Consider the following 72,089-nt stretch of genomic DNA (forward strand, 5'->3'; position numbering starts at 1 on the left):
CAGAGAGGACATGGGAAGGGATGATTTTTTTTTTCTATTCCCTTTTCTCTTCATCATGAGAACATTTTCTACTAGCATGGCTTTAGGAATGACAATTAATGTCTGTCAATTAGTCCGTTCAACACTTCGGTCCGAACTGGAGTACAACTACTTTTTAACAGATGTTCATGGTCCCACGAGAATGAATCCTACCGACCTTGTTGATGACTCATCCTCTTGAGCCACCATGAGTTTGGTCCATGGCCAACAGTTAACCGAATTTCAATGAAATCTGTTAACAAATGTTTTTCTTAAACACACGAACAGGACTGTTTTCACTGAAAACGTTCTCCAACTATAAGTCTGTACAGGAAAAGCTGTGGTCAGAGAAGATTAATGTTTCTCTTCCCAGTATTTCCTAGTAATATCTTACAAAATAGACTGCTGAGACTTCCTTAGAAATCAACCTCTCTACGTGTACACTACACCGTAAGAGAACATATGTTTCATTTCTGGATTTGTTAGAAACTTGATCAAAAGTAAGATCAAAAGCTACAGAGCAAAACTCCTTTGAAATGAATTAAACACCCAGACCCACACACAAGTGATGTCACTGATGTTACTGCAGCTGTGTTTTTTAATTAAAATGTCCCCAACCAGGAAAAACACAGATGTTTTCTCCAGCTACAGTATGTGTGATTCTGTTTTGTGCCACACCCCATTTCATAGACTTCTAATTTTACTAATATCAAATATTTGCAGCCCATTAACTGTGTGATAATTTTAGTTTACATGTCTAGAAAAACGAACAATTTGTCAAACAAGTGAATTTGAAGTCAAGAGATGCAAACAGACAAACAACTTTAACATGCTTCACTTTTGTGATTGAACTAGGAATATCATTTGGGGCAACTAGATGGCCATGTGTTGCACTCTCTGTTTACACTCTGATACATTCAGAGTGTTTGTTTCATTAAACTGCTGGGTTGAAGTACTGCACATATTTTGGATATTGCTGAAAGAGCTTAAAATGAATTTTGGAAGGCATTGTGAAGAGTGATTGAGACTATTTAGTGTAAATATGTCCTGTTAGGATTGCGAGAACAAATCAATGAAACTATGGTCTCAGTGGAAACTATGTTTTAGTTTGGTTTCTGACCAACATGGAATCAAAAATATATTGTTCCGATTAGTTCCAGAACTCAACACACACTGAAAACTAAATCGAGTGCAGTTTGATCAGTGTTATGGTGACTACAGTAGGCTCCCAACAGCATACAATAACTGGAATTCTGGTATCTGTGCTTTATACCCACTGGGATAAACAAATGGCTGACCAACATCTATGCAAACGCAGCGTAGGAAAACACCACACACACACAATTGGGGGAAAGACAGAAGATGTAATATAAAATGGGGGTTGGGTATTTGCTTTCCTAAGAAAACATCCTAAGAACATTCCTAAGAACAAATAAAAGACTGGGGACAATTTTACACCTCGCCAACACTTTCCCCTGAAAGTGTTGCTCATACACAGTTTATTTGAATTAACAAATATGTTTTGTAGGAAACATACTGCCACATAGACTGCAGTCTTATGTAATGAGAAACAATTATACTGATTATCAAATGCAAACTGACAAAGTATTTAATTTGTTTTTCGTATAATATGTGATCCTGTTTAGAAACTCAGATAACTTGGTTATGGTTAGGACATGATCAGATTAGTTTTTGTTAAGTATTGAATAAGCCAACACAGAGTTGATGCATGAGACATTGACTTTTTACAATATTTAACCAAACCTGGCCCAAAACCTATTCTTTACTAAGCGTTTAAGTAGCTAGCATTAACAATAGGTGGGACACATGACCCAAATCCCAGTCTATTGAGTCAAAGGCTTGTGCTTTGTACATCTAACTACCCACCCTATCCTCCTCCCTGTCACTTCTGGGCATTATAAAGATTTCACACTTTCTGTACTGTAAAAATCATTGTCAGTGATTGGAGTCCCGGCAATAATTATGTTTCCTCCAAACTGTATCTGGCAAAACAAATTAGTAGTTTATAAACATGTTTTTAAGGCAATAAGGTTGCATTCGCAGGACAGGTTTAATGCAAGATTGAAATCTCTTCTCCTCATCCTACTTCTGGTATGTTTTTGGAGAGTTGTGGTTTTAACATGGCCGCCTAATGATGACATTCAAATGAAAGGCCGGGAAAAGAACTCATTATGTGTAATTCCAAGGAACAGTGCCCTCAAACCGCAGCCTATTCAGTAGAAATGCAAATTTATAGGAGTGAAATTCGCCAAGGGTTTAAAAATTGCATATATCTTCAACTATGCATTTATCTAGCATTCAATGTAGAGTAATTCACTGCTCAAGTCTTCACAGTAAGTTCAGGATAATACAACAGATAAAAAACCGCCCATGATCAAAGTGAATTAATCCATGACTAACCCCTTTTGTGGCCAGACACTGGGGTGACATTAACAATTTACCTGCTGTGCTTGTTAAAGTTCTTTGGTCTTAGATTAAATGCAGTCTTGATGAAAACCCTTCATATGCAGCTTCTCAGCAATCCCCTAGACCACACCATGAGCCAATGAATGCCCTGTTGCCTCATAAGTGAAACCAACGTGGACAGAAATGAGCCAGGGATGACGTAGTGATGAGTTCTCAAAAAGATGACCTGGGTAAAGGAGAGGAGTGCTGCTCTTTCCATTGATCTGTACTAGTAATTAAACTTTCTGTGGAGTGATCAAAGCATTTGGGATAAAAATAAGACCCATTCTTTTACAATAATGGTGCAATTGTGGGTTCTCAAGTAAGGTTTAGGGGACCATGTGTCCAGGGTATGTGACTCACCAGTGCAAATGCAAAACCATCCAGCTGTACCACCAAAAGAGGGTTATGTCAAAAATAGGGTATAAAGAAATCCAAGGTGTGGCCGAACCACTGACAGTTCTGTGATTTTGATTTAGATATTGCCTAAAGCAGTGCAATGACATAAATGAAGGGGAAAACACATTGTTTTTTAGATGATATAGCCAAAAATAATGATGTCAGTCAAAAAAATAAAAATAAAATAAAAAATTTTTTTAAAAATCTGTGGATGAATGGAGGAACAATTTCAGCTTTGTCCCTTTTCCATCTAGTCATTTTTCCTCAGAGGAATTATTATTGTTATGTTTAATATTGGGCATCACCTTTGGAGTCTCCCTAATGAATCCTATGTTTCTTCTTTCAGTTTAATTAAATTTAAAAAGCGCCTGTAAACCAACTGTCTCCACAACAGTGCTGAAAATAGATGAGCTCCTCAGGAAGCTGCAACACAGTTTAGTCTTTTACTAATGCTAAGGACAGTGGAGTCTGGTGGCTTGTGTGTTTTATTTGGCACTGAAATGAGCCAAAATTTAAAAGTAGGCTTAAAAACACACCACCTGCACTGTAGGAAGGTTCCCGATAGTCAGTTCCCTCTTTTTAGGTTGATAAACAGCCGTATTTAGCTGTATGCTTCAGTCCAAAGTCTGCTAGCATCCACTGATACCAAGCAGATATAGAATGGGGATAATTATGTAGAGGTGTGCCTGGTTGTCCTGATGAGCTCCTGGCTTTCTACTCTGTCCTCACCACACTTACTGCAGCAGTCTCCAAGCTTCTGTACGCTGTACCTGACAATTTTTGTGTAATTAAATGTAATTTTCACCCACACCACGTTTCCTTAGTTTAAACTTGCCTTCAGTGCCACTGCCAACACTGCATGCACTTAAAACGTGTCAGATTTCTGCAAATCTGGACATAGAAAGATGTAAGACTAAACTGGATGGCCTCATGATTCTTATAGACGTTACTCTACGTTATATCACATCTCCCAGAATAGGAATCTGACGGGATAGTAAACCACTCATATAACTTCTGGACATTTTGTCAGGATGTAATCAAATCCATAGGACATTTCAGTAGCGTTTCAAAACGTCTGGTGGGTGTTAAGACTTGAGCCAGTGAATGAAGCAAGACATAGCAAATCCCCTATCACATGCTGCCAAAATGCAGCATGAGGTTCTGTACCACAAACACTCTTATTTTCCAGCTGTAGAGAGTTCTGTAACCAGCCCACAGGGCACACATCTCTGTTAGACATTCGTCACTTAGCCGTTAAATAACACAGTCTGTACAGCTCATTTTAATAGCAAATAATAGGACTGACACCTTTGTAAATCTGCTAAGCCAAATTTGTTTTAACTTTATTTGTGTTTGTCCGAGTTTCACAGTAGGGAGGATTTAATTTTTTGGTTGAATATGTTTACATTTGAGAGACAGTTAGACAGATAGATTGAAAGTGGTAATTTTCTCATGACACACTCATTTTCATAAACGTGTCTGGCCAGGGCTCATTTAGTGTCAGTTGCATGCTGAATTACTGTAAAAAGAATGGCTGAAGTACAAGTCAAATACTCCATGTTGAGTTTTTTGGCATGGCTCTACATTTTCGAGGTTTATCAGGGCCCCACTGGAGAGAAGCAATTTATCGCATAAAAAAGTTGTGCTTCCACTCCCTCTGCATTCAAAACCATGAATGTAGTGATGTCATTGAGTACAACGAGCTGGGCACTGGCAGTCATCACTAACGCCATGCAATGTATTTGCCAGTAGGAATGGTTTGAGCCAAGAAGCATGCCTCTTACTCCTAATAAGGAATAAGAGACACAAATGAGACAAAGCATTAGTTTCCAGGTCAGCTGAGACATTGGGAAATACAGATACAATTTTTACGGTAAATGGCAGCTGGATTTAATGTCTGGTTTCTGCTTTCCTCATCATTTCTCCCTTGTATATGTGAACACTGCTGTAGGGGAGCAGGAGTAGCTCTAACATCTGCAACTTGACTGTTTCATAGACTGTCATTGGCTAGAGGAGGTCATCTACTCTACTGTGGTTGAAAGTAGAGCTGAATCTATTAGTTGGTTAATCAATCGACAGAAAATTTGATACTTAATTTATCATTTAAGTTATTCTTCAAGCAAAAATGCACCAAATTTTTTTTTCTACATTTTCATACTGCATATGTTTTTTTTAATTATTATTTCTCCAGTCATTTCTAACAGTGAACTAAATACTTGTGGGCTTTGGTCAGACAAAAAAAGCAATGTGACGACCTTGGGTTCTGGGAAATTGCGAAATTAACGCTTTTTGCACTATCTTCTGACATTTTAGAAGACCAAACAATTAACAGAGAAAATAACTGGCGTATAAAAGTAATCGTCTGTTGAGGTTTTCTCAAGTTTTTCCCTCATTAGTTCTTACTCATTTGGATTACTGCCTGGTAGTGTAGTCTTTCGTGTGGAATGAAGACCCTGAACTGTAACAGAAGAGTTATCATCATCATAATAAATAAAACCTTAGGTTGGCCAGTGGTTAGGGACAAGATGGTTATTTCCCTGTCTTATAAGAAATATATCATTTGGCTGAAATTCCAAATGTTCTGTATCATACATTTTCATACAGTAGTAATAAAGTAAGTAGTAAGTTAAGGAAGGGTTCTGAATACTTTTTCACTGCTGATATGGAGGCATAGTCATGCTGGATTGCCCCACATAAAGTGTTAAAAAAGTGACACGTGGACTACTGTAAGTGATCTGAACAAAGGGGAAAATAATGAATAAAACAGAGTAAACGCTGAATAGAGCCTTATGAGTTGAACATTACAGTTTTAAGGTGTGATTTTGTAGTTTTATTCCACGGATTACATGAAGGAGCCCGAAAACGTCTCTTCTGAGCAGGGTGTACTGTAGCGTTGGTCCGACAGGCGCTGGGTGCTCGGGGGGAGTGGACCAGGGGAGGGATATTTAACAGCCAGGAGGTGCGGGGGTTCAAATACAGCTGCGCTTAGTCACACTTTGGCGCAGGACGTCCCTATGTCAGGGTGAATACCGTTATCTCTCCTGCTGAACCGTCTCTTTCTGCATGGGCCGTGGATTCACCGGGAGCGCAAGTGGCTGCAGTAGCAGTTAAGGAAACGCGCCTGTTGCTCTCTAATTTCCCAGAATTGCAGTACTTATACTACCCTTCCCTGGAACAGAAAGAGCCGTCTCAACAACTGCTTGTCCAGAAAACGTAATCTTCATCAGAGGATTTTTTTTTTTCCCCCTTTATTATTTCATTATCGCGAGAGCGTACATCAGGGTTGTTCCTGACCGCTGCTGTGGGTCAGTTGGTCGCCCAGCGCTCTGTCCGGGAACACGCGCCATAACAGCAATGGAGTACCTCATCTTTTGTTTCGTGTTTTCATGCTGGGTGAAGTTTGCAAATTCTGTCTACTCTACTGATACACCTCAGGCTCCTGCGCCTATTCCTAAAGGTAAGCAAAGACCGAACTTTTTCTCCCTCCTGTCGGTGGGTCGCACCGAACTCTAATCCACGAGGCTGCATCGCACTTCAGTGCTTTCCCATGTTTGATCGAAACTGTTAAGCCTGGCGTTGTTCCGGCTGCATTTGCGAGCTGCCGCGCCAACTGTGCAAAACTGGGGATGAAGTTTTCGAAGATGTCATTCCCCGGCTACATGATGTTACTGTACAGGAGGTGGTGCAAGTGGTGCGACATACGTCGGACCGTAAAATTGCACGATAGTTCTTAACACAAAAGAACCGTTTGCGGTTTCTCACGATCCTGTTTTTATTTCAGGCTGTTTGGCTGCGCGCAGCCCCCGGATTTTTATTTACAGATGTCAGCACTTTAGAAATAACTAGCCAATTGCAGGCGAGTCATTGATGGTTTCACTTGTTTCCCCTTGTTTGGTATTTATACATAAAAGTAAACCAGAACAATCATAAAGTTATTAGCCATGATTTACTAACATCAGAAAACAAGCAATTATGTGTGAAACAGGGAGGCAGTTGTAAACCTGTTATAATTGAAGGTTCATGGAGCAGAGCCAAGCTTAACATGCTCTTAGGATTGAATGCTCAGCTGTTGAGACAGCCAAGGCCATATACTCTACATGTATAGGTTTATGCTCCCCAAACTGGGCCTGCCCCCCCGACGTGTGGCAATTTTATTGACTTGTTTAAAAATCCCTCCCCTGTTAACGTGTTGCAGTGGCTGAATTGCTCTAAATTACCTGAAAAATCATTTTAGTTAAGCACAGCCTTTGTCACAGTCACAGGGCATCTTGTAAAACCTACAGACAACAACATAAGTAGATGCATATGGTTTTTATGGCAGTGCTGGTGTCACAACTACTGTGGGCCTTATGTTCCAGTTAAGTATGGAAATCTGGTTCTTTTCTACCAATGCATTTTGCTCAAGGAGGTGGTACACTATCAGGGCATAACAGCGGCCTTCACTCTCCACAGGCTATTGTCCTCTAGTCTGGACTAACTGGGTGTCTTCCACACGCACCGCAGCTACTTTAACTTTTACAAGGGTTCAAATGTTTTCTTGTGAAATCCCTCCAACAACTCGGAAGGATCATATCATCAGGGAACAGTGATACGGCATGTTATGATGCAAAACTATGGTCTAAACACATGACAGACAGCAAATACAAAACCTTATTTTTACATTGTACCTTCGTGCCACAATAGCTGAATGAAAATCACAAGAGGAAACACCTTTTTTGAAACACTAGCCAAATAGACAAGACTGAGGCCCAAAACACATTGCACGAGGCATTACACATTATATGCCAAAGGTTGATATCCAGTGCAGAAGTTCTTTTTTTTCTCTCATTGTTCTAATCTAAGTAGAAGCCATATGTTTTTGACTGGGATATAATGATAAAACATTTTAGTCCATTAGATATCAGCCATTTGGAGGCCTAGCTAAGTCATAACATCAGAAACACTCATGCACAAAACTTATTATATGATGTGTTAACGTTGTGGAATATTAACTCAATGAGTCATTTCCCCGCTTTTTTCATTTCTTTTCCAGAGAAAGTAAGATAAATGCAGAGCATTGTTGTGAAAAGAGAAGCAAATAACTTTCTGGATCACATTGAGTCTTGGGCTAGCTGGGCTAAGGCTTCTAAGGTTTCTTAAGAACAATGGCAGATGACATGTCATCCACCATGTCAAAAAAGTTGTTGTTCCCAGTGTTTTAGACTGACTGTCCTTTTAGGCGCGGTAAGATCCTGGTCGTTATAGTGGTGGGGTATTACAAAGCAGAAACGGTGGTTAGTAAGGCACCAATAAAAAGGCTACAGAGAAATTTTACATGACATGTAATACAGGTATTCATATTCCCTTATTTGTGTTTATTGCCAGCTTTGTAAATAGAGATGTAGGGGCGTGAAAGGTGTGACTCAGCAGTGAGAAGGGACAGTACGAATGCACAGCTCTGCCCATTTCTCACCTATGCACACCTGCCCAGTCACTGTGAACAGCGGACGTGGCTGTTGGTCTGTCGGTTTTGGATAGTTACAAAAATTGGGTGGCATAGGCCCCCACTGTCCAGCCATCTGAAAGGAGCCTTTCACTGATTTCTGACGGACTGTGTGAACAACACTTCTGACAGAGTATATATTGGATTTAACAGGTAGTTCTTGGGGATTGAGTCTAACGACTGCATATCTCTGGTCATGACTCATGAATTTGATTCTATCATTTGAGTTACTTTCAGAGTCATTTTACGATATTGCTGTCCCATTAAGTAAAATGGACAAGGGTAAAAAAATTTTAAAAAACCCACTCCCGCTATTAACCTCTGTCAGGCATACTAAAACAAGGTTTCTCCAGCGTTTAAAATGTCCTTAGCCCAACTGCTAGGTAAGCTTTGAAGTTTGAACATGAAGATGCCACTATATGAAAATTGTAAAAGCTTAGGTGATCTAAAGAGGATCTCAAAGGGGTCCACTGCTGTTTTACATCAGCAACATTTAGATTTTAGTTATAATTTGTTAACGTTATTTACGTAACAACTTTTGTATTCCTGACAGTTAGTAAGACATATTTCTTAGTGAATGTTTATGGGAGGCTGGGACAAACACCATTACTCAGTATGATCTGGTCTGCTCCACTGATCCGTGGATATGGCGTCTTTAGATTAGACCTTTACCAGACATCACTGACGTGTCAACAGGCAGCATTTCATAGAGAAGGAAAGGAAACTCCACCTAAGGTTGTCCATGCCTTATATACTGTATAATAGCACTCTCTATTGCCTGTAATTCCAGTCCAACAAACTAACAAACCCTGTTGGCAGACTAAGCCTGTAATCACGTCTTAGAACATTGTCACTGTATCACCACAAGGTTGGTTCCGTGCCTTCATTTCAGACAGACCAAGTTGTGTTGTCTGCTTTCTTACTCTCTTTTTTCATAGCTGAGTTTGAGGTATTTTCTGCCAACTATCAAACAAAATAGAACAGTAGGATATCCAACAGAGAGTTCCCACGATGCAAAGTCTTTGTCTTAGGCAGCACTGAAAACAGCAGTGTTGCCAGGATTATCCTAATAGTACAAATAGTCCATAATTCTGCCTACCATGTCGTTTAAATAATGACTGTCTGAAGGTGGGAATTGAGCAGCTGTTGATCTTTAGCAAAGCTATTTTGGCTGATTCTTGTATTCATGCAGCTGTCAGGGTGGACTATTCCAAATTCCTTGTATTCTTCAAACTCGTACAACTTTATAACTGCTATTGATTTAAAGCAAATGTGTTAAACATATTAAGGCTGAAACATTTACTGTAACATACCAATGTGGTTATCGTTTTTGAAAGGAGAGGAATGGCTTCAGAAAAAGGAGACCATCATAGTAAAAATAAATAAATAAATATATATATTTATAAATTCTGCGTACAACTGTTAGAAGTGGGCAAGACTAAACTTGTAACTTTTTCCCGTGAAATTCGCTCTTGTCAAGTCACAACGATATTACACTCAAACTGGAGAGAAAAATTTACTTATGAAAAAAAATTTTGGTTATTTTTTTTTTATTGATTGTAATGAAATTGAAAAAAATAAAAAAAAGTAGAAAAAAGAAAAAAAAAAATTTTTTTTTTTGTTTTTTTTTTTTTAATGATTTCAGTTTTTTTTTTGTAATCAATGAAGCCGGCTGAAACTATTGAGCTAGTTGAGAAGAACAAGCAGATGCCAACAATGCACTTAGGGAGGTCTCTGCTTATCTTTAAAAAGCAGTTTCAATTCACTTTCCAGGTAGAGAAATAGGTGCTGTTTGAAGGTAGCAGCATGTGGTTGTACATAAAAATGCTTGGCTCATATCACCTTTGCAGCAAATATCAAAATATAACAGCTTATATCATATAATTGTGTCTTCCTTCCCCTCAGGACAAAAATAAATTAAAAAACACTGTTGAAAATTAAACTGTTAACCTCTAGATACATTATGTTGAATTAAACTAGATGTGTCCTCCGGTCAACAATGAATGATTTGAAGCTCTACAGTAACATTGGACCGCGACCACCAGACGAAATTTTTTCTATTATTATAGTTGTTTTTTAAGGGTAAAGTAAATAAGCTATTCTTGATTCACAATGGCATGTGACTAGACTACAATTTTTTTTCCTGACCCGATGCCAGTGACATCATGCCACATCCTAAGGCTGAAGTGCCTGTGGTTCGACATAAGTAATTGAAAACCGCCTTTTTTTGCGGATGCACTACACGGCTCTTGTACTATGGAAATGGTACGTTTTATCAATTATGGTGACTTTGAAACATCACTAGAAAATAAACTGTATTTTAGATGCGGGCAGCTAAAATAATGTCCAACTAACCACTCTGTGAGCAACTGGGTTTTCTAGTCCTTTGTGTATCCATCTCTCAAATCTGGATATTTAGGCTAATTACAAGCACATGGGGTACTGACCTAGCTAGTGTCAGTGGTATTTGTTATTGTAGGTGAAAAGGAATGCCTGAATGTCTGGGGGCTTCTGGCTTTTAGATATCAAACGTGTTACTTCTATACTGAAGTTGCTTGTGGTTACATTAAAATTCTAATCCATTCTAAAGCTGGAAAACCTTTAAAAGTTACTGTAGGTTGGGTAGCATGCATTTATGTTTAGCTGAGGGCTGAGAAAATGAAGGAATGGCGGTTACATATGTGAGGACTGAACAGTTAAAGAAATGTATTGGTGTAATAAGAGATTGTGCATGGGACTGAATGTATATAAGAAGGTTAAATACACACACACACACACACACACACACACACACACACACACACACACACACACACACACACACACAGTATACAGATGCGTTCAAGCACACACAGTATACAGTTGTTTTGCTTTCGAATCCAACAATGTTAACCCACTTCATGCAGTGATTAGCTAGCTGTGCAGAAGTGACAATGAAGCCAGGGTTTGGACTTCTCTCTCCGTGTCTCTTTTTTCCTGTCACTTTTCATGTATACAGCCGAGTGCAGCACTATGAATGTTTTCCAGGAGAGAAAGCCTGAACGCGTGCGCTGTTATCCCCATATTTAAACAATATCAACCTCCTGTATGGCAGCCAGCTTTTCACCCTGCTTCGCCTGTGGGCATTCGGAACAGGTATAAACACATTTATAAACACACTGTACTAGTTCTTCTCTATCATAACCTGATCTTTAGACCGCAAAGCAACTATAAGCAATATTTTTATAATGACAGTATATCAAATGACCATGTGAAAACAATGTGAAAGGGGTCTCTCGTAGGGATGAATCCACAGAAAATTATCACCTGAATCTGCAGCTCCCCACGGCTTTACAAAGCTTTACAATGGGTTTCAGCTCATTGTTGGGCCCACAACCACACTGTTTGGCTCACCCTTACTCTTCTCATCATGATATTTTTAGCTGCAGAAAATCCACTGTACAATACTTGCTCAGCACCAAACAGCAGACAAATTGAGATGAGAGTATGTCAGTGTCGTGTTCACAGCCTGTTTCTGCTGCCACTGACTCACCAAAAATAAATAAATAAATAGATTAGGTTACTGCTTAGGTATTGCCCATCATTTATTTGGGACCTGGGTGACAAGGCTGCTTCCATTCCTATTGGTAACTTAGGTGGCCAAGCTAAGACAACTTGTTTGGACCCTGGTAACTTAGCAAAAAACATGCTTTAGCCTGCCCTGCATTACATACCAACACAATACTCTTCCAATGCAATAAATTTCTTCTTAAGCAACCTGGCTCAAAATCTTTCCACAACATTTTAGAGAAAGTTGTTTTATGTTTCCTTGAGCAATACAAGGAGAGTTTTCAGCTGTGTAACCTGGCAGTGTGAATCACTGTCGAAATTTTGGTACAGCTCAAAGCCAGGGCCCATCCATGAAAAATAGATGCCCTAGAGTCTGTTAAACTCAGCACATTTTTAAAAGTTCTTAACTCTCACTATGTACTCTAATATTGATGTCTCCCATAATTACTTTAAATACAGGAAAGTAACACACAGAAAGACTTATGAGTTAAAGTAAAATTTACATTTCATACATTGAGTGCTGGCTTTTCAGGAGCTAATCCTCAAGCGAATCTCCAGGTTCAGGAATGGCACATCAGGTTGCACTAAAAAAAAAAAAAAAAAAAAAAAAGCAAAATTAAATATCACAATGTGCAGTCTTTGCATGAAAGTCTGAATGAGGTTAAATGTGATTGTAAGCATGTCTTTTTCCATCTCCCAACTCATTGTTTCTTGATTTACTTTAAGATTAAAGGCAGGCTCAGTCAAATAAATATAGGGCAAAGATACTGTATTTCGGCCAATAATTTAATCTTTGGCCTGACAGTTTCTAGAGAATTTTTGGGAAGTTTCACGTAAATACTGTTTATTAACTTGGATGACCAAAATAGAACAGGGGGTTGTGTTCATGGACCAGGACTGTCTCGTCAGAAAGGAAAGATCCTGTTATCCTTATGTTCAAGGCCAGGCACTTTCCCATGATACGTCTTTTCCATTCTGCAAGAAATGCGTACTTAAGTTTAGCCCCAGCCAGTGAGTCAGAACTTTTGCTCATCAAAGTGTGAAAGTTTACCTAGACGGCTGAGCCCCATGTGGTACAGAGAAAGAGTGAGAGGGAAAAAACACTTGGTGTCCTTGCCCATTCTTGGAGGAGAGTAATGGCAGCACTGTATGAGCTACATTCCTCTCTTCCTGTGGGCTGTTCATACAGTAATGATAAGAGAACATGCTGTATTTAGTCTGACTACACTGACACTCATCCTCCAAAATCGCAGCTGTCTGAAAACTTCTCCTTTTAAGTATTGCCACCTGTCTCTCAGCTATGCTTAAATATTGGTTCAATTAGAGTGTTTACATAAATTAACACATCAAAGTACTGGACAGTTGACCCAGGATTCATTTTGTGGTTATACAGAAAGGTAGATTTTTAGTTCTGTTGTCCTCCAACAGTTATTGTTTTCTCCGCCCAAGGGCTACTTTGAATGATGAAGCAGTATGTATCTTCCATTAACACCCTGGCTCAGTCCAATGGGTGTGTTGTTGGACGGAAACTGTTGAACCAAGTAGGAAATACCAAGAATAGTGCTGCACTCAGTCTGGGTCCAGATAGGCAACATTCTGTAAATTATATGAGCCTGTTCTGGTATTATTTTGAATATGCATCTCAAAAATCAGTGACAGTAGTAACCCCCATATTGTTCAATTGAGACTTTATTTAGTAATTTAGTATTTTAAGTACTTATTTATTTATTAAAAGTGCATTGAAATAATAAGGGGTGCACATAGTCCATTGTAACATAGAATAGCTCATAGTATATGCTTCATACTACTACTATGCTTGTGAATAATGGACCACAGTGGAAGCAAACATATACACATAGTTTGGGATCAATGCCTGACCTCAAAGACGCACATTATGAAATGTTTTCTATATATGGGGAAATATTAACTTACGTGATCAGGAGACCAATCCGCCCAAGACGCCAAAAATGCCCAAAATTTTGGACCCTTCATCCCCTTCTGTTATATTACATTTTATGATCAATCTTCTAATCAAGTTTCATGCAGAATCTGAAAGAGTGATCTCTTTACATATTTTTTTGAGTTGTACAAAAGGATGGTCAAAAATACTTGGGTTACTTTTAGCTATGGTGAGTTGGTTGTTTGTTTGTTTTGGAAAAGTAAACAACAAATTTTAAATTTAAAGAGAGATAAAGAGAGAGGTAAAATTGCCTTGGCTTGGCATTGAATTGGAAGATCATAATTCTTCCTCAGGCACTGTATTTATTTGGTGACAATGTCATGGTATCCAGGCAAGGTTTCCAGCCATAGTTCACATGAGGCTACTGTGAATTCTAAGGGATATTTTTTCCACCAGGCATTGTGTATGGAACAACCATAAAAGAGATTTACTGAAGTGTTCAAATAACACTTGTAATGCAAGAAATAAAAGTACCCGTCTCCTCTCTTTTAAATCTAAGGTTTGTATCCCCAGGCTGTACTTAACTGGGAGTTGCTTGTTAGGATGCACTCATGTGGCCTGCATGTTTACAACAGGAGGAAATTGTGTGGTTCTATAAGGTCATGGCAAGGTCAAGAGGGGTAATAGATGTTAGCTGTCAGTCTCTTTCTCCCGGACAGGAAACAGCTCTCTGTCATCACAGGCAAGTCAGTGTTTTTATTTCAATATGTGGACTAAAGCAAAGGCAAAAGCATAGCTCTTAATAGTTTATTGTTCATAAAAATGAAATAGGTAAGTCATACTAATTGAAAAGAGCTTGGATACCAACATGCAGCTCACCATTTGCAATGCTGTTGGTCATGAAATCATCATTTTATGGGAACAGAAAAATGAATTGAGTTCACTGCAGAGAAATACAAAACATATGTCCTGGCTGTGATCACAGCATTATGTAATGCAGAATTTTCGAGGAGGTTTAAAAATAATGCCAAGAAATCCCAACAGTGTATACTGAAGACACTAGTATACTTTCCATGAGAGACTGTCGAAAATTGTGGACTGTTTATCCTATATTTATTCCCACATTCACACAGCAGGGAAAAAAAGTCACTAGTCTAATTAAAAGTACATCTTTTTGCAAGAAGAACTGGTCTTCAAGCATGCATGTGTTGCATTCTGCATACCTAATTGCATGACATGGGGTTCATCTTTGTCACTGTCTGTTGTAGTGAAACAGGAATCATGTGAAGCTGTCCTATAACCATTAAAATCACCTGTTTTACAGAGCTGACTTGAAAATGTGTCTCCCATATGTAGGAGACACCATCTCCTCCCTGCTTTATGTGCCATCATCTATTACCTTGAAGCAAAGAACAAGAACAGGGACACACCTTTGGTTCAGAATAGGCGTCCCTTCCCTTGAAACTCAGTGTTTTCAATTTTCCCAGTTCTTTGCTATGTACCATCTGATGCTGTTAGGTTAGAGGCAGACAGGGATCTATTTGAAACCTTTAACAGAACTTCTGTGTCATAGGAATACTGGAATGACAGAGCCACAGGCTAGACTCCGATGAGAGAATGGTTAAGTCACAATGACGGGAAAAGATGGAAAAGAGCTGTAAGGAGGCTGCTTGTACTTTTGTAATGTACTTTAGTGTGGATGAGTGGGTGGGAAGTGGGTAATTTGATTTTGGTTTAACTAAAAAAAAAAATGCTTTAGAATAGGACCTAGGCTCTTGTGTAGCCTCAGGCTTTTTTTTAGTTTACTTCTTTGTGAAAATAAGGTACAAATATAGCCCAAATCAGGAAACTCAATTTATTTACATCCAACGTTTTTACATCCACAGACAGTCTATATCATACAAATCATTTTTTATTAAAATGGTCTTTATTCAAATACTATTTCAACATATTTATTCTCCTCCCAGCATCATAACTCTCCCTTCCACGGCAGCCATAGAGGCTTTATTTGTCCTGTGGGAGTGAGGTGGGTTATACCACTTGAAAATGTAACATCAACACATCTACTAAATTTTAAATGTAATTCATTATAGCTTGACTCTTTATGTGGATGGTGAGATTTGCTGTGCAGTCAACAAGACAAATAATCAATACACTCCAGGCTAATTACGAACACCATAAAATTAAATAGTGAAGACCTGTTCATCTTTTTATTCCAAAGGTGTAATGTTAGCTCTTTAGCCGTCTTCTGGGGGCAGAGTGCATTTTGAAGGTCTTCTCAAGGCCTTTTTTACAGCCCTGATATGTACTCTTTCATACTTCCATCCCACTTGCTGATGTAGGATTGTAAATAATTGACAAGGCTTTAGTGGAACATACTGCTGTATATTAAATATAAGGCAGATTGGTTCTCTAAACATGAAAAGCAGGAGTAGTTGTCAAGTATTCATATAAAACCATATTAAAGTGTCATTTGCTTTATTCTTGGGGTGTCTGAACACTAGTTGAGAACATTTTGCACACTTTGAAATGATCATTTGGGATGAATTAGAACTCCACCTTCATTGAAATTATAGAGTTTGATGAACCAGATCCAGAGGCTGACTCGGCTCACAATAACAGATTGCAGCCTTTCTGCTCAAAGGTATCTCCACTGGGTTTTACCAAACACAATAGAATAACTAAAAACTAGCTCAGTGGGTTTAGTCTGCCTGTCTAGCTTCACATGAGGCTACAGTGCTAATTTGTATTTGGTCTAACTTGTCCTCAAACCTCAGACTTCAGCACTCATGATCGCTGGAAATGTCTGGGAGGTTTGTCGGAGTTCCTTTAACCCAAGAAGAAAGAAATTATTCAGTCCATGTTCAAAAATATACTTCTGTTTATGAGTCAAATTTAAGCTACAGTATATGTTCCCAATTTGAAAAGTGGGTTTAGACTGCTTAACAAAATTTGTACCCGTTTGTTGAAATAGGTCTGAGGTTGACAAGGAACGTATGAAGTGGGAATCTAAATAACGTAAAACAATTATAAACATATATGTATATAGCTCTAAATTCACAACTAAAAAGGTCACATTTTTTGCTGCAGCTGTGGAAAATTGCTCTTCTTTCTTTTTCAGAAAAATTGCTGGTCGTAACTGTTGCAACGGAGGAAACAGATGGCTTCCTCCGCTTTATGCAGTCAGCAAACTATTTCAACTACACTGTGAAGGTAAGGTTGTCTTCTCATATTCTAAAATGAATTCCACAAATGGAAAGTTTGTCCCGGCAAACAGTGCTACACTCACACACACACGGCAGCCAAATGTTTTCTGTAACAGTTCCCGAGATTGATTAGGCCTGTTAAAGGAAATAATAAAGCGCAGCAAGCTGAAAAAAAGGAACCTTAAATGGACACTCCTCAATGTGAGACCAGAATTCCCCTCTGTGGTTGAAACCAGCAGTAAAAAAATAAAACCAAAAATAAAAACATTGTTTTTTTTGACTGGGAGCCCTGAGTTCGTGCCCTGCTTGCTCTTCCATACTTTTCCATGTGGATTATCAGAACGAGGCTACCTTGAACTCCAAGCTTCCAATTTTTATCAACATCTTCCCCACCAGCTGTGCGTCCTTTTATTCACAGTCGTGTTACAAACCAATGAGAATGCGTGGATGTTAATTCTGGCAGCATTTACACACTAGAGTGAATAATGTACCATGCCAGCGATAAAAGGTGAAAAAAATTTGCTAACTGGATAACATTATTGACCCATTTTCCAAAGCAGTTTCTTTAACCCTTTCTTCTTGAATCAAGTGTAATTTTCTTTGTATTACTGGAGTGACCTGTATTAATCTGCCCTAATTTAGGAAAGGTCTTGATAAATTCTTGCATTTTGGGGAAAATGAGAAAAATTTCGTCCCACTGGCAGAATTTCTAACTGGTTTGAGAAATAAAAAAATCAAGACCAAAAAATGATTGAAAGACTTGTGAAGATGGATATTTCTACAGCACTTGCAAGGCTGCCTTTTGGAGATTTTTGATGTCAGGCCAGTTCATGCTGGGCTCCACAACTTTTCCACCATGTTTTCTGTCTCAGGTGTTGGGAATGGGAGATGCATGGAAGGGTGGTGATGTGGGTCGTTCTATCGGTGGAGGGCAAAAAGTCAGACTACTGAAGGAGGCCATGGAGGCTCTGGTTGACCAGGAGGATCTTGTTGTCCTGTCTGTGGATAGGTACGTTGATAACTAAAGATATTTTTTAACTTTTTTTTGTTTGTTTGTTTTATTTACCTTTACATGCCAATGTGATTTTACGATTTTCAAAGTAGCTTCACGCCAATGCTACCTTCCTTTGTAGTCTGGCTTTCTTAGTAATTACGATTCAGGCAGAATTTTGCTGAGTGAAAACATTTCTAGCAAAAAATATATGTCAAAGCCAAAATTAGTCCTTGTACAGTGATCCCCTAAAAATAGATTATTTGAATATTCACTGACCATCATCCCTAATAGAGTGACATTCCCAAGAGTACTCTAAAATACTGCAGAGAAGTGAAATCTCTCAGTCTGAATCAATATGTTTGCAGCCAACAAACAGACAAAAAGATGAAATTTTTATCATTTTTCTTTTCTTGCTTAATGTGTTTGTTTATTTTCTTGCTTCATTTTCTTTCTGTTAGAGATGCTCAGCATAATTTTGATTGTGCTTTGATCTGAAATATAACATTTGAGTTACAAGAAAGGGTCGCAAAACACGTTCAATTACTGTGTAGATCTATGAATTTGAATTAAAATTAATTTTCACAATCATAGCCTGTAATAGTTGCTTTGAAAGCGATGCTTCCTCAGTGAGAGGTGTTTCTGCATGTTTATGTAGCACTAACAGCACACACACACACACACACACACACACACACACACACACAAACACACACACACACACACACACACACACACACACACACACACACACACACACACACACACACACACACACACACACACACACACACACACCCCACCCCACCCTACCCTACCCTTTCATGCAAAGGCATTATTATAGAGTAATTCTTACATGCAGGTAGCTGAATTATTAGTTTTCAAGGCTGATGGAAAGTTTCACTGAGTTAATGTAAGTGGTTTAGAATAATAACATCTTTGCAGGCCATATTTCCTCAAATAGAACAGAAGATGATGATACCTACTGTACCATGTCTTATGAATAATGTTACCCATAATTGCTGTGCAAAGTTGTCACGCCCTTGAAACAGGTAATTGGAATGTAATTTTTTTTTCTTTTAGTGGAAATGATTATACTGTAATAAACTACATCCACACTTCACAGGGAAATTGAGCCATTAAAATGTATTTTAAAATCTGTAATCCAGCTGGGCAACCTCAGCTGTTTTAGATAGTATCAGCCTCTGATTCAGTCACAGCCTTACATTTTGTCCTATTTTTAATTCACTTATTGAAGTGTAAGCAAAAGTGAAATTCCTGTGTTACTGAGCTTCTGAGCATGTGCTGAATTCCCAAAATGAAAAGAAAAAGACACAAAAATGACTGAATAACAGGTTTCCTCTCACCGGAGCAAGGCACTTTGCAATGAGTTTGCTTTTACATGTTGGGTGCGACAAGGGTTAAAGTCGATACATCCATATTAAAAAACCCTCTCTGCTCATTACTTAGAGGACATGTATAACTGCATTATTTGAGAGGGACATTAAATACAGCTTTAAACACAACCCTTGTTTCTGTCCTGCCAGCTATTGACTGAAATCAAGTAATCTAGTATCTCAGTACAGTAACTGAGAGACAGAGTGTAAAACAGATCAATTCATTCCCAGGCCAGGTTAGTCTTTATTGTATTTATTTTCATATAATTAATTAACTTTTTAAACATTGTTGCCGTGAAACCTTACATAAACTGCTGTGTATATGTTATAGGGTTTTTTTTTTTGATTGTTCAAATTCACTGCAGTACATAGACACAAATACAGAATCAAAGTCACTTCTAGAAGAGATTATTTTATAGTCATTTACTGTGGTGTCATTAGCATGAATCAGCTCTTTTACTGTTATGACTTCACAACTTAAGGTAATAAAATTACAGGAAACATTAAGTATTTTCCACATCCTAAAATATCTGCCCTTTGAATAATGTATGTTTTTAAATAAGTCGCCACAGGGCCCATGTAAACAGCTGACTACTTTTTCGTCTGTCCATCACACAACTCTACAGCCATGCATGCATCAACACAGTTTGTGTGTCTGTGTGTTCATGTCTGGTAAAGCAGGACCCTTTTTTTACAGTACCATCCAGGAATGCCTGCAAATAAAAATGCTCACTCATGAAGAATGTCCACTGTTTACATTTAGATTTCTATCTATCTTAACCAAATAGAAGCCTAGGTTTTGTGTCAAATGCAAGACAAAACATTCTTGTTTAAGGAAACCTTCAGACTGCCCCTAAAGGAATAAAACAGAAAAGATAATGATCTGTTGTATTTCATCTTTGCTCCTCCCTTTTAGCTATGATCTTATCTTTGCTGGGGGACCAGAGGAGATTCTCAGGAAGTTCCAGCAATCCAGTCACAAAGTGCTTTTCGCTGCAGACGGACTGATATGGCCAGATAAGCGACTAGCTGACAAGTACCCCTCAGTCCGCAGCGGCAAGCGCTACCTCAACTCTGGAGGTGGGTTCCAAAAATTCAAAATACAATACAAATGATGGAGTTAACACTTTGTTTGGATAATGCAAAGGTGACCCTCAACTACTCAACAATCAGGTGACAAAAAGTGGATGTTGAACTGTCACACTTGACATGTTGCTGCATCTTTTTAATCTGGTAATCTGAATTTGACCTTGATCTAACCCTTGATGAGTGTATGGTTTATGTTTAAACCACAAACTGATCTGATATTTTTAAGCCTCATCTGTAGACAACAAATAATTACAATTTAGTGTGATGGTTATCTGAATCAATTTAGTGTGATGGTTATCTAAATGAGACAAGGTGAAAAAAAGGATTATCTGAATATAATTTTAAGATCAGTGAAGCAATGGTTATCACTAAATGGAAGCCATTGTATTTATAATATGCGCATAGCAATTTTATGTTGGGGTAGATTAGTGTTTGAGTAACCTTGTTGTAAACCTTTAACTTCCATGCGTTCTACTGCGATTCTACTATCAGCTGTCAAACTTTGAAGACTTGTAGGCCTAGTAGGAATTCAAGGAGGTAAAAGCCAGTGCATCCTCAGTGCTATCAGTTTAAAGAGTGGTGGAGCAACCTCAAGGAATAGCAACAGACTGTTGTTAGTTTTTAAATATGAAACCACCAGACTTTTATCTCTTGCTGTAAAATGCAAGTTAATCTTCCCTATAAACGTCCTCCCTGAGGTATTTCCTGTCCAAGCGGACAGGAGGTGACAGAAGCCCATTCATGTGAATTTTAACTGCATACTTCTTTCAATCCTTTTTACTCTAGATTTCGTTTTTTAGTGATCATCCTCCTCCTCCTCCTCGTCTTAGAAAATACATTACATGTGAAGATGTTTCCAGGCATATTGTCAGTTTGACATCAAGTCAAGTCAGTTTTATTTATATAGCACCAAATCACAACAGCAGTTATCTCAGGGAACTTTTTATTTAGAGCAGGCCTAGACCGTACCTATTCACAATATTATTTACAGCAACCCAACATTCCCCCATGAGCAACCACTTGGCAACAGTGGCAAGGAAAAACTGCCCTTTAACGGGAAGAAACCTCGAGCAGAACCGGGATCTGGGTGGGCAGTCTGCCTTGGCCAGCTGGGTTGAGAGAAGAAGAGCGAGGTGGAAAGGGGAGAGAGAGACGAGAGAGCGAGAGAGGAAGAAAGAGAACATAGCACAATGTATGTTTCCACAGAGATGTATAGTTAAAGTAGTAGTAGTAGTAGAAATAGCAGCATAACTAGGGGATAGTTCAAGACAAGCCTGAGCCAGCCCTTCCTATAAAGTTTATCAAAAAGGGAAAAGTCTTAAGCATACTCTTAAATGTGGAGAGGGTGTCTGCCTCCGGGACGAAACTGAAAGATGGTTCCACAGGAAAGGAGCCTGATAGCTGAGGGCTCTGCCTCTCATTCTACGTTTGGAGACCCTAGGAACCACATGTAAGCCTGCATTCTGGGAGTACAGTGATCCTGTGGGGTGATAGGGCACTATGAGTTCTTTAACATATGAATGTGCCTGACCATTAAGGGCTTTGTAGATGTGGAGAAGGATTTTAAATGATTTTTTTGGATTTTACAGGGAGCTATTGCAGAGAAGCTAATATAGGAGAAATACGATCTCTTTTCCTAGTTCTTGTCACTTCACATGCAGCAGCATTCTGGATCAACTGGAGAGTCTTTAGAGATTTGTTGGGGCAGCCTGATAATAAGGAATTACAATAGTCCTTGCAAAAATCCAGTGCATCCTGTTTCAAAAAGAAGCAGAAGAAGTATCAAAATTATTTTAAGTATCTAGTATCTACTACTATCAATACATCAAGAACACAAAAGATACGGAATGAGGAAAAAAAGTACTGAATATGTGCAGACATTTTAACAAACGAACAGTATGTTCTCAAATGACAGGGCCAGCTGCATCCAGCTGCATCCTCCCTGTTCTTCAAGACATTGAGTTACTGCTTTCCCTGTGGGCATCAGCCTGATCTGACCTTCCATAGAGGAGCCTACCTTTCTCAGACTGATCAGAGACTGTTTTTAGCATTTATTGTCATTGACATGACATGTGGATTTGTCTTGGCCCTCCGAATGTGCCACAGTTTGTATAAAATTTTAGGTTTTGTTTGTGTTCCTACGGATACCAGCCAAGTGATCATTGGGGAATGTTTTAGAGCATCTGGACTCACACTACCGTGTCACAGAGAGCAAATTGTTTTGGAGATTGAATCAAGATATAGTAGGGTTGTGTTTGTGTGTGACTGTGTGTGTTTATTTACGAAGAACAACCTAATGGCTGAATCTAATGAGCTGTGCAAAGCAGTACATTTTTCCAAAAGCACTGGGCATTTTCCTGGATCTGTTGTTTTTACAGCCATCATTTTTTGGATTAGCTACTGAATTGCATAAAATGTCATGATTTCCTTTTAACTTTTTCTTGCTCCTGCCATTTAGATTATGTCATGTCTAGCCATCGACTTGTTTAGAGAGTCTGAGGCTTTTCTTTTTTAAATTATTGGATGCTAAATGGTGCACAGCAGCAACATAGCCGAACCCTACAATCTGTTACTGTCCTCAGTGTCTTTGAGCAAGAGAAGGAAAACGAGGAGTCTGCCATGTGAATGTACATTTAAAGGGGGTGTGAGATACTAGCACAAACTGTTCCAGAAGCTCAGCTAGTGAGTTGTGAGACAGTTATAACTTATAAATTACAGCTTTCTTATTGTCCATTACAGCACTCCTTTCTATCTACAGACTGTGGGAAGAGAAAGTCCCTGCCCATTTCTGATGTGCTTGGCATTACTGCCAAAGATTAAACTTAGTGTAAGGCGTTCAGACTTCCTAGAGTGAAGTCTTTAGACCATGGAGCCAGCAGATACAGTATAATTTTCACATATATAATACATATAATTGTCTCATATACAACAGTCTGCCAGTTGTATATGACCTTGTAAACATCTCTTACCCTATACTTTACTGCTAGATATGTGTTTCACACAGTTTACTATTTCCAGGTATAATTGGCTACGCCCCATACATAAACAGAATAGTTTCACAATGGAACCTCCATGACAATGATGATGACCAGCTCTTCTACACTAAAATATACGTGGATCCTTTACAAAGAGTAAGTATCTTGTGTCGACGCCAACACTTCATCTGAAAATATAACCCTGGAAAACATACTGTGTCTTGGATGGCTTAGCAACTCTCTCTCTTTTCATGTCTTTTAGCAAACTCTCAATATGACTTTGGACCACAAGTGCCAGATTTTCCAGAACCTGAATGGGGCAGTTGGTGAGAAATCACAGAAAATAAATTCCATAATCTAATTTCCTGCTGATCTGTATATCATTTATCGAATATTTTAAACACAGTTATTTAAAACCCCAGTTTTCTACTGGCACTTGGAAGTGAAAAAAATGAAAATTTGGGCATTAAATAACTTTTGCTGTACTAATTTAAATCAACATTGTGCTGTTTTGCTCCCACACTCCTCTGAAAGATTGCCTATTTTCAGAGCAACTGTAATCTTGGCAACCTACCCTGCAAGTTAGAAACCCTCGCAGCTCTTGCCCATGTGGAAAGTCAATTTCCATAACCTGGCCTTAAATGTCTTGTGTTCCTCTTTTTGGCAGATGAAGTGCTTCTTAAGTTTGGAACAGACCGAGTAAGAGTTAGAAACACAGTGTATGACTCTCTGCCAGTGGTTGTCCATGGCAACGGAAACACCAAAGTGAGTAAGAAATTCTGCCCTTCAACGTAATATAGTAGTCTACTTATGGCACAGCATAGATACTTCAAAGTTAATTGTGCCCAAGATAGCTTGGGGTTAAATTATTGATTAATCATTCTTTTCCATTTGCTGGTGAATTTCAGTTTGCCTATGACTTTTAGATCTTTATCCAACTAACATTCATCTCCAAAGCTTGGATTTCAGTGTAATAAATCCCACATACTCAGGAAATAAACATACTGTTCACGTTATGCTGACCAGACCCTGGTGATGGTGAGGCATTCTTCCCAGATGCCTCACCATCTGGAGAGGAAGCTCTAAATGGTAGATTACAGAATCTGTGTCCTAGCAGTGGTTTCCACCAATGGAGCTGCCTAGCTGGATCTCTGGCCATACGTTTATTATTATTATTATTTCCAGTCTACCCATCAAGTTCAATCTGATAACAAATATTTGGTCACTATGTTAATATCTGCGATAAGAGATTTGTAAACAGTAGCGCACTGGAAATTATATGTTCCCAGAAAATTTTGAACTTTCATGCACACTAAATACAGAGCAGCTATGATTGTGATCGCAATATGTTTACATTTATGAAGAGAACTACAAAGAAAATTAATAATTACACTAGATTGTCAAGTCTCAATTTCAGTAGAAGAGACACTTGTGGCCACAACTGTGGCCTTTAGTCTTACTTGAAAGTGATTCCACCCGGTCATCCCATGTTCCCACAGTAAATCTGAATATCCAAAGTCCTATTCTACGGTAGGATATTCTAAACACATCATGTAAATATTTTAAGTGAGCTCTGCTGGAACATAGAAAAGACTTGGGGTTTTTGCTTATGCTGATATTTATCTTCTGTAAACGGTCATTTACCTGGTCTGAATTCTTTCCTTTACAGATGTACTTGAACTACTTAGCCAACTATGTCCCCAATGCATGGAACTATGAACATGGATGTAGCCACTGTGATGATGATGTTGTGGACTTGTCTCAGTTAAAAGTAAGTTTTTCAAATTAAGCCAATTTACTTCTATTTGCTGTTCTCTTTAGTCCATTTTTAAATTGCTGCTACTGAAAAAATGTCTTTAGCCTCCTCCCTGTACACATAGGAAAGGATGAAACATTACCTGGTTTTCTAGCATGAGCAATCCATCTAGCAGTGACTGTCTAAGAAATACGAGTTAGCCCCATTTCAACAGATAAGCAAGGCTGTTGGTGCTGCACACACTGCCTTTCCAACAATAACAAGTTATGCGTCCGTTGGTCCTTTTGGACCCTTTTAAAAGAGCACAAGTGTCGGGGAAACTACTGGGGGAAGAGGAAGCACTGCATTGCTGTGGAGCAGGATATGGCTTCTGGGATTTTCAGAAGGGCTCATTTAAAGGGGTGTCACTTTCGACCAGCCTTTAGTTGGTTTCTCAGTATGGGTTTTACCCACAATAGTAAGTTATAGTGGTTACGCTCAAAATTTGTCAGAGTTCAGCCAAGACCTACATATAGACAGCAGGATTGGCAGGAACTAGGAAATGTCTCCGGCTGTGTGGTTCTGTCTGTCAAGAATGTAGCCCAACTTTACGTCTCCCTTTGTGAGCAGAATACTGAAGCATACACAAGATCCCAGTCAATATATTCTGTAATCCTTTTTTTTATCTTCTTTGTTTATTCAAATAAGTTTGGTATAAACCTGTTCCAAAGTGCAACAAAACGTGTCCTTGCAATTAAATAACATCAGTGTTTTCACACAGCACAAATAAAACTATCTATCACAATATGTAATACTGAGACATGCATCATTTAAAATTTACTGTAATCCCATTTGCTCCATACATAAATGTGCTTTAATAGTTTAACTAGACTTGTTTCAGTACAAACTCAGCTACATGAAAGGCATCTCTGTGAAAGCTGCTCTCAGTGACCTTCCGCACTGAATGCAGAAAAATATTGCTTCTCAGTAATAGGCAAGTTAGTGAGGGCATTTTGTTCCACTGTGCCACTCTTTCTTTGGGATAGAGACTTTTGGAAGATCAGGTCATGTTGAAACACTGGCCATACTGCCTTTCTTGTGGGGTAAACCAGATCGCTGGCAGACCTACTTGGTTCTTTGTGTACTTTGGTTTTAGGATTGAGCCTTCAAAGACATTGTGTTACACCACCAGAACCAATACTGTGACAGCCAGACCACTACACTGCCGACTGTAGTTTTGTCTGTTGTGTTTAAATGAAAATCTACGTGTTACTTCTGTTGGCTTTACTAAAAACTTCAGTTATTTAGTGTAGCATTCACTGCCCCTTTTGCCACTCATTTCCCTTTACTGCGTGTCCACTGTCTTTCTGTAACAATTTAAGTTCCAATTGCCTGGATGCATGAGTTCTTGTGCCTGAAACACACTCATTGTGGAACTTGAAAATTATACGGTTCGGCCTGGATATTTTTTTGGTCCCTGGTCCTGACCTTTGCTATGAACTGGTGAAGAGGATCAGAAGTCCAGACTGAGCTTTGTGGGCTGAGGCTGAGTGTCATGGGAAAATGTTTCCTCCTCTCTTCTTTATGTCTCTTGCTTGATCTGTCTTTATGTCGTTTTTGCCACAACTGTCTGAGCAATCATTTTGTACATGGACTATTCTCTGCAAAGACTTTCACGTGGCAATCTGGGTTAGAAGTTAAAGGTCCTGTAAAGCAGTATAATTACATGTTAGTTTTTAATGTGCTTACCTAGTGGGAGTTTATTAGATCAGTAACATCAGCTGTCCTGGTCTATACAAGCAAGAGATGTTGAATCATTTTTTGCACAGATCACGCTAATTATAAATGTAAACAGTTTAAATCATTTTTTAAAAATGGAACACAGAACACTGCAGAGAACAATACCAAGGGTAACATCAGTTAATTAAGAGCAAGTAAGTGACACTAAAGCAAAAAGACTGCTTTTATGGACATCATCTGTAGCCACTTCACTGTTTGTTTATGTCTGACTTGAAATTTCCATGGTTTATGTTAACAGTGATCCATTACTAAGACCACTTGTATGAAAAAGTACTAATTTGTCTCTCCTATCTAAACAGGATTATCCAAATGTGCTGGTTGGAGTGTTCATTGAGCAGCCAACTCCATTTCTTCCTGAATTCTTCCAGTGGCTGCTGACCCTGGATTATCCCAAAGATAAACTCAAACTTTTTGTCCACAACAATGTGAGTGTACACAGCTGCCGCTGTTCTTTGTTTTTTGTTTTTTTTATTTTTCTAAATCTTTGTCATATATGACTCTTTATATGTTGCTCCTAGTACATTAACACTGGCTCTGTCCTCAGGAGGTTTACCACGAAAAGCACATCCAGAAGTTCTGGGAAGAGAACAGGAATGTGTTCAACAGTTTCAAGGTTGTTGGACCAGAAGAAAATTTGAGCCAAGGAGAGGCCAGGAACATGGGCATGTATGGGTGCCTCTTCTCTAAATCTGACATCTCTCAGAACCTGTGGTTTGAAGAACAAAAATTGATGAAACCATATTATGGCATGGTTTGGCCCAGATTAATAATAGCCTTAAGGAAAAGCTGCCTGCCAAATTATATATTTTAGAAAGCAGTCATCTCATTTTGCAGAACAAAGCATAACAATTTAACAATGTTAATGTAGAGTCTCCTAGATGTTTATTTCAAAATAAATGTTTTATGCATAAATGTACTCCAGACTTTTGATAACATATTCTGCCTTGGCTGGACTGTAGAGAAGTGCGGATGTGATTTAATAGATGGCAGCCCCACAGTTGCAGTTTACTCCTATGTGGACCTTCCGGTCATTGTTCATTGTTGAGTAACAGTCTGGTGTTACAGCGATAATTCAGTCTGTGTGGCCTCATCACAAGGATCCTATCAAAAGCACAGCATGTCTAAAAGCATTGGTCAGGACATCCCTATAATGAAGAGGTCCATGGTTTCTTTGCAGTCTCTAATCTTCCTAAAATCTCATTATCCACTGGAGGCTTAAAGACAGTCAGTGAGAGTCTGACTCTGTAATTGAAAATTACATCTTATACTTGGGAACTGATAAATTTGAACTTGTGACCGTGATTGACTCTAATCAGCTCTGGACACAATAATCACTACTTTCTCTGCTATGTCTGTGTGTTTGATTTCATTAGGGATCTTTGTCGTAAGGAAGCCACATGCGACTACTACTTCAGCATAGATTCTGATGTCATGCTCACCAACAGACAGACACTGAAGCTACTCATTGAGCAGAACAGGTAATCACACTAACACAAATAGAAGCCACGCTGGAACCCATTCAACAAACCTCCTTGGTAGCTGTTGTGATCAGTGAACCATTGAATTTATCCCCAACTGGCAAAACCACAGGAACATTACAGGAAGTTTAAAAATAAGCCACTCTGGCTTCCCGTTTTCGCCTGACCACATGGAAACAGTAAAAAAGACTGTTGCACTAACCCCGAAATGCCACTTTGCATTATACAAAAAACAAACATGCAAACCCTTTTTTTCCCTTCTTTAGCTCATGATTGCGAGGAAAGCTTCCGATAAACTAGATGTCATTTTGGCTGTAGCATGGTACTGTGACTTTTTGGAGCCATGAAAAGCAAACGCATTAGAATTCTCTACTGGCATAGAATCTGTAGGAGAAAAATGCCAATCTATCTTAACCAAGACAACTTAGCATTAGTTTACTGTAGTGCACCTGTTTGTATCCATATCAACCAACACTGTGGCTAAATTATTTTAAGTCTGCCCAGTTTTTTCATATAATGGAAAAAAAACCCCAGTTTGGGTTTGTAAGGCTAAAAGAAACAGCAGTCAAAGAATCCTGTGTTACTGTATTTCATTAAAATTCAAAGAAATAGACCCTAAAAAGCCTGCTGCAGCAAGTCCTTGTACTTGCTTGAGTCCTATCCAGCATGATTTACAGGTCTGGTTCGCATTACACACTTCTGTCACACTTCTGATCTATTACTGACTTGGCGGTGATCATATCTTTCCAGTGAGAGGCTGATCTCCTCGATGCAGCATGCTGGTTTTTAAGAGACCCAGTGCATTAAATGGTTGGCTGTCTGTGAGATGTCACTGAGTCTTATCTGCTTTGACAGAATTACCATCTCTCCACTCTGTCTCCTTTTTCCCTACAGAAAAATAATTGGTCCCCTTGTCACTCGACACGGCAAGCTGTGGTCCAACTTCTGGGGAGCCTTGAGTCTGGATGGTTATTATGCTCGCTCTGAAGATTATGTCGACATTGTGCAGAGAAAACGCGTGTAAGTCACAAGTCCATGTAGGGTACACACAGCTATGGCTTTCCATTTTTATGGCTCACACCCCTGCATGCCAGCATTGGACCTCTCAGAGTGTTTATGACTGTAAATAAATCTTGTCCTGTTGTGCTGAAACAGCTGATACCCATGTTTAGCCATAAACAACAAGACACATAAGATGCCTTTACTATGAGTTACATCCTATAATGCACACATTAAGATTCATTTAAGCCACAGTCAGACCTGAGCATTGATTTAGAACTGAGCATTAAAGCCTGAGGTGTAAAAAAAAAAAGGCATAGTCAAATTCCCTTCTCCTCTCTGACAGACTCACTCTTTATGTGTTTGAAAATAGGTTGAAATAGAGCCCAGATGGCACAGAGGAGTAAACATTCACCCACTACAGTGGAAACTCAGGTTTAATCACCTTTGAACCTGCAGGGAGGAAAATAGTGAGGGATCAGGTCCTTGTTGCAGCACTAGCAACTCCTACAGTACTGATTAATTAAGGTGCCTGTGTGGAGGAGGCCAGCAGTGGGGGTTAGCGGTGACAGAGATTGAAGTGTAACAGAACTATTCAACCCAGATTTGGGGGGGGGGGGGCACACAAATCTTTCCAATTTGGTTGCTTTAAATTTGTAATCCAATAGACAAAAACAGGTTGAATGAATAACATCTTTTCCTTCATGGTCATGGTGCTTTATTTTACAATATAGTTCTCCAACACACTCCCTAACAACTCCTACATCCCAAATGTAGTCATGGATGGCATGAGTATTACAATAAAAACTGTCCCCGGGCATGTCAAGAATGCAGATTTTAACAGTTACTGCAAAATGAGCACTTCCTTTCTCTGTGTCTTGTTTTTCTAGGGGTGTATGGAACATTCCTTACATGGCACATGTATACCTTGTCAAGGGCAGTGTCTTGAGGAATGAACTGAAAGAGAGGAACTACTTTGTTCTAGAGAAACTGGACCCAGATATGGCTCTCTGTAGAAATGCCAGAGAACTGGTAAGAAGGCCCAGCCTCCATCTTTAGGGATTGATGTCTCAGTATTGTAAACTCATGGGAATATACTGTATTTTAGTTATGTAGTCCTTAAAATATGAATGTTATCTCTTCAGTATAAACATGTCTGCATAAGGACATAGCCACTTTAAGGGACATTTATACTAGAAAATTAAAGTCTGAACTTACATACAGAAGAGATTCAGCACTGCAAGTTTAAAAATGCAATGAATCTTAACCCTGACAAAAGTCAACAGCTCAGCTGAAAACAAAGATGAAAGCTTGGCAAGTATAAGCGGGTTGAAATGTCTTTGTCTGTCATCAAGGCATGATTCTTCTTTGTTCATAGTTGCTCTATGGTGCGTTAAGGTTCCTTGCTCCACTTATATCCCACCATCCTTCATTTTCTCCTGCTCTCATTGTCATATAACCACAGATGATGCAACTAATGTCAATACCCGGCTGGCTAGCTGACAAAGCTGTCTTGTCTGTTATGTGTTTTTTTTTTTTACCTTTTAAACTTGTAAAATGTTTATCCAGCTAAAGCTTAATGCCACTGACATGATACCTGTGCTTAACTCTAAAAAACTACCCTGCCTGATCCAAACTCTTTTGATTGCTTAGCCTTTTACACAGCATGCATTCCTTCCGTGTTAACCCACGAAAACATCAGCTTCTTGCTCCTTTTCATGCAGGCTAATTTCCTCTCCTCCTGAGTTGCTCTGTATATGACATATATATATTTCAACTGTCACCCTGTCTCTTATTCTGAAACACTGATTTATGTTATCCTATTTACATGATGCTTCTCCTTTATTTTAGACCAGTCACAGAGAAAAAGACTCCCCTTCTCCGGAATCATTCCATATGCTCAGGCCCCCAAAGGTTTCCATTTGTTTTAATTATTCTGCTTTGTGAAACATCCATTTCCAATGGGTTAGTTCTGAGAAGCCATTCCGAGCTTTGGCTCAATTCATAGGTAGAGTCTTTTTCAGTTGCAAAAGACTTGTACCTGAATTGATTGAGGATTGTGTGGCCCTTCTGAGTTAAATTCTGTACATTTGTAGGTTATTAATAAAGTTTAAAATTGAAACTTCATGTTTCATACGCTTTATTCTCCATTGGAAATTTTATGAACATCATCAGTAATTACTTCAGATTGGGCAGATATATATTTACAGAAAATGTTTTAATATTGAGTCGCTGTCTAAATTGCTGCCTTTGTCCTTACATAAGAAATTAGGATGACTGGCAGCTCTTTGGAAATTGATGTTGACCTTTTGCTTGTGATGAGTTTTGGTCTAAAAGCAGACTTGTTTAAGCTAGAGAGAGAAAGACCTGTATTCTGTCCTGTTTTTATTATCACTCCCCAAGAGGAGATCAAGGAGGAGAAAGAAGATTGGAGAGTCAGTCCACATGCAAGTCCACTGTCCTGATGCTTTACCCCAAACAGCCAAACCTCACAGCAAACACATGTAACCAGCTGTTCCATCTAAACACACTGACTGATCTCAGACTAGGCTCCAAAAATCACTCTTTTCACTTATGTAAACCATTTGGTCTAAATCTCAGCTTTCAAAAGATGATTTTGTATATTAGCAATTTTGGAAAGTTACACCAGGAAATTGCAAAACCATTCCCAATTCGTCATTTTTTGTCATATACAAAGCCTAGTCTGACAGTGAGTCCAAATCCTCCCCTACACAGCACCCTCCCCATGCTTCACTGTAGACGGAATATCATTCCTGGATTTGCTTCGTTCCAAGCTGCCCAGCACCCCTCTAATTCCTGTTCTCCCACTCAACTCACCTCACTGCCCCACCCTGTCCTATTCCCAGCCCACCAATACCCTGCAGCCCGCCACCCCCAACCCATAAATAATCTTAGATTATTTATATGGCACCTGTGTCTGCTTTGGTTCTAAGTGATTTCAGTGTGTTAAAACAGACTGAAATCAGATTTCATTTAAATTTTTGTGCAAATGAAGCTTTTTAGTAGTTTGCCCCGAGTACATTTTTTTCCCGATTTGATGCCAGTGCTAACCATTGATGAGTGTTCAGGTCATAAACATTTACCATAATTATACCCTACAGTGGGTTTATGTACTGTAGATCTGCATGTATTATGGTTATGTAGATATGGATCTGTTATAGACGCTGCCATGGAGACTGAGATTTTTTTGCCTCTCTAACTTCTGTGAAAATGACTGAACTTTATCCTGTTTGGTGTAGGGAATCTTCATGTACATAACAAACCGTCACGACTTCGGGAGGCTCATTTCCACAGCCAATTATAACATTTCTCATTACAACAATGACTTGTGGCAGATATTTGAAAACCCTGTGGTAAGTCATTATGATTTCTCAATATTCTTCAACCACAAAAAAAGGCATTTTTCTGAATAGCTGAGATAAACAGCAGCTACCCGTAAAGGTTGTTAGCCATAATGTAAGGATTACAGATGTTTGATGGTATTGAAATAAAGACTTCAGTGTGCTATGACTCCTAACTGATAAGGCTTTGTGGTTTACTATTGCATTTGGCACACTAAGACGTGCCCTGTAGGAGAGAGGATTAGCTCTGAGGTATGCAGGTAAGCAAACAGTCCAAAAAAATGGCCACTAATCCAAAATTCTTTCTCCTTGCAGGACTGGAAAGAGAAGTACATTCACCAAAACTACACTCAAATTTTCACTGAGAACTACTTGGAGGAGGTTTGTATTTTTTTATGTGTATCTTCAACTGTTAAAGATATAGATATAGACAGAGAGATAGTGAAAGAGAATGAAGTAATGTCACGCAGAAATCCCAACATCTGCTTTTAACATACAGTATCTGGGTATCATATTACCGTCATCGCAGCTCAAAGTGAAGGTCTGACTCACGTCTATTCTCAGTAGTCTGTATATGTGTGTATTGCAGCCTTGTCCAGATGTTTTCTGGTTCCCAGTGTTCTCAGAGAAGGCCTGTGATGAAATAGTTGAGGAGATGGAGCACTATGGTTCATGGTCTGGAGGCAAACATGAGGTCAGTACTGTTAGCTCAGGTTACCTGAACACAGAGCTGTAGTCAACACCCTGCAGGCACACATGTACTTTTTTTCCCTGTGGTTATGTTCACACATCTTTGCAAGGGCAGGAATTCTGCCAGAGCTAAAGATCTCCTCTTCCAAGGCACTGATTTTGTCTGAATAACAGTTAAGTTAGGCTAAGAGTGTGCCATGATAGCAGTTCTGTGAGGCTATGCTTAGGCACAGCAGTGCTTTTAGCTAAAAGCCAATGTTGGCATTCTAACACTCAGACAATAACAATGCTAAAATGCTTTAGTAGATATAATGTTTACCATGTTCACCAACTTAGTTTAGTGTATAAGCATGCTACCATTTGCTAACACCCCCAGCATGGATTAAAAAATCTAAAGGGATTCAGTTAATAAAGCCGCAAGTCCTCAATTTTTTTCATTTTCAAATTGTTGTCTATTTTCTCTCAATCAAGTAATTATTTTTAGCACTAAATAACACCTACCAAAATAATATAACAATAGGTTGCCCCTCCGTTATACATTTCCAGCAATGTGTACACACATTCAGCACAACTTGAGACACGAGGGCTCATTTTCTAACCTTCAGAAGAAGACCTTTGTTGTAATTTATTCACCGTGCATAGAAAACTTTTGCAACTTTTAAGGTGCCTGAGTTAGATATTTATCATAGTAAAGATAACCCCCTTAATGTGTAATTGTGATTGGATGTTTTGTTGCGTGTGTGTTGTAATTAATCACAGCACTTGCACAGATATGCTTAAAAGTGTTACCATCATGTCCAGGTCCACCATTTAAATATATGAAATAAAATGTTACAATGTTCTTGTTTATGTTTATGGTGTTCAGTCATGTGGCCTCTTTTATGTACTTTGAAACTGGTAATTATTGAGCCTAAAAGTTTACCTGGGAGACTAAATGTGTGCAGATACTTTGAGTAACTGTTTGTGAATCGCTGGGGTGAATGAGTCATTAAGCCTGATGCAGGCAGACAACAGTGAAGCCAGCGGTTTTGAGGACACACATGCACACACAGACACGTTGTGATCATCATCATCAACACTTTGAGAACTCCGATCAAACATGTAGGGGATGGTGGGTTATTTGTTCCGTCGTTAATCACAATGCAGTGTGCTTTATTTTTCTCTCCCTTTTCTCAGGACAAGCGGATCGCTGGAGGCTATGAGACCGTGCCAACGGACGACATCCATATGAAGCAAATCGGGTTCGATAAAGAGTGGCTACACTTCATCCGAGAGTTCATATCGCCTGTCACTTTAAAAGTTTTCTCTGGCTACTACACCAAGGTTAGTGTGACCTCATGAGGAAATAAAGGAAAAAAGTGAACCCCACCTCTATTTGCCTAAAAGTTGAAACTGCAGGGTTAAAAAGTTACTCATTTCTTGGGACCTGTTTTTACATGTAGTTGACATTCTTGGATGACGTGAGCTTCAGCAGTGGCTGAAAGATTTTCAGTTGGATGATATTTTGAAAGATAAACTCACTGTCATCTAACTTGATATATTTCTGTGCCTTCATCGCAGGCTTACGCCTTAATGAACTTTGTGGTAAAATACACCCCTGAGAGGCAAGCGTACTTGAGGCCCCACCATGACTCCTCCACCTTCACCATCAACATCGCCCTCAATAACAAAGACATAGACTTTCAGGTAAGGAGGAGGAGGGGGTGTTATGGGGGATGAGTCACGACGATATCAGAGTGGAAGGTCAGCTGGATGTCATCAAATTTGATTCAATCTTAACTTTCCCTTCCTCCCTAATATTCTTGTTAACCCTGGGACTTATTTTACAATTATCTATTGATTTTTTAAAAATTTTAACCATCTACAACCACTTTCTGTTACTTTCTCATCTCCTTTTTAGGGTGGAGGCTGCCGTTTCCATAGGTATAACTGCTCCATAGAATCACCAAGGAAAGGCTGGAGCTTTATGCACCCAGGACGACTGACTCATCTCCACGAAGGCCTACCCACCACCAACGGCACGCGCTATATCGCAGTGTCCTTCATCGACCCTTGAACTAACTCATTATTCTGTAATTTAGTCTTTTTATCTTGCTTTTCTTTTTTCCGTTATGTTTGTTTTATTTTGTCATTTGATGTTTTTTGCCCCAGATGTTTTGCTGATGCAATTCTTTTTTAAAGCAAATAGCTTTAAAAGAATAAATAATTGCATTAAACAAATCTCTGTCAAACAGAGTGTAGAGTGGAAAAGTGGAAAGGGAAGTGACAAAAGCAATTCACACTTTAGATACAGAAGTTCGGGGGGGAAAATGCTAGCAGGGTATGGGGCTTTCATTCTCATTTAAACCATTTAGGTTAAGATGCAAAACCAAGATCCTAGCAGGAATTATTGGTACTGTAGCTTGTCATGATTTTCACAATACTGATACTGTCATGGTAACCACGATCAACACACACTGGGGGCTATGCTCACAGTTAGTTGTACCATGCTAGAGTGCAGATAGCTGTTGTCTATCTATTTGTGTTTCAGGTAAAATGTTGCCGAATGCATTTATACTGTAAAAACTCATCATTGCTTCAGAAAAGAATACTGGTGCTCATCAACATTTAATGTTTCTGCATTAAAAATTTAAATCATTATTTGGTGGGGTATGAGTTAAGGTGTTTTCCACCCTAAAAAAGTCCAGATAACATTAGTGATTTTAATTAAAGTTTGATTTGTGCCCAGTTAAAAATAAATCTGTTTTTGTAATTTTGCACACCAGAAAAAAAAGAGAACTGAATTCAATATGAATTCTTTTTTAAGGAAGTTCAATATTCTTTTTTACTTGAAAGGATTCTTTTTTTTTTTTTTTTTTTTTCAGAAATTGGCAACATTCATTTCATTTCCTGAAAACGTTTTTCTGCAAAAAAAAATTCTGAGAGATGTGTGTGAATGGATTTTGGGACTCAGCAAATTAAGTTGTTTAAGTTATTGTTAAAATTTAATAAAAGTCTTTATAAAAAATGAAAGGTTTCTTTTCTATGATTATTATCCGCATCATTAAAACATCAGTGATTTTGCATTTAAAGCACAAAATAGTCATACTCCTTTTTCTGCAACTTCAGATCCTCAACTCAAAAGCAAGAAGTTTGGCTTTCTGTTTAGATTCTGGAAGTAATCACTCACCACTGCAGACACTCTTTCATTGTGCGTCATCACTGTTATCTTTTCATCTTCCAAGCCTGTCGAGTTTTTGAACACGTCACATGTATAAACAATCAGGCTTAGTCTGGACTGGAGTACCGCTCTACTGAGAGAGTAGCACTGGAATGTTTTGGGTGTGGTGTGATCATGTACATTAGTGCAAATGGAGTTAAATTTACTTTAGGGGCTGAATGTAAACATGGACATGTAACCGTATGAAAGTTGTACAGATGCGGGTTGAAAGACTGATGACAATGGTGGGGAAGAGTATGGAGGGTGGAGCCTACAGAAAACTTGTGCTCAGATCAGTGCAAATTGATTTACTATATCTGACTACCATTTTAATTAGCCAGTTGGACTGAGCAATCTGATGAAACCTAATCAACTTTTGAGTACTGGAAACATACACAAGAGAACTGTGATTTCTTTTTAGTAGTTACAAACCTCTACATGTGTACCATCTAGAAACTAAACACAGCATTGACGTTAGATCAGTACCTCACTTATGAAACATCATCTAAAGTCTCACCTCCCTATCAAATCTCATTACTTTTTAGCACCCACAGCCTCTGGAGACTTGACTCCCCCTCCCTCTCAGAGGCCCATGTTTTTTCCCTGCAGGGTTGATTCCCTGACTATGCACACGTTTCTGCTCCCTGTGAAGCCTGGATGAAGGCTGAATGTCTGAGAAGCTGCTATGAGGCAGTGAGGAGGAGGGGAGAGAAGGAGGAGATTTAGGTCAGCATGGGGGAAAGGCTCTCTGCTGCTGAAAGAGCCCTTTGTGACCATCATTTCCCCTGGTCTGTCCTGTGTCCAAGCCCTCTGAAAGGTGACATTGATCCCAGCCAGGCGTGCAGGAAAACCAGCATTCCTAGCAGGTTCTCACAGGAATGACTTTATCAAAAGGAAGAAATGGTGAAATTGTTTGAAGTCGGGTTTATTTCTAAAGTTAGATGAAGAGTATAGCAAAGTGAATATTTGCAATGCAAAGGCAGGTTGTTTAGATCCTTTTCCTCCTTTGATTTATAAATGATTCAACTCTGAAGTGCATGTTTTTACAGTCAAAGCTGAACACACCAGGAGGCCACACACTCCCTGTTTAACCCAGTGAATACCCATGCTTCGGGTCAATGGCTCTAAAGATGGGAAACATGATACTATACCAAAGTAAATTGTGTGCCACAAACTGCAGGGTGCCCAGTAACAGATAGTGATTTAGCCATTACTGCAGCACACACTGTGGTCCTGACTAAACAAAGGATTTAAATTAAGTGTGTGTCAGATGTACAATGTTTAGAGTAAGACCATCATGCTATGTGGCGGGCATTAGCAGTTTCTCGCCTATTTTGTGTGCCACTTATGTGTACCATTTTCCTATTTACTTTTACTCGCATATTTACCACTTGAGGCTATGAATCCAAGTGTTATTACTGTACATGAGTACCACACCTCTGTGACCTGGTATGTGCCACAGAAAATTTGGAAGATCGTTTTTGCACTCTTCATAACTGGTCTTTAAATTAGACACTGTCCCCATTTGCTCCTACTGAAGACATAAGTGCAACAATGTCCCTCACTGATGAGGTTTTAATCGTTTTTAGACAACATTGGAAGTCTACAGCTATACAGGCAGGGTACTGGATCAATTCATTTTTGGTTTTGGTATTTTCAGGGGATTTGTTGACAGTGAAAATACAGACCAGCTTAACCCTTTACTTCATTTATTGTTCTTATAGAATAGGTTTTTAGCAGATACTGTGGGTTAAATAAATAACTGGCTGATTTGAAATTCAACTAAAATGAACATATTCAGATGTGCAATGCAACTTCTTGATCCAAAGGCGATCATATGAAGCAGGTCAATTATGTGTGTGTAAGAGATACAGTGTCCCACATGGTTAAATTACTGTAAATTTTTAAAATTGTGTTTAGAGAAGAGGGCAGTGGGGTAGGGGGTTTCCAGGTTCAGGCACAGTGCAATTGTGAGTCAGATATTAGTGGAAAAGTACTGTGATAGAACCTTAACACAGTGAGGACATGTTCGATACAGCTGTGAACAGATGCATTTGTGTGTGTCTCAGTGGGTAAGTTTGTGTTCATTATTTTTACTTGTGTGTGCAGTACAAAGAAGGTCAATTTATTAAATTCTAGGGAACAAAGCACTCAAGGAACTGTGCGTGTGAGAAAGATTCAAACATTCTTGAATGAAATGTAAGTTTGAAACAAGACCCCCTCTGTGTAATTTGCTACTTAGCAGTGTGAGATCTCTGCTAAGCAGCCCGACATTCAACATTCTTTGAAAAATGGGGATACTGTGGTATGAGGCCTGATGTTGTTTTGAGACTTGTTCAATAAGGGTACATGCACCAAAGCAAAGGAAACTGAGAATGAAATTAAGATGCATTAAAAAAAGGTGTTTTAGGCAGCTACTTTATGCCCCACTTGCAAATCAGGAATGTTTTGGTGCTAGTTTATCATCTTTACATTTGAAATACTGCTGGGCAAACAAAGAGAACACCATGCTTACATACCCTAACTATTTACATAACTTATTTTCAGCTCATTTTATTAAAATGCAAAAAAAAATATTCATCTGTCAGTTCATCTGTAGTGACATGACATCACACAATCCACAATAACTTAAAGCCATCTTTTTGATTAAAAATTGTATTTCCATTATCACAGTAGGTTAGGAGTTTAACTCCTGAAGAGAAGAAGCCTTAAAGTCTTTAATTTTAACAATTAAAACTACTTGAGCGGTGTTAGCTTTATTACATTTTTAAAAAGTTTTTTTTCTTTTCTTTTTTTGGAAACTTTATTTTGCTCTTTGGAGGGAAAAAAAAAGACAGAATTTATTTGTGCAAAGTCTGTGCTTATTTATATGTTGGGAATGTCTCATATTAGGCTAATACCTAAGATTATAGGTGATATAAAAATGGATTCAGAAATCTCAAGTAAAATTTGATATATCAAACTTAATCCGCATTGTATAATTTGACCAAAATAGCACTTACAATTTCAAGGCTGCCATCATGCCTATCTCCCAGGTAAGTAATCAAATACGTCCACAGTCCACAATACCCATTATAGCTGATTGTATGCTTTGAGACTATCAGCACACTCCCTTTTTACCAGCCAGACTGTTTACCATCTCAGAGTAAACTGGGTGCAATTATCGTGTAGCCAAATTACACAGCAGCGCTCTGTAAAAACAATCACCAGCCCCACACTCCCAGACAGATATTGATTTATGGAAAAGACAAAAAGGGGAATGGAAGACGGGTGGAGGATGGGGAGTTGTCAAAAGCCACAGAAGCTCCGTTTATAGTAAGCAGAGAAAAATATAAGTCACACAATGTGCCTTTTACGAGCTATTTTGGGGTCTCCTGAATGATCCTTCCGTGTGTTTAGTCTGGTACTTAGCAAGTTGAATTGCAGGTGAAAGAAAGGGAGTATAGGGTATTTTGGTGTCAGGATGTGTGTCTACGTGTGCGCCCTTGTGTACGTGGAGGCTACATGTCTAAGGTCAACATGGGCATAGAGGATGGAGCAACAGGAGGCCAGTATTCAAACCCCCAGAGCCCCCGTGTGGGTACAGACTGTCTGTGCCATTTCAAAACTAGACGTCAAACAGTTTGCCACTGTGAGATGAGAAGTCTGGCAATAATATCACAGACAGGAGAAGTTCTGCTAACAAAATTAATTATTAATCTTTTATGTGACCAATCACATCGATCAGTCTTGTTTCCTCATGGAACTACAAGTAACTTCGACCTCCATGTCAGCAAGGGTTTAAGTAAAAAAAAAAGGCACAAATTTATAGATTTTTCTTTCTTCTCACAGATATTGAGAGATTGTTCAAGCACATCAACAATACAGTTCACACTTTAAAAACAGGGAAATATGATCTTGAAATGGGTGTAATACTGCCCACAGAGGAAAGTAATGAAATGTCCTGATGTTTGTTTTAGACGGGCAGTAAAATAGGCCGATGTAACAGGATGTTACTTTCTGCAATATTTGTTGAGGTCTGTTAGGTTTATGGTCTCTGTTATATTAATATGTAGTCAATTTCCTTGCTACTTTCATCAGAGTTATTTTGTGATTCTTGGCCCAACATTGGAGACGGCCACCCACACTTGTCATGTCTATGCCACATCACAAGAATCTGTTGTTTGCAGACAGTGGGTAAAGGGTTTTCTTAAAAGACGGGGCCTTAGGACAGAAAAAAATGAAAGAAATACAATGGAATTAAGTGTAAGAAAACAATGATGAATATCAGTGTGGCCTTTTCAAAATGAAAACTGGCACCAAAGCTGTTTGCTTTCTCCTGACCAGGTAACTACCGGAAGTCAATAACTGTCAGTACAGTCCATCAACAGTGAAATATCTGCTATACAAGAGAGGAAGAATCTTGGGGGGAAAATTCAAGAAAACGTCACTGTTCTTCCTTAAAATCATCAAATATGCCCTCAGAATAATTGGGGATTTCAACAACACACTAACACATACAGTAGCAGCAATCTATCTGAACCTGTGAATTGTGCGATGAAAGACTGTCAGTCAAATATCTCACTAATCTGAGGGTGTCAGAAGGCACCAGAAGGCAAGGCTCATCCAAGAATAGAAATGCACCAGCCACATTATTTTTTTTCCGGTGTCTAAGTCTATATTTATGCCACTTATAAACTCAATCTTGGATGAATAGTTGCAGCAATACAGGCTGTGCTCCATTCTGAGAAAGAGAAAAGGAACAGTGCTCAAGCATGTGTTCGTGACATGAGAGCATTCCCACCATTACTCCTGACCTTGTGCCATTGAAAGCTTTCTCCCAGTGCCTGTCTATCCATTGGTAGGATATAATTGTATGTTCCAGTTGTGTGGCTCTTGTTGGATACTTAGTTTGCACTTCTACTTCAAGTCCTATCACATACTGAAAAATCCCTCAGTAGCGACGTGTTTGTTTTGAGCCATCCATGCGAACCTGTTGCTCTCTAAGGAGCCACAAGCAATACAGCAACAGACTGGCAATCTGGTGACCACAGTACATCGAGACAAAACCAGCGGTGATCCACCCTAATCCTTCTAATTGGCTCTTTGGCTCCAACTTAAAAGACCAACCACAAGTGAGGTTTTTTTTTTTTTTTTGGCCTCAGATACCTCTGTTGCATGTACCAAACCAATGCTCCACTCTGGACGTTGTGGTCTATAGCTGTGTTGGGGCATTCTGCCTCTATCTGGGCACCTTGCCATAACCCTCTTTTTGTTTTGACTTTCACAAGTCTACATAGAGGGATAATTTCTGACCTGGGTCAAGTGTAACTACCCATACAATACTTTAATATTAGATTTCATAAGGGGGGTTTACCTAGACAGGCACACACCATACATACAAACACTGTATATGAGTGAAAGAGTTTATGTAAGACAATACAACAAATACTATTTCCTTTTTGACCAATTTCACCCCAGAATTTAAAAAAAGATGCAGACAGATATCCAGTTTTTCACATAAGAAGAGAGTGAGAAAATTTAAAGGGCTGATTCCTGTTAATTTTTCCATTTTACCAATTATATCCACGTCGACAACTCAAATCATTTGATGCAAAGACATTTACACGGTAGGAGGGAATCAAAAACAAGAATCAAGTCCACTGTATCTTTGCACATTACAGAGAAAACATGATATCAAACTGAAGTACAAATGGAATTACAGTATTTGTTTGCCATGTGTAGGATTTCCATGATCAACTCCAGCACACTTGCAAGGGTGTCTATCCCCAGCAACTGCTTAATCAGAAAGCAAAGTTTTTGTAGCTACAATAAATAACTTCAGTGAAATCTTTATAAAATTTATTCTCTCCCTATCAGAAAATGACTTCATAGTCTATGTTAGTTATTTCATATTGATTTATGTGGAAGGAGATAAACTGCATTGCTTTTATATCTGTCAGGTGCTGCTCTGTGTAATATTAGGGTTGGTTTGATAAAATTACAGAGTAACTTAGCAGAGGGTCATCTCTGTGAGATGGCAGTGTAAATTTAGTCTTTGAAGGTCATGGTTTGGTAGGGAAACAAGAGCAGAGCACAATGCCAAAGTCAAGTGGTGTACATTATGGAGCACCCTAATCCACACCCTCTCTTCTTTCCCCCAACACACACATAAACACGCAGAGGCTAGAAACCATGGGGAGTTATGAAAGCTAGAAATCATACAGCTCTCTCCAGCAACACAACCTCCCAGGAATGCAAAGACTGAGACTGGTTGGCCGGATCAAAAGTTCTCTATCTCAGATCTCTTTCTGCATCTCCCTTCTTCCCTCTCCACAAATTTCTGTACTTAAACTGGTGCTGTAAAAGCATGTGAATTAAAAAATGTTAAAAATAGCATGCTGTGATATTTTCTGCTATGTGGTTTGGGAGTAGCCAGTGAGCTCATATATGAGGCAAAATTCCACAATATCTATGATATATGCAGGAACCAACTATACTGCAGGCCTACGTACGTCTCCACTTTTGTACATACGTAGACCCCTTCTAGTGGAAAGCGTTACATATAAGGCTCCTAAGTATGATCATGAATACGTGAGCTCTCAAAAACCTTTCCCTTTGTTACTGAGGCTTGCCAACAATTGCCCAAATGTGCCCCGGAATGTGGCAGCACTTCGTTACACCTCTTTCTTCTGAGTCCTCTTACAGGGCTCGAAACAGGTGTAAGGTCTACAAGGCATTAAAAAATTGACCCCTCGTACAGACTGCAGATAAATGATGTTGCCCATTTAAGCTTTAAGGAAAGGCATCATTGTAGTGAGGCAACATTTATGACAGGGATGCCACAAAAGACAGTAAAAAGTAGAGCACTGTACAAGCTTTTCAAACATGACAACATTTTTATAACATCCTAACTATATGTACATTTATTTCTACTGTAGATCTCTACCTGTTATGTATCATGCACACCATCAAACACATATGGAGTCTCTTGAGATAGCCTCATAATTTATTGCTTGTCTTTATACTTTATGCATGCTTATGAATACCCTATGGAATAGTGCAGATGATCATAGCAGACTTGAACTGAAAGGCGAGTTGGAGCATCCGTCATCTAAGAAATAATCCCAAACTCCTTTATCATAATTTTATTCACTGGGCTACCTTAACTTCATTCATAAGTCTTGAAGAAACATACTATTGAACGGGTTTCCCCAAAAGCCCTTCAAATCATTTGGGACTGCGTGCTGTTCTGTGTTTTTGTTAGGAGCTTTATAAATATTCCAACTGGAACCTAGCTGTCATTATCAAAGATCAATTTATGTGTATAAATGAAAGTAAGAAAAAAGTAAGCATATAATTTATACATCTCCAGGGTAAAATACTTCCTTGGCAATTAAATTGTGAACATTGCTACCACAAAGTTGCAAAAATCAGCTCATGAATATGAAGCGGTTTAATTTAATGTACTGAAGGATTTACAGTTTGTGTGTATTGAATATCCACCTCAGATGACATGATTTGCACTGGCAAAAAACATTCAAATGTTCATTATGTAGCTCTTTTGAGCAAATCATTAGATCACACATACGTGTGGATGAATACGGGCATGATCATCTGCAAGAACATGCTGTAGACAGGCAATACCACACTACACCTACTCACGTTCTCATATACAGACTCTTTCAAGGCACTCATTTGATTTAGTCAGTAGGCTGAAATAACTGGGGACAAAAAGTGGTTGGAGTATGTTTGCCTACGTGCATATTCACACAATTTTGTCTAATTTTCAGTTGCACAGGAAGGCAGTTAAACGCACACATATGGCCACCCAACAATGTCTACTTACCTACTCAGCAGTGGGTATGTTGATTGCCTTCCGTCCCACCCACAATGTGCGGATTCTGCCAATGTAACTGAACAGTCTACTTTTGCACTTCAAGGAATTTCCTTATTGTTGCATGTATGTTATGTAGGTTTAGTGGTTTGCTGCTTTATCTGAACTAATTATCCATTGTACAAAATAAAATTGAAATAACTGATATAAGTCAATACATTTTAATGACACTGTATGCATGTTGTATGCATATTATTTAAGCTTAGCACTGCAAAAAAAATAAATAAATAAAAAAAAAACTCAGACTCACAATACAAATATCCAGAGATTTTGTCAGAAAATTAGATGTACTTCACATTAGCAATAATGATCTAAAATGACTCTCAAGTGAGCAATAATGGAATGAAAAACATTTAGCTTGCAGGGCTGCCTCCTGTGCCAGAACCAAAATCATCAATCCTGTATATTGCTCTAAATTTGTGCCACACTCTACTGCTGTTGACAGGAATGTATCGCAAGAAGTAAAAAATTTACAGCTTGCTAACAAGGCACTAAAATGGGCTTCATAGGAGAGCTTAGAAAAAGAATTCAGTTAGTAGTCTGCGCCCTTGACAGGCAAGATGAAAACCTTGGCTTGTTTTTCATGCAGAACAAAAACACAGAAATGGGTGTTGACAGAGAACTGTAATAGCCCAGGTGTTTTTTTCCTCAGAGAGTTACAGTGTCACTGCCAAGACAGCTGAAACTGCCAGGGTTCCAAATGTAGGGCACAATTAAAGCACAGCCTGAAACTAATGAGTCACGGTAGTCTGGGCAAGGGTGACATCGTTTCCTTTTCGTCTCAGTGGGTCAGGAATGTGACCCTCCCCAACCCACCCACCCACCCTCCAGCCCTACTGCTGCTATGTCTGGATGGGACAAAGCTGTGAAATTCATCTATAGTGGAGACAGTTATGGTTTCACCGACGAAAACCTCTGAGTGAAATTCAAGTCAAATTTGACACAAGCAGCAACCCTGCAACCGATGGGGATCCACAGATAACGAGGCACTATGATAATATGATTTCACTTTAAGCAGCATAAAGACAATAATAAGACCCCTAAAATGACAGCATGATTTTGGTATTTTCCCAACTGCTATTTACAGAGATGCACTGTAATCCAGCCTTGTCAAATTGCAGGGTTGTGCCACAAATATAGGCATTATGTGAGTTTTTCTTCCATTATGTCCCGAGCATGGATGGAACATTAAACTGAATGGCAAATTGAACGGTGTTTTTACTGCAATCTGATGAAATATTGTAGAATTTTAAATGGGACCGTCTCACAGATGCAGAACTAAATATGAATACCTACAGTGAAATTCCTTGAGAGGATTGGGGGCGTAAATATTCACAGAGAGGCCAAAAAATATTCCTCTTTTCTTAAGAATTACGTCCCCTGGACTGATGCTATGACTCAGTACTGATAAAAATGGATAAATTCTCTGGGGTTTGAAATGCTATGTAAGGGAGAGCTCTGTGAACAGTGATACATTATGGCTGGAGACACAGCCTCTCTGCTGCGTGGGACAGACATCTGGTAAATGAAGTAAGGAAGCTGACTGTAGCCAGTCCTGCAACACTGTAAGACTAAATCTTCACTCCAGGGAGGTATGATGTTTCTTAAATCTATGGTAGATACACATTGTACTTAAAATTCTATTTAGGTTCATGTAACAAATACATTTTCTTTTTATACTGAGTATGTTACACTGCCTGGAGAATGAGCACCGGCCTCTTCTTTGGACACAAATGGGGTCTGCTCATGATTCATATATTTTTCAATTGTACTGATGTTGTTTTTGACATATGGGAGACTCACACATACAAGTCCCAGATGCAAAATACAAAGTAAACTAACTCATAAAACCCCCGAGCAGAAACAAGGTAGGACCTGCTGAGTTTCTTCACCTTGTTAGGATGCACTTTGTATCCAGATCAATCCAGACTGTGTCTGCTTCCATTTGAGATGGACTGAAGTTCATACTTTATTAGAACATATCTCGAATGCATCTAAAGTAATTCTTCTCATCATGATTTATGTTTCCATTAATATGATTCAATATCTGGGTAAACTTAAACCAGTTACACATCTGTGCTTGTTCACACAGTTAAACACACTGACTACAGTAGCTTTTTGGTATCTTGCTGTAGTCTCTATGCAGATCACAAAGGTTGACTAGGCGGACTATCAACATAGTCAGAGACATTTTCATCCCTATGCATCTTTGACTAAATGAACAACAAGATCCCAGAGTGTCCTTAGTCTTTTTGTAGGATCCTTCACATCAGACCAACCCCTGAGTCATTTTAGAGTAGAATGTCAACACAGCTGTCCAAGCTTAGGGAGGGAAAGTGGCTAGGGAACTGTAGTGGCATGTGTACTTTAAACACCATAAAATTGGATACCTGGAAATGCCACCGTATGTGTGTTTGTAGCTGAGTTGTTAGGGGCCAATTTGGGTCCAACATGGTGTCAAATTACATGCTAAACAAACACCTTTCAATTCATAAAGTGTAGGAGAACATAAACCCTCGTTAGAATGCTCAATCTGTGAATGGACAGTAAATCTTAAATCATACTTTTAGATGCTTAAAAGATATCACTGAAAACACACAACTGACCAAAAGTACTTAATATTTTATGATGCAAACAGTCACATAACATTTAAATTCTATAGAATTGAAGAGAAAGTCCCAAGTGCCTTTATTTCCATGTTACCATCTTTAATGAAATGTCTATATCCAAACTAAAAAAACAAACAAACAGATTGACTGAAATGGCATGTTTATAATGCTGTTTAAAGTTTGGATGCACTTGAGTTTAAATATGTTGCATATGTCAGCCAACCTCCACAAGGTGTCACTGTGAGGATGACTCTGTTGCAGGTATGAAATCCCACCATTCTTAAGCAGGATAATAATCAACACATTACAGGGAGAGATTTTAAAAAATATGCCTCTGAAAACCATTTTGGATGAAAATACTGATAAACATTTGCTCATTACCATTTGTCAATTTCTCAGCCATCAGTATTATCAAACGTTGACTGAAGTTGTTGTTAACATCATTAACAACAAAGCAGAATTTCAAATGAAAAAGAAATATTTGATCACTGAGATGAGAAGCTATGCGGTTGCATCTGCTCCACTCTTCTTCCCCCTTGTGGCTGAGGATGGAACAGAAAACCAGTCGTAATGAAGGAGTCACTATTAGATATGCAAGCATGTATTTTAAATGTGTTAATCCTTGCCTTTAGATACTTTGGGAAACAAAGTATTCTCATGAAATTTGATTTCTGTAAAAATATAATAAACATCTATTATTTTTCACATATAACCTGCTGTTTTATGAGTGTTTGACTCAAATTTCAAGCAGTCATTTCTAAGAACAATAAAATAATAATAATGGTTAATAATTTAATGTAATGCTACTAAAAGAGTGTTTAACTAAGGGGGAAAAAATGAGGATGTTTGTCTTAACACCACAAGACAGCGCCAGTGAGCTGCAAATGGAATTTCCACACTCTAACCTGCATCCTACACCCAGTTTAACCCGACAACTAACTGCTCACAGTGGCTGTGAGCTACTAATTGACGATGTGGGTTTTGAGTTTCTGCACCATACACTGGGAGCAAACTGGGTCATAATTTACAAACATCATTTAATAATAATGCCAATTCATTAGTGCAAGACCCAAGCAATCTCTTTCATCAGCTGAATAGAAGAATGCCACTGGGGCTTGAAAGCAGGTCGGGGGGGGTAAACAACAGTGCACATTCACTGACTTTAAAGTGGCTAGCTGGCGGATTTCTGTGCCGTCAGTGAATTTGTGACCAGAAATGAGCTTCATCTGCAAAGCACAAGTGAATGTTTTTATGAGAAACCGCAACACTTTGGGAATCACTAATGCCTCTGACAAAAGCATAAATAATAATGTGCTTTTAATCTCTGCTATCTTTTCATAAACACACTGAGTGGCCCATATCCTTTGTAATAAACTTAAATGTGAAACGTATTTCCCCTTGAAGATTCAAACAAATTGGTGTCAGTATTTTCAGAAGCAGATAGAGGGAATAAGTTGAAATGTGTTGTCAAAGATGTTATTCAGTCCGTCCTGCTTTGTAGAAGAACAGAGCAGAGGAGACGGCACAAGCAGAAAGAGAGATGAATGGTCATGGAGGAGGCCTGGTTTATCTTCACTGTGTTTGTGTCCAGGGAGATATGATGGATGTCTGTAGTAACTGTCACTCTAGGTATTGTCCAGATGGCGGAAGCAAAAGAGAATGTGAGGGATTTTTCTCAAGGGGGGTCCCGAATCACTCAAGGATAAGGAAACTTATCTACCAAAATTTCAGTCCTGAGAGACAACATCAGGTGTCAAAGGAACAGAATTGGCTCTCATCCTGCTCTTTGTGTCTGATAAATGATGGCACTACGTGCACTTTGGTCCTACATTATTGAACCAGTTTGCAAATCCCGAAGACTGACTCACATAAGCAGTGTGAATGGCAAAAGCAAATATGAGCCACAGGCATTTCTTGAGAAAGAAAGAATAATAGAATTATTATTAGGGCTGAAATGATCAATCTATTATATACTTGTCAAATATATTAACAATTTTGATAAATGAATTAAGCAAAATGGCAAACATTTAGCCTTTCAAAAGTGAATATTTTCTGCTTTTCTATGTTTAACATCATTCTTATTTGAATATCTTTGGGTTTTGACTGTTGGCTGGACAAAACAAGCTATCTGAGTATGTCTAGGCCTGCAAGTAACAATTATTTTCATAATCAATTAGTCTGCTGAAGAGTTCCTCCATTCATCAATTAATTGTTTTGTCTATAAAAATGCCATAAAATAGTTTTTTTTTAAAATGCCCAACACAAGTTTCAAGAGCCAAAGATGACTTCTTCAAAATGCCTGCTATGCCTGAACAACAATTCTAAATGCAAAGATATTACTTTTACAATCATATACTACAAAGAAAAATAAGAAATCTTGACATTTCAGAAGCTGGAACCAGCAGATTTCTGTCATTTTTTCATGAAAAATTGTTGCAGATTATTTTTTGGCAATCAACTGATCAACTAATAAATTATTTGACAACCATTTCAGCTCTAAATATCTCACTGATATGAAAAATTGTGATGACCATTTTTTTTGTATTTTAATGGTATTTTATAGAATAAATAATCAATCAATTTATACAAATTTAACTGACAGATTAAGTGCTAATGAAAACAATTGTTTGTTGCAAACCTTCTATTATTATTGTTGTTATTTTTATTCCTATTGTATAGCATTATTATTATCATATAACCTTATGAGTTCTATAGAAATGAGTGTAGTGACTGCTCCTGTGCATTTGAAAGTTTGTCAATGGCTATTTACCTGACAGTCAATAAGGGACAATTGAGTTAAGGCCTTGTCTATTAAATTATCTAGTAACACGCTGTTCAATGGCATCTGAGAACACCATGCCAGTACCTCAATGTTGAAGCACATTGAATTCTTAAAGCATTTTTGAGTGCTCATCGCTGAGCCCCTTTCAAGAACCGGACAATGTACAAGGACAATTAATTCAGCTGAGAATAAAACCCATTCAGGTCCAAAGCCACCTTTCATTGTCTCAGATAAGGTCACATATGTGGGAAAGATAGTTGAATTATTAACAGTCGGCTCTATGCTCAGTCTGTTGTGTCCATACAGTGCCAAATTGATTTCCCATCACCCTGTCAGGAAGTTGAGGTCAATGTCACATGAGAATCCTGAATGTTTTGATAACAGTATTTCAATTTTATGGGGTGAGGGGTGCAAATATTTGGTCTGCTAAGATAGTCTCCTAATACCTTATGCACTTACTGTACTGTAACGTGTACTTTCTATACTTGGTAAGAACACTGCCATTACAGCATCTCACCGGTTCTCGAGTATTACAACCAGTGTACTTTTGTGTGTCACAAAGGCATCAGTAGTGGCAAAAGGGTAGGTGGTATCTGGGTGGTGAATTTAGGAAAAATATGGGAGGTGGATCATAAATAGAGACATCACCTCTCCTCCACCCCTGCAGGCAGTAGCTCATATTGCCATATCTCCCATATTCCCGTTACATGCTCTCTCTGTGCCTTCCCCCTGGTGAATCACAGCAAAGTGGTAAATAAGTGGGACAGAGGGAGAATAAAAAAAAGGCAAGAGAGGTAGAGGACCTTAAATACAGGCATCTCATATCCGTAGCCCTCCCTCCATAAACGCTGTTGTCAGTTCTAGGTGCAGGAGCAATTAATCTCAGCCAGATGAGGCAAAAAAAAGAGAGATGCACAAGTACAAAAGCTATCTAGATGACAAGATTTCACAGTGAAAATTACTAGGTTTTCTATAGCTGTTAAGGATATAAATCCCATGATAAACTTGTTATTGTGTGTTGGGATCATATTGACTATTTGAGGTCTGTGTTGATATTGTCTTAATTAAGATTTTCAATTACATCTTTTTTGCAGCTTATGAAGAAAATATAGTGCACACAGACACAATGGGACGCATTTGTAAGATTAGTGGATGTTATTTAAAAAAAACAAGAGGAGCATATAGACATAGCTGCCCAAAGAGATTAAAATCAGTCTCCACCAGTGAATCATTGATTTTTTTTATTTTTTTTAAAAACAGACAAACTCCTATGGGTAGTCTTTTTGGCAACAATTAATCACTGAGACATCAATTCGCCAAGGCCAACTGAAGTGACACCACAAATCAAAAAGTGAGATGAGTCTTCAAGCAGTTGTCCTTTAAAGGAAACATACCATTATAATGTAGAGAGGAGAAAGAGCTGCTGTAGACTACCATCTTCATTTTACAACCACAGTACAGCATATAATGACCTTAACTAAAGATACACTAATTATGGACTGTAAATGCATCTAGATAAGTACTAACTGTTGCCCTTTAATGATGAATATCTCACAACATATCAGCGTTTTATGACATTAATACTTACATCACCATTCTGTAAACAGGCAGTATAATACTTCCTAGTACATATCTTTATTATAACATGTTTCAGACTCTGCTATACATGTGGTGTGTGCTCATATTACATGTTCTATAGTCTGACATTGGAATTGTGGTTAAAATTATTAATAATAGGAAAAATAAACTTTCTTATATACCGCTTTTCTAAATCTAGTCCCAAACTTAATTTACCCCTTTGCTTCACTTGGGCTAAAATGCCACACTAGAGTAATAACTTTGCATATCAATATACCAATAACCCCAGTGAACAAATGCAAAATGAATTTAGCCAACTTAATACCCAACTTGAATCCAACTTAATTCTACATGTACTATTACCCAGAAACCACAGGATTTTACAGCAACCTATACTTCTCAGATCACGAACCAAATCCATCAGATATAGATGCCTTTCTAAACAACCTGGACTTACCAACACTACCTAGAGAGCGAGCAAACATTTTAGATGCACTCCTTACCTCTGAAGAAGTCGATAAAGCTCTGGATAAAATGTCAAATAATAAATCACCTGAACCAGATGGACTTCTGGCTGAATTCTATAGGCAATTCTGGGATATTTTATCACCACAATTTTACAGAGTAATGGCAGAAATTAAACCCACCTCCACCATACCAATGCACATGCATATCGCTGTCATAACACTTCTATTAAAACCCAATAAAGACGCAATCCACCCTTCCAGCTTTTGTCTTCTCTCACGAATCAACACTGACTTAAAAATGATTATCAAAGCCTTAACAAGCAGAATACAGACAGTCAGCCCTATGTTAATGCAGCCTGACCAGAGAGGCTTCATCAAAAACAGACATGCTTTAGATATGTAGGGTTTTTAACTTAATCAATATATCACAACAACAACAAAACAAAACCTTAATTGTATAGTTAAATGCCAAAAAAGCATTTGATTAAGTAAACTGGAGTTTTCTGTTTAGAACCCTGCAAATTTGGTCTTGGCGAGTGATTCACCCATTGGGTAAGAACACTGTAGCTTCACATTTCATCAGAGAACCAGACAAGGATCCCCATTCTCACCATCCCTACTTGCCATTTTTATCAGACCAATTGCAGCAGCAATATGAAAAAACATTAAATTTGAAGGAATTCAGGATGCCAATTCACAACACAAATTTAGTCTTAACACAGATGATTATACTTACAGAACCCTTATGTATCACTATGGGAACCTGTCAACATCATTAACACCTTCTCCACTGTCTCACACTAAACAATAAACTGGAACAAATCAACTATACTACCACTGTCTGCAGATGCTTTGGATTCTGCAACCCAAGATCACTTCATATTGGCAACATATAATATTTAGGCATTGATATATCCTAGGCTGTCAGAGCTCTTCAACCTCAATTACACCCATTTGCCAAAAAAAATAAAATAAAATAAAAATTTAAAAAAATCGAAGAAACGCTGGACCAAGTTCCCACTCACTCTCATTGGGTGAATCTCTAACAGTTAAAGTGAAAACATTATCTCAGATTAATTATTTGTTTTCAAGGCCTCCCACCACCCCCACCAACAAATGGTTGAAAGCACTCGACTCATTAACACAAAATTTTACTGGAAAAAAAAAAAACAATAATCTCCTTTCAGCATTACAAAATGAAAAACGACAAGGTGGCCTAGAAGCACCAAATTTTCTCCACTACTTCTTGGCAAACCAACTATAACATTTAGTCAAATGTACCCAAAAGCACAGCTAGAATAACCCATGGCTAGAATTAGAACAAAATCAATGTAAAAGCACCTCAACTGCAGTCCTTCCCTTCCTCCCACAATCAATCAAGCAACTGAATTACTGTGAGAACAATACAATCTCCTCAACTCTGAAAGCCTGGTGGAAAACCAATAAAATCACTAAATCATCACTAGCACAATGTAAATGCACCCCAATTTGGCACAATCTGGACTTCCAACTGCACAACACCCCTGTCTACTCTCCACCTTTCAACAAAAGGGAATCAGTCATCTCCATGACCTTCATGATCATTCAATACACTAATCATTCAATACACGACTGCATACTAAGAAGTATTAACATAACCAACAACACAGTACAAACTTGTAAGCTAAGAGATAATGATAAAGATCATGAAAATCCCAAAACATAAAACAAATTTATCTCAAAACTTTATGAATTATATCTATCTCAGATACTTCCATAACACCCTAAACTACAAAATGCAAAAAAAGACTTGGTTCTCTCTCCCAACAATGAGTTCTGGATACACTAACCATCTCCCAAATATTACACTACACCCAACCATGCGTAACGTCTATCTACTTCAAATCGCTGGTTATGTGTTTGTACATAGACTCAAGATCATTTCAGAATGTACTGTGATGTGATTGTGCCTGTCTTGCTAGAAAAACTAAGATGGTCCCCGTCATACATTCTAACAGGACTTGGGGGGATTTTAGGATCTACAGTGCAAGCAGTAGACACAGACTTGAGAGCAAGTAAATGTAGTTTACGTAGCAATTTAGTCTACAAAAAAAAAATCCAGTTTATATACTTAAACAATGCTTAAGAATAGAACAACATAGAATACTTCTGTATTCTATGTTGTAATTCAAAATGTGAATTGTTAAGATTTTATTGTCTTACAAACAGTTAAAGGTGGAGTAAGAAGTTCCGGTGATATTTGAACTCAACAGCAAAACAAATACAACCCTCCCTTCAGTGATCCTTCAGAAGCTCCACAGCCCAAATTCATGGATGCGGATTGCCAAGGCACTGACACAATGGTTGGATCCAGAGCGTCTTATACTCTTTCTCATAGCTGAAGCAAACCAAACCTTATAATATAAAATGTCAAACAGAGCATCCAAAACAACACAGAGTAAAAACCAGCAAGAGTTAGTTGTTTAGATTGTTTTTATAAAACTATAGTGACAGAAGAGAGGACCATAGGTCTGTAGCTAAGTTAACAAGGAAGGTAACCTGACCTGGTATAGCATTCAGAATTATGCATCAATCCAAATAATTCCATTGTGATAGTAAACCTGTATTTTGAGGTATTTGTGGCTATAAAACCCTTTGCATGTTGTACAGACTAATACCATGATCTAGAGCAAACAACGAGACAGCAAACTATGGCTACAGTTGCTGCTGCGAAGCTACCACGCAGAGAGGACGAGACGGTTTCCCTGAGGTAGCACGCCAACTGCAGACAGCGACACTCACAACTCTCCTGCGACTTTAGTTAGCATTACACCAACAACGTATCTTGGCAAACTAGAAAGTAAGCCGAATGTCCATGGTCAAGTAAATTAATGTTAACGGACACACAATTGTGACACTCAAAATGGCAGTATCAGTTAGCATATGCCAGATTACCGTCCGTCGCTCCCACTGCCCCCTTTTCCCCATCTCCACTCTTCTCCTTCTTCTTCTCCTTCTTCTTCTTCTTCTTTCCCTTGTCCTGTGCATGGGCATGAACGCCCCCTGTTGCTGATCAGCAGGAATAGTGTTGTGTGACTCGGTCCAAGCCATTTTGTTTATTTCCCATTGACAGAGCCAGTGCTGGGTAGGAACACTGGATTTTATTATAGCATGCACACAGAACGGACAGCAAGCGGACGTGAGGAGATATTCACTGAATCGGACAAAAAGTGAATTGGATTAGAATTGCTGATGACACCTTTAATTTTGCCCAGAGGTAGAAAAAGTATGATTTTATACATAATTGTAAATGTACAGAACTTCAAGTTTGGAAAGAAATCCTCGGGTTTCAGCAAAGGGTAACCACCACATTCAGCCAGTTAAATTACTATACTAACTAGAGGTCGTGTATGTTTTTTACACAGATTAAACAAGGAACATTGTAAAGGGAAAGAACAACAGCTGATGGGCTTATAAAACCACAAAACCGCAAATCACAAAGAAAGTGAGGGGATGGTAGGCAACTAAGGATGTTGAGGAGAGCAGGATAAGGGAGGCAGGAAATATTGTTTTGTTTAACAGGGCAAACCTTAAAATATTGTATATTTATACTTAGGGAGTGATGTATCAGTTTGCAGATAGATTTATACTAATAAATGTGATTCTGTTCATGAACATACTGTAATTGTATAACCACTACTATATATTGTCACAAAACACATGAAAATACAGTTTATTCAGTAGAATGTAATGATTGACTTCACCAAAAGCAATGGATCAATCAAAGAAATGTAATTCAAACTGGTCAAATGTTAATGTAAATGTAAACTAATGTAAATAAAATTTTGATTACAACAGGTATTATAAATAATTCAATGTCAACATTGCTACCTGACAAAAAAATTCAATTTAAGATTAGGAGCAGGGTTACACATTAATAAGTGTACATACTGTGTCACACACGTGCATTGCATACAAATGTCTTATAGAACTTAAGCATTGTTTAATGATATATGCAAACACTAACTGCATATATAATGTTAGATATTGATGTATACATTTATTTGTCAGGTTCTTCAATTATAAATCAGCATGAAAAAATCAAGTTTCTTATTGAATTATGAATCAATGTTTAACCTTTGCTTCCACAAATGTACAATTCAGTTACAAATGTTTATAATTTTCTCCACTTACTATATGCATATGTTTTTATTTATTTATATCATAATTTAGTCATTTAAGGTTTGTTAAGTCTTATAATATTAATTAGACTGTAATGATCCCCAGGCAACAGGGTAAAGGCACATAGTCTAATTTATTTTATACTTACTGCAGTAGTCTACAGTATTTCTCTCTATGGGAATGAAATGCATAGGTTATTCAACAAGGCCAGGATCAGCTGATCAGTTTTTCCTATAATTGGATTTACTGAAGATGCAGTTTACTTTTTATGCCGATGAGATACCGGATGTCCCAGGGACATGAGCAATAGAGGAAAAGATGTTTACAGAAGCAACACAGTACCCTTCTCTCAGAGGTGCTCAACCACTTTACATTACAAAAGAGGGAAACAGCGACAGGGAAAGCTAATTATTCACCTGATATTTACCGTTCAGCCAGAAAATCTAACATAGTGGGTTGTTTTCATAATTTTTGTCTCTGTATTTGATACGATGCTGAACACAGAGCTGACTTTTAATAAGGCACAGGCACCACAATGCCTTTCTGCTCCCCAAGAATCAACATTCCAACAAGGTAGAGCCTTAAAAATGCATACCAAATGGGAAATCATTATTTCTGCCTTTCACAATGTGGAAAATGAGGGGCATAAGGTTTTTCTTTGGTAGCAGAGTAGACGGAAGACATTTAATTTTATTTCTTTTTTTTTTTTTTTTTAACTTTGAGTTCAGCTGTCATATTAAGTTACTGCATGCTTTAGACAGATCTGATGGGGTGAAAATTCACTGTGCTTTCATTTTACTGTGAATTTCAGATGCAGACACCTACTATAAACCATAACATTCATAAGACTAATAATCTCAGCCATAACCAAAAGCACAACCTTACTGATCCTTAAATGATAAACAGTGATTTGTATCTCTCTAACAGTTTTACAAACTTCAAAGAAAAGAGAAATAAATCCTAATGAATGGACTGAACCTAAAGGTTTATTGAGTTGTTGAATGAAAATTTCCATTTCTCCTTGGTTATCACCATGTGCTTTTGAATCTCAACCCTCAAGATGACACCTTAGAACCCAACACACAAACTACTGTGCAGATGCCAGTTCATACATGGTTATTTCAAATTTAAGTATGGGTCCAATTCAAGTGTTTTGGCCTGTGGCAGCTCTGTGGGTTCATTTTAACAAAGCTTGCCCCATATATCAATCCTCTCTTGTGAAATATATTTTCTGGTAGGCGGCTAGATGGTCAGACATGGTTAAGTTTCATTTCCACCAAGTTGCTACTCTGCTTGAGTCCTGAAGACATGGACAATCAGCGGCTGTAATGGAATAGCTAATTAGCCTGATTGTGTTAGCTGTGCCGCTTCTAGTCTGTAATCAATATCCATGCAGCTGACCTGACTTTGGTCTTTGGCGTAATTATTATTCTTCATGTTTCAGGTTTTTCTGATTGTGTCTTACTGCTACACTGTAACTCTTCACATATACATTTACTCAAATCATTTCACAATTAACTTTCTGTAGGTTGTGCTCAATGTGTGTTAACTTTTCCTTCAATTCATTAGTATACATCTATACTGTGGTGTAAACTATGACTACCAGCGACAAGGCTGTTTCCTGAACTATTCATACCTACTGCATGCTTCTTTTCCAGCCAAATTTTTTGCAAGCAAAATTGCTGATCATACCTCAACTCCAGGCTAAGGTCTAGGCTTTAGTACAATCCATTCCTATTCAAACTGCCAGATCTTATATCAGGTGTATTCTACATCTAAGTGCATTTTATGTTTAAATACTGAAGCACAGTGGTTCAGTATAGATGGTCTTCAAGGCCAGTTCCCAGTTTTTCATGAAAAACATTTCATCCTGCTATTTGTGAAAATATTCAGCATGCACTTTTCAGTGAGTCCAATGCTTTTCAAGTTTCATCATAAGATGTTCTCCACAAGTGATGGGGACAGTAATAATAACAATGAATTATTAATTGTTGTTGGCTGCAGATACTGTTCTCTGCCAGTGTCTAGAAGGGTCAAGTGCATAAAGTTTTTTTATTCCATTTTCTTCAGTGAGACAAAATACAATAATAATGTACACAATACACATACAGCAATGTGCTACTATGCCCTGAATTTAACTTTCATCAATCAATGATCAATCAATCCAGTTTAATTCAGATTCGGCATAGGGCCAAACACTGTAGCACATATACATATATTACGTGTCATGGTAGTGAAGAATCTATACCCTAATAATCGCACGTTTATTACTGAATGTGCCTTCAGGATGTGTGTTGATATGTCTCACAAACTGTCCGCATTAACAGAAAGCATAAACAACAAAAAAATGCAATGTGAAAAACACTTGCATTATTATGGCTGCATAAATAGAATAACAAAACATGGAAGGTAGGTTATTTTTAGAGGGCTGAAAGCAGGGGGATTAATGTTGGAGGTCTTGTCTTCCAGCCACTCTGTGGCTTGATAACAGATGGCCACTCTGTCAGGACTGGACCATGGGTCAACATTATTTGCATATCAAATCACTCTGAGCAGGAGTCGCTCAGCCTGCTCTCACCTGTTTCGCTCATCCTCAAACACCAGTTGGTTTATATTTTTTGCCTATTTACAGAGTGTCACATGTATAGACATAGTGTTCCCCCCAATCCCCCGAGGAGGCATTGTGATTCAGTGGCTCAGTTACCATACCTCCCAGTAAGAAGGATCTTGAAAAAATCCCAGCTTTCTGTGTTAAGTGTATGCTGACATCAGTTTCCAGGAGGTCATCTTGTTCTTTACGAAATGTTTGTGTGCTCTTTGAGCTTGGGTCAAGATCCTGTCAAAATAACTTATACTCCTCTGGCTACACAGGACTGATCTTACTGTATACTGTTCTCATACTGTATTTTTCCATCCAATGTGAAATGTAACCAAATACATTTCTCCCCAAAGTGAGATCTCCGAAGAATGATAATTTGTTCTGACAAATTTGTTAAAGCCTTAAATATTTCCACAGGAACTAGCACGAAAAATTACGATGATTCCGTCAGCATTTCTGCAAAATGATTTCACTTCTATGAAAAAATGCTTCAATTTTTCATGACTGCGCATAACAATGATGAAAGACATACTCTTTGTAGGGGCTGAAGTGCAATATACTCTTTGCTTTTGGGCTAACTTTTCTTTCCTGTCATGGTTATGGACAATGAGGTCTGTAATGAACTCGCTCAATTTTCCTGCTTGTAGGTTATTGAGAAAGATGCTGTGCCTGACTTGGACTTTCCTTTCAGGTTTCCCTCCACTGCTCCACACCCGTGGTGTTTGCTGGGATAGAATTTGCTCATATAACACCCTCTCACCTCCATAAATTAAAGCAGGGAAATGTGATTTATCTTCTTCCTCTTGTGGTTCCTTTCAGCTGACTCTCTGGAAATAGCAAACATAAATAGGGGGTATAAAAAGGGGCTCTGAACGTTTGAGAGAGTGGATTACGCCATGAATCAGTTTATTAACAGTGGGCCACGGAGCAGTGTTGGAGTTCGGGGAATTTATTCATTCATAAAGGAGTGTTTACAGCCTTTATCTCCACTCGAGAGCAGGATCCTAAAATGTAACAAAGCACCCTAAGACAAAGATGTGGCATGATGGATCTAAGGGTTCCTGTGTCAAGGCCGCCAGCAGACTCTGAGGTATTCCTCTGCTGCTGTAGGTTAGGTGAGGAATAATTTTCAGTACAATGGAGTGGGGCAGACAATGTTACTATTGTTTCTGCATGAGATTGGATCTGGTTTACACAACATCATCCTCAGTCAGAATGACAACAATGATAATGAATGTCACTATAATGTAAGCTGTGTTGAGGCTGCTGTTACACAAAAAATAATCAACAATCTTGCTTGAGCATGGGGAAGCTCACAAAAACACACATACACAAACATGCCTCATCTGAAGTGATTTACAGACTGTACTATGAAATATTCAACTTCTACTGTGGTTTGAAACATTTTTTTATAAGCTGCATCTTAATGAGCTGGACCCCTGGAGCGTACTATATGGACAGAAGAAAACTATTAACTTTGATTCTGGAGCCCATCCAGTTTTTTTTTTTTTTTCCTTTTCCTCAGGTCAACACAGTTAGTGGACGCAGTCTTTGAAGTTTGCTCAAGCTTGATAACTGACTCTGGTTTGAGCTCTTTAGTGAAAGGACATTCAAAAGAGGAAAAGCTAGATGATGTGAATACCAAGCCACAACAGAATCAATAATGCTGGGTGCTAAAAAATAAATGGTCCAAATTTGGAAGTGGGGTTCTGAAAAAAGTGGTGGCTTCATATGAAAAATATCTTCCTCTTCAGCCTTGTTTTGTTAATCTGCAAACCTCCCCAACAGAACAGGTCACGCAAGCTTTGACCAAAGGCAACGCTCAGTTTTGGTGTGAAGTCTTATTCACTGAGCTTAATGGTCTGGTGATATTCTGTGATTTTCTTATTGTCAAAAAATCCAATTTTAAGACCAAAATCAGCAATTTATTGATCCCACAACTGTGTCTACAAAGCTTGAGTCTTCTATACCACAAACCTCCATTGCTGTTTAAAAAAAACTGTTAAAAACCAATCACTGAGCCACAACTTTGCACTGGCTGAAAAATTCCTTCATTACAATTAACAATAATGTCATTTAAGTCAATTCCAAATACACTGCCCTGCTGCCCTAAATACTCATAATAGAGCACCATATGTGTATTAATCTGCAGATGAAAATAGTCCCCAATAAATGCACTACTTACTCCAGTTTGAGTAATGTTTGCTAAAAAACTACAGTGCTCAGCTATTATAGGAAATTACTGTTTTAAAAATTAAACAGTCTATCTATGACCTGTTTTAAAATATTTACATCTTCAGTAGGAAAAAATGGGATCATGAGTGTCATAAACACATTAGGGAAGTTGGTAAGTATAGAGGGACACCACACTAGCATTGTTGGTTTTCGGGTTTTATAGGATTTGTTGACATTAAGAAAACTAAAGAACAATGTCAGCTTTATCCCATAATTAGAAGTGGAATTTTTCCCATGTCCATTATTACATGGTGCTGTATGTACAACAATGACATGACATAAGATGATGACTCCTTGAAAAAGTAGGATTAACACTATATTGATGCAACTTAGTTTTGAGAAACAAAATAATTCTGTAACATCTTTAGGTCAGCATAAATGACACAGATATATTCACCCACATTGAAGCAAAAGAACTTCACAATACAACTGCAGCATTAGTTCCTCAAAAAGCCCTCAAAGTAGCAACAAACATGCAGATAGATGGTAAAGGCACTTTGAAATGAAATGTAGAGCAGATGGTACCCTGTGGGTGGTACCAGCCATCTCTGATACGAGCAGTCATGCTGTGTGAGATGGCGGCCATGGCTGATTGGTGTCTATCTGACCGACTGGTTGGTTGATTGCTAGCATAACACACCACAGGATACAGGCCCAGTGTTTTTATGGTGACAGCACAGTGGAAGAATCATTATAATAGTGGACTGACTTCAGTGGTCACCAAGACTCATCATTCTGCAGAAGGAATTAATGACAAAGCTGCACATGATTAGCATCGGAAGAAAAAGACTAGGAGTGCTACATTATTTGTCCATGTTTGTACATTGGTGAGGGGGATTCAAAAATCCTTGGCATGAAATAAGATATTAGTCTGTTTCATAAACACATTTTCAGTATTTTTACAAACCAGTTTGAAAGTGTGATGATTTTATTCCCATCAAAAGCATGTGACCTAATAATATTTTTTCTGTATCTAGAGATGTGCCGATCCACTTTTATTTCAGTTCCAATCCAATTCTTATGCCTGAATTTGGATATCTGCCAGTACCAATATCAGACCTCTTTTTCTGAATATTATTATCATTATTATCATTACTCTAATGTTATTGATGTTGTTGCTGTTAGTGTGAGGTCACATGAGGCTATTGTTTACTACACAACACTTATTAAAAAAAGCAAAAAATATACAAAAATGCATTCAATTTAAATGTATTTATTTGAACTGTAGTTTAAGTAGACCTCACATACAGGTGTAGGAGTGCAAATTGCTATGGTAACTATATACTAGGCTTTGAAAAACTTGAACAAATCAAGTCCACAGCAATGCATTAGCAGCTACTAGTGAGTAGATTTCTATACATGAGTTCAAAAGTAATAAGAAAATTTCTAAAAGTGCGATGGCAAATTGACAACTCCATAAGGCTTTTGAAGTGAATATTTGAAATAAAAGTGCAAGAACTGTGTCGATAAATAAATATCTACACTATCAAAAAATCCTATCAAATAAGTTTAAAACAAAATGTGTGTGGCTGCTTCTTAAATCTGAACAGGACAAATCAAGTAGTGTTATATCGCTCACAACAACTGTGAAGAAACAACAGCATCATTGAAGTCCAAGAAAATGTGGTGAAAAGGGACCTGGATTTACCTAATTACCAGGAAAACACAAGAGTTAGTGATCTGGGGCTTAAAAAATCTCAATTCAAAAACATTGTTAGATTCTCCTTAAGGAAAATTATTTCTACTCTCTCTGCTGTCAGATGATTCCTCTTTTCATCCACAATGTTGGATGCCGTGCCTAACAGTCTTTCACTTTCAGCACCGGTTGAAGGGGCAATGAGTAATTTTACCGCAATGGCAGAAAGGATAGGAAAGCAAGCACAGTTGTTTCCCAGTACTTGAAAGGGCTGTCACAATGAACAATCATTGTTTTTTTCAAATATGTTTGCATTTGGACAACGGTGCCTTTCTTCGTACTCCTACAGAATGTTGTTGTACAGACTCATCGAGCTGCTCTTGCTTTTGCTTGTGCTTGGGCCGGTTGCTTTCATACAAAGCACCCTTTCTGCTGGCTCTGTTGCTAGTGATGCTGATTCTTCAGTTGATGACCTGAACAGTGTTTCCTCCATCTTCTCAGTCTCTTGTGTGATGGCAGCCTACACATGCTTTACAGTGTCTTCAACTGTAAAGTAACTGACACAAAAAAATAAAAGGTTGAGTACAACTATAGTGTAGCCAACATGTTCCAGCATCAGTCAATTGTGTGAAGATAGATGAGCAGTGACATGTTTATTCATTGACAGGATTCCCTGCGCCCTCTTCCCTAGTGTGTCTTCTCATTCGCCCATGCCGCTTCGACCTGCCAGCCAGCTCTCTTGGTCATCTGCATGCCTGCCCTCTGCCTTGGTCTGCCTCTCATCTCTGCCACCATCACCATTCTCCCCTTAACCTGCAATAAACCTTCTTTTCTCTACAACCTCTGTGTCTGCATTTGGGTCCAATAACAAGCAAGCCTTAACACATGTTCCAACTAAAATTATAGATTCTCTCTCTCTCCCTAACCCTCCCTATGAGCGCTCACTTCTATTGAAGAAGGCTTATGATCATACAGAAGGAGCTTTTCCATCTTATCTAAACATCTAGACATGGATGATTTGTGGGCACTTGTGGTTCAGTTGGAATGTCTTCCAAGTGAGACTGTGCGAGTTGCGAATGTTTGAAATGCCCCACAGCCATCCTTGCATTTTTTATGGCATCACTATCACTGCGTTGTGAAAGAAGTCCCTTATGTACAATGAGCTGCAATGTATGATCAAAACAGCCCAAGCTGGGGACTGCCGTCTCTTCCATTGCCGTCTTCATGTTCCTCACATTGTCTCGCAGAATCACATGTACTTTAGCAAGCAGGATCTTCTAGTCATTTAGCATCTCTTTAATGAACTGCACTTTCACCTGAAGCACCCCACTCTGTAGGGCATATGTATCCGATTTTACTCTATGTACAGTGAGACTTATTAGAGACACTGTGCCTGCACACAAGGTCCAAATATCAGTTTTAAAGCTCATGGATTTAACATCTTTTAATTGCACCACTAACTGTCAAGACACTCAGTTGTATAGTTCAGGTACAGATTTATATGACATATAAGTCTTGGACGCCAAACAATACCTTGACTGTAAATGTTCCAACAGGCTGCGAAATTAAACAGTAGTAACTGACCATCAAATATGATAAAATTGGGTAACTTCTCTGTAATCCCTTTAGCCTTTGCGTTGTCTTCTGGAAGTTTACCATGCCTCTAGAATGACTCAGTGAGTGTCTGCTATAGAGAAGAGTTAGAGTTGTAAGGTTGCCACTTTGGTTGCTGGCAAGCACAAACTCCTGGTGTTCTTTCACGATACCTTTGCAGTTGCTTAATTAGATTGGTAGTATTATACGATGCAGTACAACTTCACATACATTACAAGTTGCTGTCTTGCTTTTCTGTTTCAAGACTAAAATATCTCCAAACTAAGGACACGTCAAGTTGATAGCCGACTGTCAATGTTACTACAGTCTTGGTTGAAATTATAGGCACCCCTAAATTTTAAGAACAGAATTTAGAATATCTTCAGAAATAAATGCAAAGTATCCGATTTTGTATAATAAAAATATTTTAATAAAATGTACAAGGTTATGGAAAAGGAAATTTTAAAAAAACAAACTTGCATAATAGTGAAATAATACAAACACAAAATGTACCCCAGACACAATTATTGGCACCCTTTGCTAATATTTGGTTGCAGAACAATTGGTAACAATCGCAGCCTCTAAACGTTTCTTGTAGCCATCTAATAACTTCATGCAGCTGTCTGCTGGTAGTTTCTGCCACTCTTCCACTGCTATGCGTTCAAGCACTTTTAAGTCCTTTATGCAATGGTAGATTTCAGCTCTCTGCAAAGGTTTTGAATGGGATTTAGCTTAGGACTCGTAGAAAAAGACCCAAAACCTTTGTCTCAAACCTAGTTTTCTGACACTGGGTAACATGTTGCGCTCTAAATTGCCTTGGTAATCTTCTGATTTCATCATTCCTTTCATACGTTCAATTCCTACAGTACCAGGGGCCACAAAGCAGCCCAACACTAGAAAGTCCAACATGTTTTACTGTAGGTAGGGTGTTCTTTTCCATATGGGCTTCATTTCGTTGCATATAAACAAATTGATGCACTGCATTCCCAAAGAGGCTATTTTGGTCTCATCTGTCCCTAGAACATTATCCCAGAAAGACTGTGGAGCCCTACTTGGTGTAGTGTGCAGCGCATAGTACGGGCTGCCAATAATTTCAACCAGGACTGTAGCAAAGCTCACTCAACTGCATGCTATTGGTCCAGATCTCTGCCTGTATGTCTAACTCAGAATTCTGGGAGACAAAAAATATGGGGACTACTGGATATGTTTGTAGAACTGTTTAATTTCTAATAAATTAATTTATTAATGCTACAACAGTTTGGCTATTGGTTAATAATTGCATTATTACATATTTATAATTCATAAAAACATCAGACTATGGAATCTGGATTGGTATGTGGATCTGTATCATCAGTCCGATATTCAGTGAGTGAATTACGTCAGTAACAGCACCCAATACCAATATTTGATCAGATTTGTCCCAACTCTATCTGTACCCTAGATAGAAATAATAGAAAGAAAATGCATTATGCCTAACAATATATCAAGAGTACAGTAAGTGAGGCCAATTTACTGGTGCTAACCTGTATATGCAGGCCAAATTACTGACTGCAAAAAAAAAAGTGCCTCTTTTCTCTTCTCTTTTTTCTGAGTGCCTGTATTCAGCTGCCAGCCACAGGTCAGTGACAATGGCTTGCTCTGAGTAAAATATTAAGAATGCAGATTACCCATTTAGGATAGATTCAATTCCAAATTTCAAAAAATTTTGCCGAAAGGTTTCAGCTACAAAATCTTTTCTTTGTAGCTCGGACATGGCCAGTTTTAATGGAAGGAGGATGAAGTAACAGGGTAAGAGAGCAAAACTGTATCACTGTAACAGTAAGTCAATTACTTAAAATTCCTATGGAGTTTCATATAAATAACTAACCTTCACATAGTTGTAGACTGGTGCACTCATATATGGAGGGGTTTTTGCAAGCTAGTTTTAGACTTCAATTTTATTAATCCTTTTGAGCCTAGGCTATGCATTTGTCTGGATGACAGTCTTCCTCTCATACATTATACAGTATGTTAGTATAAATCTTTAGGTTGAAAAAGAGTCAAAAAAATGAGTCAAAAAAAGAAATAAAAAAAAAGAACTCATAAATTTAAAAGCCAAGGAATTAGCTTGATAAAATATAGAATTATTGATGAGTGTCGTGAGCTATAAATCTAGCAGTGTTGCCGACCACCAAGCGTTTCCGAGGACCCATTTGCCTGCAAGTCCTCAGCATGCCATAATTAGTGTCTTATGATTGATTTTTTTGTTCAGAATTGAACTACACATGACTACAGACACAGTGAATTTGATGACATTTTTATATGACTCATCCATTTTGAAATGATCAACAACAGGCTAAATTATTGTTTTATATAACCATATATAAGTGCATCAACCAGACCAGGATGCCTCAATGCTCATTAAATGCAACTCCAAACTGTCACTTCCAAGTTGCAGGTCTTTCAGATTGCGAAGTCACATCATGGCAGGAATTGAAGCAAAATGTGCTTTTACTATAGACTCATTCTACACCAGTAATCAGCCAAATGAGGTTTTCAGTAACTGAAGCAAAAATAATTTTGCCCTCTCTCTTTTTTTGTGGGGGGGGGGTTGTTTGTAGACAAAGACAAATAGAGTTGTCAGATTACTAAGGCTTTGTGCTTAAAAGTCTCTCATTTGATAAAATTGTCTACAGGCTATTTTTTGGGATTTGGATGCATGAAACACTAAACAGGCAAAGACTTTACAGTATCGGACTTTATCTTTTAATATTTCAGCTGAGGAGTATCTTTATATTAAATAGATGACATACACCTAAAAAAAATATTTGGGACATAGAAGTTTGTTGTTTTCTGAACTCCTGTTTTTCCTGCTGTTTCTGTACCACTAAACAGCGAGCATATTGATGCATGTCAGAATCTACTACGTTTTGTCAATATGAGACAGCAGAATGGAAAACATGAAATGTGCGCACATAGGAAATACATCCTGATACCCTGGGAATAGCTGCTGTTGTGGACAAACTGACAGGTTTGTCCACAAAACCATGAATAGTATACCATGTCTTCCATCCAACCACACAAACACACTAGCAGACTGGCTGACCATGTGTGGGATTCAAGAAAATAAAGGTTTGGGTCTGTATAGTTAGATCGATATAGGTTTCCTGGGTCTGCCTTTCACACCCACCTGGTACATATGTGAAGGTAGAGCTGTGATATTTTCACTGGGATGAGACTACCTTTTCTGTATGATGGTTAATAATTGCTAACCTTTTTGTTGGTACTGAGGACATTCATCAAAGATCATGGCAGATGCTTTCTTTTACATATATACAGAAGCATTAGCAGGTTGATTGGATTTCATGTGTGAATGTGCACTATTTCTACGCTTATATGCATGTATGTATATGTCTGCATGACAGTTTTATTGGGTGTAAATATGAATAAATATGGGTTTTATGTGGGTGTATACCAGTAGGACTGTAGTGTTGATGCACAGGTGAGCGTGTGAGTATGTCTGCCTTTGTTGAGGTTTTCATAAAGCAGCTGGGGTCAATACAAGTTGTTGCTAGGAGGCTTGTAAGATGGCTACATATGGCAGGGAAAGGCACAAGCCAGCAGGCAGGCAGCAAACAGGCAGGGTGGCATTGACATGGGGCCATTCTGAGCCAGGGGCTACCTATGTAGCGTTGATGGGGTTCCCGTTCAGTGGACATCATTGGAGAACTGGGCATAAACAAGATGATTATAGAAGAAAAAATGGATTTGTGTGGGGGCATGCACCTACATGTATATATAGACACCAAGATACTAGAGAAGGATTTGAAATGCTTAATTAAGCATCAGAGCAATGCTGGTCCTATCAACCCTGATAACTTAAGTCAAGTTTTTACATAGAATTAGAATAATGTAGGCTTAGTCTTTAAAGTATATAACATATGTGGATCATATAGCTAGACAACACTCCATGGCACTTTTCTGTTGTCTTAATTTGTAGGTTATTACCTCCATAAGTGTTGAGATTAGCCCAGCTGAAATCCTTTGAACTAGGACTGGGCAATATGGTTGAAATCACTATCATGATATTAATAACAATATTGGTGAGATATCAAAATATATAAAATAATCAATCACTATTCATAACATACTACATTCTTCAGACATACAAGGCAAAAACTCTAATTTTTTCTGTTTTTCATTACAGTTGGCTTATAATAATTAATTTGCACAAGAGATTTTTGTAAAAGAATGTAATCATATGTTCAAGATAGAATTCCACTTAAAGTCAAGACAAAATAATGCTAATTAAAGCTCTAATTTAAATCTTTTTTATTTTGTATGTGGTTAGTTAAAGACATATTCCTTAAGAATTTAGTCTGGGTTGATTTGATATTTGCATGATACAGGTCACAGAGTTCTGCTTTAAGTGACAGGTGTAGGCAGTTACAGGATGGAAATATATTGAATGGCTACTGCTGAAAAAATGCCAACCATCGATATTATTAAAACTTGTGTTTTACTGTAATGAAAATTATACCTTCAAATTTGAGCTTACATTTCCATTTTTCCTATGTGTTGTAAACTGTGAACAGACAGGCTGAGTATATTTTTCCAAACCTAGGCAGCTTGGAAATACTAAACTAAAACAATGTAATCCTGGAGTCAGAGATTGGTATTCTAAAAATAGTGATGGTCAGAATGGATGGTTAAAGAAGCAGAGTACTTGTAGAAGTATTGTTCCCTCCTGCAGTGATGTTCTTGATTTGTCTTTGGCCTTTTGCAGAGATGCAGCATAAAACACTGTCGATGGTGCTGAATTTCATCATCACTATGTGGACACAGCTGACAACCATTATCTACTATAGCATCTAAGGCTTTCTGGAATATAGGCATGATCCTGCCATTTAGTGAGCTTTACAATTTAGTGTGATATTCTCCGATTTAGCTTCAGTGAGGGCGCAGATTCAAAACAAGACTAGGTCAAAACCTAGTATATGGCTGGACCGCCCTTTATCTGTTTGCTTCTATCCAACTCTCTGTGCTCACATAGTCGTTAAATTAATACAGCAGAATTCCCAATAAAGCTGTTCTCATTTAAATGTTTTTCTGTTTCTGATGTTAGACAATGGAACAAGTATGAAATAATAACTGAAACATGGCTATTTAAGACTACATGTTAACAAGCAGTCACTTCAAAGCCATTTCCAAGCTCTTGCTCTGCACTGCTAAAATCCTGATTTTATAACCGCGACGTCATCTGACAAAATCACCAGACACATAAGTTAAAGACAACAGCTGTGGCGGTATTTCAGCTATATTTACTTGTAAAATGATCACTCAGAGAAGAAGTCGGAAACTCATTCATGTCTGTGCTGCTGTGCCGTCAATTGTATGAGATGCATAGAGAGGTATGCCTGTGGAGGGAACGCTCGCGGGGCAATACTAGCGACTCTGTTCACCAGAAAGTAGCTAAGGTTTTGTTGCTAGGTGCTTTTGTGAAGAAAGTCGCTAAAAGGGTGTGAAAAAAAAAAAAAAATCAGTAAATCTAGTGACAAAAGTGATAAATTGGCAACACTGCCTGAAAGCGCCTACCTGATGAGGCAATAGAAACTGTTTGCGCCAATTCATTTTGAAAGAGCAACGACCAATGCTGTAACATCAGCACTCGGTCTGTCTGTCAGTCACTCAGTCGGTCATGGACATTCCCATTTATCGCCGTCGCAGTCCAGCCAAAAACTGGAGGTTGTTAACAGGTACTTGATCTACTGCAGCTGAAAAGAAGCTATTATTTGATCTAATTTACAGTCTTTTTAGTGAGGAGGATACCAGTCAGCATTAGGGACTAGTTTCTTTTTATCAAGTGTTAAAGAAGGGTGCCGCCATTATGCCCTTCTGTATCACCTTGTGCTAAGTGGAGGGTAAAAGGAGGAAAATTTATGTAGACAACCATTAATTCGGAGTGCTATAATATAGCTTTGTTTTGTTGTTTTATAGGTTACCGTTTGCATTAACTTGGGACTTGATCACTTTGCGTAGTGATTCAGTTTATGGTGATTATATTTATGCTTCTGCATCACTTCCTGTGCACCAGAGGATTTAGGACATCAAAGACTTTCCTTAGGGTCTTGGCAAGCTAGGTGAACAATGTTCAACTGTATTTGAATTTCTGTTCTTGAAACAGTTTCTAAAGGCAATTATACATACAGGTGTAGATGTTTGACAGATGATGCTATATGTCAAAGTGGCAGTACCCTCTTACTTCATTTCACAGGCACAGATAGTTCTGATCAGATCATTTTTCCAAATTAAATTGGCAAAAATGCGCATATGTAGGTCTGTGTGTTGGTCTTTCTTATTTTCGATGCAACACGTGAACGTAAACCAGTAAATACTGATTGCACCAGCTCTTGTCGTGGATAGTGTGAGTGTTTCCACACACCTATTTTCCAGGGCCATTGCTGCAGCCTTGAACACACAATTCTAATGTAATGGCCTTTTTCAAGTTAAGCTCAGCTAAGGGTTATGTACAAAAAAAACCCAGCAGTGCTGAATGCACCTGCATATATTACTTGTTTAGCATTCATACATAAATCCCTAATCCTTTCTGAAAGACATACAGTGTGCACCACCCTTCACCCCACAGTTATATTGTTGGCATGCTATAGTGCTACAAGCTGATTTCAACCAAGGACCCTAATAGCTGCTTGAGAAGGGTCTTATACTGGGGGTCTTACCTCTAGAGACGTGATTAGGCTAATAAAGCATATCCAGAGACATGTACCGCACGCTGATTTGGCCAGTTAGGCAGGTGACAAACCCTGGACGTATTCTCTTTGCAGACACTTAGAATCTCATGTTATGTTAATGACGCAAGGGAGGAATTTTGAAACTGGACTGGACCAGTTTTTACTACTTAGCACAAGTATCTAGACAGATGGGGGTTCTGACACTTGTTTTAACCATCTTCTAAGGTCATTTGACACTGAGATTGCAAAGGGTTTATTATGATTTAATCAGAAAGGTTTTAGTTAGTTATATGTTTGTATTGTTACTTAGTATGAGCTAAAGTTGGACAAATACAGTATCAAGCTATTTACTGAAATCAAGTCAGCATTGTGGACAAATCTGTACCAACCACTGCCTCCTGCATGGGTTCCAAACTTAGGGGTAAAGTGCAAATAGCCCCTGTTGCTACCTGACTGTAGCTGCTGTTGAAAATAAATATTCCTCATGTGAACTAAGAAATTAATGAATATCAGAGGGCATTGCATTTCTTAAAAAGGCCTTAAGGGTTTTAAGTAGCTTGTTAATTAGGATAATTTTCTCTCACCAAAACAGAAAACATCATGCAAAGTAACCTTGAATAATGACTGATTTCTACTAGTTCTTTCTCCAAACAATATACTGTTAAGTATACTGAATTATTAATGCATGCTATCAATCACTTGTACTTACTCTTGAACTATGTTTTGGTCCTCGAACCTTAAAGGTTCCCTTTGTGGTTTTATAATTTAATTTTAATTTTAATATGAAAAGTGGGTTTGTTAGCAAGATTATAAAACCAGAAACCAGAAAGTTATTGTTGTCGTACAACAATAACTTTTTCTTTGTTCATGACTTTCAAGCAGTATTTTTTTATGGCTTTGCTGACTATTAAAGATCCCAAAAACTGGGTTGATATTATGACTGTAAGTGGATGTTCCAAGCGGAAGTGTATGTTCCAAGCAGGTAGAATAGACATGATTTGAAAATTTTATTAAACCATGACAAAGCCTGAATTATAAAGCTATAGAGGAGTATACAAAACATCACAACTGACAAAGTTTTAGCTCTTAA

At 38.3% G+C, this 72,089-nt stretch overlaps 1 protein-coding gene across 2 annotated transcripts; it reads left to right on the top strand.

Annotated features, from left to right (window-relative positions):
• The first annotated feature begins 6,018 nt into the window (after positions 1-6,018).
• On the top strand, positions 6,019-36,434 carry plod2 (procollagen-lysine, 2-oxoglutarate 5-dioxygenase 2). Of its 2 annotated transcripts, XM_040126518.1 has the most exons (20): positions 6,019-6,340; positions 16,936-17,027; positions 17,893-18,029; positions 20,325-20,488; positions 23,516-23,628; positions 23,735-23,798; positions 24,140-24,237; positions 25,142-25,243; positions 27,307-27,432; positions 27,552-27,673; positions 28,381-28,485; positions 29,380-29,505; positions 30,375-30,516; positions 31,336-31,398; positions 32,745-32,858; positions 33,162-33,227; positions 33,436-33,540; positions 34,713-34,859; positions 35,097-35,222; positions 35,437-36,434. In XM_040126518.1, exons 1-20 carry the CDS (start codon positions 6,238-6,240, stop codon positions 35,590-35,592), a joined length of 2,271 nt encoding a protein of 756 aa, XP_039982452.1. In that variant the 5' UTR covers positions 6,019-6,237; the 3' UTR covers positions 35,593-36,434. The 2 variants fall into 2 exon arrangements, with proteins under 2 accessions (XP_039982452.1, XP_039982451.1); XM_040126517.1 differs by lacking the exon at positions 31,336-31,398 and having other exon boundaries at positions 6,143-6,340.
• The last annotated feature ends 35,655 nt before the right edge of the window (positions 36,435-72,089 follow it).

This window comes from Xiphias gladius, chromosome 5 (assembly GCF_016859285.1).
Source record: "Xiphias gladius isolate SHS-SW01 ecotype Sanya breed wild chromosome 5, ASM1685928v1, whole genome shotgun sequence".
Taxonomy (NCBI): domain Eukaryota; kingdom Metazoa; phylum Chordata; class Actinopteri; order Istiophoriformes; family Xiphiidae; genus Xiphias; species Xiphias gladius.

What these genes read in the sequence shown, in the direction of transcription:
- plod2 (XM_040126518.1), top strand. Translation starts at nt 6,238, where the DNA reads ATGGAGTACCTCATCTTTTGTTTCGTGTTTTCATGCTGGGTGAAGTTT. An exon ending in GCGCTACCTCAACTCTGGAG is followed by an intron (nt 20,489 to 23,515) that starts GTGGGTTCCAAA and finishes TACTATTTCCAG; the next exon opens with GTATAATTGGCTACGCCCCA. An exon ending in ACGTGGATCCTTTACAAAGA is followed by an intron (nt 23,629 to 23,734) that starts GTAAGTATCTTG and finishes CATGTCTTTTAG; the next exon opens with CAAACTCTCAATATGACTTT.